The sequence below is a fragment of the Chiloscyllium punctatum genome, chromosome 12 (genome assembly GCF_047496795.1).
Source record: "Chiloscyllium punctatum isolate Juve2018m chromosome 12, sChiPun1.3, whole genome shotgun sequence".
NCBI classification, from domain to species: Eukaryota; Metazoa; Chordata; class Chondrichthyes; order Orectolobiformes; family Hemiscylliidae; genus Chiloscyllium; species Chiloscyllium punctatum.
In genome coordinates, this window is record NC_092750.1 from 100724682 (window position 1) to 100796770 (window position 72089).

Below are 72089 nucleotides of genomic sequence, written 5' to 3' on the forward strand. Positions count from 1 at the left end.
GAAGTGGATGTGAGGCTGGGGGTGGTGTGTATGGCGATAAGGGTCAGACTGTGGACGGTGTGTTCGACGTCGGTGAGGGTCAGGCTGGGAGTAGTGTGTGTGCAGTGGTGAGGGTCAGGCTGGGTCAGTGTTGGCCAGGGGTGGGGCTCATGCTGGGGGTGGTGTGTGTTCGGAGGGGACGGTCAGGCTGGGGTCTGTGTGTGAATAACAGTGGGGGTCAGGCTCTGGGCGGAATGTGAACAGTGGTGAGGGTCAGGCTGGGGGCGATGTTGGATGGCAGTGAGGGTCAATTTAGGGACGGTGTTTGGGCAGCAGTGAAGGTCAGGCTGATGGCTGTGTGTGGGCGGTGGTGAAGGTCAGGCTGGGGTGGTGTGTGGATGGAGGAGGGTGTCAGGCTGGGGCGGTTGGTGGACGGCGGTGAAGGTCAGGCTATGGACAGTGTGTTCAACATTAATGAGGGTCAGGCTGAGGGTTGAATGTGTGCGGTGATGTGAGTCGGGTTGGTGGAGGTTGGTGGCCAGCAGTGAGGGTCAGGCTGGGGGCTGTGTGTTCAACGTCAATATGTCAGGTTTGGGGTGGTGTGTGGATGGCGGTGACGGTCAGGCTGGGGTTGTGCTGGACAGCAGTGAGAGTCAGGCTAGAGACGGTGTGTGGATGGCATTGAGGGGCAGGATGGGGGCGGCATATTGACGGAGGTGAGGCTCAGGTTGGGTACAGTGTGTGTACGGCAGTGAGGGTCAGGCTGGGGGCAATGCGTGGATGGCAGTGAGGGTCAGGTTGGTGACGGTGTGTGGACGGCTGTGAGGGTCAGGCTGGGGGCGTGTGAGGATAGCAGTAAGGGACAGGCAGGGGGCGGCGTGTGGTCAGCGATAGGGGTCAGGCTTGGTGCGGTGTGTGGATGGCAGTGAGGGACAGGGTGGGGGCGGTGTATTGACGGCTGTGCGGGTCAGCCTGGGGGAAGTTGGTGGACGGCGGTGAGGATCAGGCTGTGAGCGGTGCGTTCGATGTCGATGAGGGTTACGCTGGGGGTGATGAGTGGACGTCAGTGAGTGTCAGGCTGGGGGTGGTATGTGGATGGTGGTGAGGGTCAGGCTAGGGGCAGTTGGTGGACAGAGGTGTTTGTCAGGCTGGGGGCGGTAGTGGACTGTGGTGAGAGTCACACTGTGGACAGTGGGTTTGCCGTTGATGAGGGTCAGGATGGGGGCAGCGTGTGGACAGCGGTGAAGGTCAGACTAGGGGCGGTGTGTAGACAGCAGTGAGAGTCAGGCAGTGTGCAGTGTGTGGACAGCAGTGAAGGTCAGGGATGGTGCAGTGTGTGGACAGCGGTGAAGGTCAGGCTGGGTCAGTGTTACATGTCATTGAGGGACAGGCTGGGTGCGGTGTGTGGACGGCGGTGGAGTTCAGGCTGGGAGTGTGTGTGAACGGTGGTGCGCGTCAGGCTGGGAGTGGTGTGTGAATGATGGTGAGGGTCAGGCGGGGGAGTGGTGTGTGGACGGCAGTGAGGGTCAGGCTGAGGATAATGTGTGGGCAGTGGTGAGGGTCACGCTGTGGGCGGTGTGTGGACAGTGGTGAGGATCAGGCTGGGAGTCATATGTGAACGGTGGAGAGGGTCAGGCTGGGGGTGGTGTGTAGATGGCGGTGAGGGTCAGACTGGGTCGGTGCTAGACGACCGTGAGAGTTCGGCTGGGGACGGGTGTGGACGGCTGCGAGGGTCAGGCTGGGGGCGGTGTGGGACAGCAGTAGGGGTCAGGCTGGGGGTGGTGTATCGATGGCGGTGAGGGTCAGGTTTGTGGTAGTGTTTGACGGCGGTTGGGGTCAGGCTGGGGGCGATGGGTGCACGCTGGTTGGGGTCAGCCAGGGGACAGTTGGTGGACGGCGATGAGGGTCAGGCTGTGAGCAGTGTGTTCAACGTCGATGAGGGTCTTGCTGGGGATGGTGCGTGGACATCAGTGAGTGTCAGGCCTGGGGTGGTGAGTGGATGGTGGTGAGGGTCAGCCTGGGGGCAGTTGGTGTACAGAGGTGGATGTCAGGCTGGGGCGGTGGTGGACGGAGGTGAGGGTAAGGCTGGGTCGTTGTGTTGACGGTGGTGAGGGTCAGGCTGTGGGTGGTGTGTTGACGGTGGTGAGGATCAGGCTGGGAGTCATATGTGAACGGTGGAGAGGGTCAGGCTGGGGGTGGTGTGTAGATGGCGGTGAGGGTCAGACTGGGTCGGTGCTAGACGACCGTGAGAGTTCGGCTGGGGACGGGTGTGGACGGCTGCGAGGGTCAGGCTGGGGGCGGTGTGGGACAGCAGTAGGGGTCAGGCTGGGGGTGGTGTATCGATGGCGGTGAGGGTCAGGTTTGTGGTAGTGTTTGACGGCGGTTGGGGTCAGGCTGGGGGCGATGGGTGCACGGTGGTTGGGGTCAGCCAGGGGACAGTTGGTGGACGGCGGTGAGGGTCAGGCTGTGAGCAGTGTGTTCAACGTCGATGAGGGTCTTGCTGGGGATGGTGCGTGGACATCAGTGAGTGTCAGGCCTGGGGTGGTGAGTGGATGGTGGTGAGGGTCAGCCTGGGGGCAGTTGGTGTACAGAGGTGGATGTCAGGCTGGGGCGGTGGTGGACGGAGGTGAGGGTAAGGCTGGGGCGGTGTGTTGACGGTGGTGAGGGTCAGGCTGTGGGTGGTGTGTTGACGGTGGTGAGGGTCAGGCTGTGGGTGGTGTGTTGACGGTGGTGAGGGTCAGGCTGTAGGTAGTGTGTTGATGGATGTGAGGGTCAGGCTGGGAGCAGTGTGTGGACAGTGGTGAGGGTCATTCTGGGGGCATTGCATGGGCGGTGGTGAGGGTCAGGCTGGGGGCGTTGTGTGGGCGGTGGTGAGGGTCAGGCTGGGGGCGTTGTGTGGGCGGTGGTGAGGGTCAGGCTGGGGGCGTTGTGTGGGCGGTGGTGAGGGTCAGGCTGGGGGGGTTGTGTGGGCGGTGGTGAGGGTCAGGCTGGGGGCGTTGTGTGGTAGATAGTGTGGGTCAGGCTGGGTGCTAATTTTGGACGTCAGTCAGAGTCAGGCTGGGGGTGTGTTCGACGTCAATGAGAGTCAGACTGGAGATGGTGTGTGGGAGATTGGGAGGGTCAGGCTGGGGCAGTGTGTGGGCAGGGGTGAGGGTCAGGCTGGGGGCAGTGTGTGGGTGATGTTGAGGGTCAAGCTAGGGGTGGTGTGTGGGTGGTGGTGAGGATCAGGCTGGGGGCAGTGTGTGGGCAGTGGTGACAGTCAGGCTGGGGGCGGTGTGTGCTTGGCATTGGGGGTCAGGTTGGGCGCAGAGTGTGAACGGCGGCTAGGGCGGTGTGTGTTTGGAGGGGAGGGTCAGGATGTGGTCGGTGTGTGGATGGCAGTGAGCAACAGGCTGGGGGCAGAGTGTGGACGGCGCTGAGGGTCAGGCTGGGGGTGGTGTGTTCGATGTCGATGAGAGTCAGGCTGGGGAGTGTGTATACTGTGGTGAGGATCAGGCTGGGGTCATTGTTGGCCGGCGGTGACGGTCAGGCTGGGGGCCGTGTGTGCGCAGTGGTGAGGGTCAGCCTTGGGGTGGTGTGTACGGCGGTGAGTGTCAGGCTGGTGGCAGTGTGTGGATGGTAGTGAGGGTCATTCTGGGGGTGGTGTGTGGGCGGTGGTGAGGATCAGGCTGGGGATGGTGTGTGTAAGGTGGAGAATGTCAGGCTGGGGGTGGTGTGTAGACGGCAGTGAGGTTCAGGCTGGGGACGGTGTGTGGACAGCGGTGAGGGTCAGCCTTGCAGTGGTGTGTGGACGGTAGTGAGGGTCATTCTGGGGTTGGTGCGTGGGCGGCTGAGAGGGTCAGGATGGAGACGGTGTGAGGGTGGCGGTGAAGGTCAGGCTGGGGGTGGTGTGTGGATGGCGGTGAGGGTCAGGCAGTTGGTGGTGTGTGGACGGAATTGAGGGTCATTCTGGGGTGGTATGTGGGCGGTGGTGATGGTCAGGCTGGGGGTGGTGTGTGGGCGGTGGTGTGGGTCACCTTGGGGATGGTGTGTGGAAGGTGGAGATTGTCAGGCTGGGAACGGTGTGTAGATCGCAGTGAGGGTGATGCTGGGTGCGATGTGTGGGTAGTGGTGAGGTTCAGGCTGGGGGCATTGTTGGATGGTGTTGGTGTCAGGCAGGGCGTGGTGTGTGTTCAGATGGGACGGTCAGGTTCAGGTCGATGTGTGAACATCAGTGAGAGTCATGCTGGGGCGGTGTGTGGACGGCGGTGAGGGACAGGCTGGTGGTGGTGTGTGGACGGCGCTGAGGGTCAGGCTGGGGGCGGTGTGCGGATGGCAGTGAGGGTCAGGCTTGGGTCAGCGTTAGACGGCAGTGAGCGTGAGGCTGGAGGCGGTGTGCGGGCAGTGGTGAGGGTCAGGCTTAGGGCTTTGTGTGGTCTCGGTGATGGTCAAGCTGGCGGTGGTGTGCGGATGGCAGTGAGGATAAGGCTGGGGCGGTGTGTGGGCGGCGGTGAGGTTCAGGCTTGTGGCAGTGTTGGACAGTGATGGGGTCAGGCTGGGGAGGGTGATAGATAGCGGTGGGGTCAGGCTCATGGCGGTTGGTGGATGGTGGTGAGGGTCAGTCTGGGGGTGGTGTTTGGGTGGCGGTGAGGCTCAGGCTTGTGGCAGTGTTGGACGGCATTGGGGGTCAGGCTGGTGGCAGTTGGTGGAGAGCGGTGGGGTCAGACTGGGGGTGGTTGATGGATGGTGGTGAGGGTCAGGCTGGGAGCGATGTGTAGAAAGCGGTTGGGGTGAGGTTAGGCGCAGAGGGTGGATGGCAGTGGTGGTCAGTCTGGGGGCGGTGTGGATGGTGGTGAGGTTCAGGCTGGGGGTGGTGTGAGGATGGCAGTGAGGGTCAGGCTGGGGGTGGTGTTGGATTGCAGTGCAGGTCAATTTGGGGTCGGTGTGTGGGCAATGGTGGGGTTCAAGCTGGGGGCAGCGTTTGGACGGCAGTGAGAGTCAGGTTGGGGGCGGTGTGTTCGACGTCAATGAGGGTCAGCCTGGGGATGGTGTGTGGGTGATGTTGATAGTCAGGCTGGGGGCGGTGTGTGGGCGGTCGTGAGGGTCAGGCTGGGGGCGGTGTGTGGGTGGTGTTGTGAGTCAGTCTGGGAACGGTGTATGGATGACAGTGAGGGTCAGGTTGGGGGCGCTGTGTGGATGGCAGTGAGGGACAGGCTGGGGTTGGCTTGTGGACTGCGGTGAGGGTCAGGCTGGGTGCAGTGTGTGCACAACAGTGAGGGTCTGGCTGAGGACGGTATGTGTAAGGCATTCAGGGTCAGGCTGGGGGTGGTGTGTGAATGGCTGTGAGGATAAGGTTAGGGTCACTGTGTGGGCAGCAGTGAGGGTCAGGCTGGGGCGGTATTGGACAGCGGTGAGGGTCAGGCTTGTGGCAGTGTTGGACGGTGGTGGGGGTCAAGCTGGGGGTGGTTGGTGGATGGCAGTGGGGGTCAGGCTGGGGTGGTGTTTTGACGACGGTGAGGGTCAGGCTGGCGTCGAAAGTGGACGGTGGTGAGGGTCCGGCTGGGGTCATTGTTGGGCGACAGTGAGGGTGAGGCTGGAGATGGTGTTTGAGTGGCGGTGGTGGTCAGGCTGGGGCGGTGTATGGGCAGTGGTGAGGTCAGGCTGGGGGTGGTGTGTGGACAGTGGTGAGGTCAGGCTGGGGGTGGTGTGTGAACGTCTGTGAGGATAAGGCAAGGGTCAGTGTGTTGGCGGCAGTGAAAGTCAGGCTTGGGCGGTATTGTACGGCAGTGAGGGTCAGGCTTGTGGCAGTGTTTGTCAGTGGTGCGGGTCAGGCTGGGGGCAGTTGGTGGACAGCAGTGGAGATCAGGATGGGGCCGTTGGTGGACGGCGGTGAGGATCAGGCTATGGGTGGTGTGTTCGACGTCGATGAGGGTCAGGCTGGGGAGTGTGTGGGTGGTGGTGAGGGTCAGGCTGGGGTCATTGTTGGATGGCAGTCAGGGTTAGGCTGGAGATGGTGTGTGGGTGGCGGTGAGGGTCAGGCTGGGCGGTGTGAGGGTGGTGGTGAGGGTCAGGCTTATGGCAGTGTTGAACAGTGGTGGGGTCAGGCTGGGGCGGTTGGTGGATAGCGGTGGGGTCAGGCTCGTAGTGGTTGGTGGACGGTAGTGAGGGTCAGTCTAGGGGCGGTGTTTGGGCAGCGGTGAGATTCAGGCTGGGGGCGGTTTTAGGTGGCGTTGGGTGTCAGGCAGGGGGTGGTATGTGTTCGGAGGGGACGGTCAGACTTATCGATGCGTTAATGACAGTGGGTTTCAGGCGGAGGGGGCAGTGTGTGGATGGCGGTGAGAGACAGGCTGGTGTCACTGGGATTCTCTGAAACACATTGTGACACTCTCTGAGAGATTGTGACACACTGTGACACTCTCTGAGATGCACTGGGAACCTCTCTGACAATTTGAAACGCACTGTGACATTCTCTGGCACATTCTGACACACTCTGACACTGTCTGTGACACGCTGCGACCCGCTCTGACAATTTGATACACACTGTGACACTATCTGACAGACTGTGACACATTGTGACACTCTCTGAGACGGACTGTGACACTCTCTGATCTTATTTGACACTTTCTGAGACACACCGTGATACAGTATGACTCTATCTGACACTCTCTGAGGCAAAGTATGACATACTGTGACACACTCTGACTCACTCTGACATATCTGAGACACACTGTAACACTCTCTCACAGACTGTCACCATCTCTGAGCCAAATGCTGACACTCCCTCTGACACTCTCTGAGACACAATATGACACATTGTGACACTCTCTGACTCTCTCAGAGACACACTGCAACACTCTCTCATGGACTGTGACTGTCTCTGAGCCGAATGCTGACACTCTCTGAGACACAGTATGACACACTGTGACACTTTCTGACTCTCTCTGAGACACTCTGCAATACATTGTAGGATTCTCTGACAGATTGTGTCACACTGTGACACTCTCTGAGAAAAACTGTGACACTTTCTGACTCTCTCTAACACTCTGAGACACACTGTGAAACTCTCTTAGACTCACTGTGACCCTCTGTGACACTCACTGACAGACTGACACACTGAGACACTCACAAAGACTGACTGTGACACTTTCTGACTCTCTCTGACTCACTCGGAAATATACTGCAGTCTTCTCTGACACACTGTGACACACTGTGACATTCGTTGACAGGCTGTGACACTCTCTGACTCTCTCTAAGACTCTTACACACACTGTGACACTCTCTCACAGACTGACACACGGAGACACTTTGAGACGCACTGAGACACTCTCTGATCCTATCTGACAATCTCTGCGATACACTGTGACACACTCTGGCTCTCTCTGAAACACACTGTGACACTCTCCAATACACACTGTGACACTCTCTGACTCTCTCTGAAAAACACTGTGACTCGCTCTGACAGACTGTGACACACTGTGACAAACTCTGACACGCGCTAAGACACACTGTGACACTCTCTTGAAACACACTGTCACACTCTCTGATAGACTGTGACACACTGTGACACTCTCTGACAGACTGTGACACACTATGACACTCTCTGAGACAGACTTTGACACGGTCAGAGACACTGTGACACTGTCAGAGACAGACTGACACACTGTGACACTCTCAAAAACAGACTGTGACACTTAATGTCTCCCTCTGAATCTCTGAGACACACTGTGACAAGCTCTTACAGTCGGTGACACTGTGACACTTTCTGATACTCTCTGAGAAACACTATGACACTCTCTGAGACAGACTGTGACACTTTCTGACTCTCTCTGAGACACACTGTGACACTTTCTGACTCTCTCTGAGACACTCTGCAATACACTGTAAGATTCTCTGACAGATTGTGTCTCACAGTGACACTCTGAGAAATACTGTGACACTTTCTGACTCTCTGAGACACACTGTGACACTCTCTTAGACATACTGTTACCCTCTCTGACACTCTCTTAAACACATTTTTACATTCTCTGACTCTCTCTGACTCTCGAAGGCACACTGTGATACTCTCTGAACGACTGTGACACACTGGGACACTCTCAAAGACACACTGTGACACTTTCTGACTCTCTCCGAATCTCTGAGACACACTGTGACACTTTCTGACTCTCTCTGAGACACACTGTGACACTCTCTGACTCTCTCTGAGACACTCTGCAATACACTATAAGATTCTCTGACAGATTGTGTCTCACAGTGACACTCTCTGAGAAATACTGTGACACTTTCTGACTCTCTCTGAATCTCGGAGACACACTGTGACACTCTCTGACTCTCTCTGAGGCACTCTGCAATACACTGTAAGATTCTCTGACAGATTGTGTCTCACAATGACACTCTCTGTGAAATACTGTGACACTTTCTGACTCTCTCTGACTCTCTGAGACACACTGTGACACTGTCTTAGACATACTGTTACCCTCTCTGACACTCTCTTAAACACACTTTGACATTCTCTGACTCTCTCTGACTCTCTCGAAGGCACACTGTGATACTCTCTGAACGACTGTGACACACTGGGACACTCTCAAAGACACACTGTGACACTTTCTGACTCTCTCCGAGACACTCTGCAATACACTGTAAGATTCTCTGACAGATTGTGTCTCACAGTGACACTCTCTGAGAAATACTGTCACACTTTCTGACTCTCTCTGACTCACTGAGACACACTGTGACACTCTCTTAGATACACTGTAACCCTCTTTGAAACTCTCTTAAACACACTTTGACATTCTCTGACTGTCTCTAAGGCAACTGTAATACTCTCTGAACGACTGTGACACACTGAGACACTCTCAAAGACAGACTGTGATATTTCTGACTCTCTCAGAGACTCTCTTAGACACACTGTGATATTCTCTGAGACAGACTGTGACACTCGCTGACTCTCTCTGAAAGACACTGTGACACTCTCTGAAACACACTGTTACATTCTCTGACAGATTGTGACACACTGTGACACTCTCTGAGACACATTGTGACACTCTCTGACTCTCTCTGAAACACACTGTGACATTCTCTGACAGATTGTGACACACTATGACACTCTCTGAGACACAATGTAACACTCTCTGACAGACTGTGACACACTGTGACACTCTGACTCTCTCTGAAACACACTGTGACACTCTCTGACAGACTGTGACACACTGTGACACTCTCTGAGAAACAATGTGACACTCTCTGAAAGACTGTGATAATCTGACTCTCTCTGAGACTCACTTAGACACACTGTGACATTCTCTGAGACACACTGTGACACTCGCTAACTCTCTCTGAAAGACACTGTCACAGCCACAGAAACCCACTGTGACATTCTCTGAAACACACTGTGACACATTGAGACACTCTCTGAGACAGACTGTGACACTCTCTTAGACATACTGTGACCCTCTCTGACACTCTCTTAAACACACTTTGACATTCTCTGACTCTCGTTGACTCTCGCGAAGGCACACTGTGAGACTCTCTGAACGACTGTGACACACTGAGACACTCTCAAAGGCAGACTGTGACACTTTCTGACTCTCTCTAACACTCTCTGAAAGACACTGTGACACTCTCTGACTCTCTCTGAAACACACTGTGACATTCTCTTAAAGATTGTGACACACTGTGACACTCTCTGAGACACAATGTGACACTCTCTGACCAACTGTGACACAATGTGACATTCTCTGAGTCTCTCAGAAGCCCACTGTGACACTCTCAAAGACAGACTGTGGCACTTTCTCTCTCCCTCTGAATCTCTGAGACACACTGTGACACACTGTTACAGATGGTGACACACTGTGACACTTTCTGATACTCTCTGAGACACACTATGACACTCTCGGACACACTGTGACACTCTCTGAGAGAGACTGTGACACTTTCTGACTCTCTCTGAATCTCGGAGACACACTGTGACACTTTCTGACTCTCTCTGAGACACTCTGCAATACACTGTAAGATACTCTGACAGATTGTGTCTCACAGTGACACTCTCTGAGAAATACTGTGACCCTTTCTGACTCTCTCTGACTCTCTGAGACACACTGTGACACTCTCTTAGACACACTGTGACCCTCTCTGAAACTCTCTTAAACACACTGTGACATTCTCTGACTCTCTCTAAGGCACACTGTGACAATCTCTGACAGACTGTGACACACTGAGACACTCTCAAAGACAGACTGTGACACTTTCTGACTCTCTCTGATATTCTCTTAGACACACTGTGATATTCTCTGAGACAGACTGTGACACTCGCTGACTCTCTCTGAAAGACACTGTGACACTCTCTGAAACACACTGTGACATTCTCTGAGACACACTGTGACACTCTCTGACTCTCTCTGAAACACACTGTGACACTCTCTGATAGACTGTGACACACTGTGACACTCTTTGAGACACAATGTGACACTGTCTGACAGACTGTGATACTCTGACTCTTTGTGAGACTCACCTAGACACACTGTAACATTCTCTGAGACACACTGTGACACTCGCTGACTCTCTCTGAAAGACACTGTGACACCCTCTGAAACACACTGTGACACATTGAGACACTCTCTGAGACAGACTGTGACACTTTCTGACTCTCTCTGAGACACTGTGCAATACACTGTAAGATTCTGACAGATTGTGTCTCACAGTGAAACTCTCTGAGAAATCTGTGACACTTTCTGACTCTCTATGACTCTGAGACACACTGTGACACTCTTAGACGCACTGTGACCCTCTCTGACACTCTCTTAAACACACTTTAACATTCTCTGACTCTCTTCGAATCTCTCTAAGGCACACTGTGATACTCTCTGAATGACTGTGACACACTGAGACACTCTGACTCTCTCTGAAACACACTGTGACACTCTCTGAAACACACTGTGACATTCTCTAACAGATTATGAAACACTGTGACATTCTCTGAGACACACTGTGACACTCACTGACTCTCTCTGAGACACAATGTGACAGTCTCTGACAGACTGTGATACTCTGACTCTCTCTGAGACTCTCTTAGACACACTGTGACATTCTCTGAGACACACTGTGACATTCTCTGACAGATTTTGACACACTGTGACACTCTCTGAGACACAATGTGACACTCTCTGACAGACTGTGACACACTGTGACACTCTGACTCTCTCTGAAACACACTGTGACACTCTCTGACAAACTGTGAGACACTGTGACACTCTCTGACTCTCTCTGAAACACACTGTGACACTCTCTGACAGACTGTGACACACTGTGACACTCTCTGACTCTCTCTGAAACACACTGTGACACTCTCTGACAGACTGTGAGACACTGTGACACGCTCTGAGACACAATGTGACACTATCTGAAAGACTGTGATACTCTGACTCTCTCTGAGACTCACAGAGACGCACTGTGACACTCTCTGAGACACACTGTGACACTCGCTGACTCTCTCTGAAACACACTGTGACACCCACTGAAATACACTGTGACATTCTCTGAAACACACTGTGACACATTGAGACACTAACTAGACAGACTGTGACCCTTTCTGACTCTCTCTGACTCTCTGAGACACACCGTGACACTCTCTTAGACATACTGTGACCCTCTCTGACACTCTCTTAAACACACTTTAACATTCTCTGACTCTCTTTGACTCTCTCGAAGGCACACTGTGATACTCTCTGAACGACTGTGACACACTGAGACACTCTCAAAGGCAGACTGTGACACTTTCCGAATCTCTCTGACACTCTCTGAAACACACTGTGACACTCTCTGACAGACTGTGACACACTGTGACACTCTCCGAGACACAATGTGACACTATCTGACGGACTGTGACACACTGTGACACTCTGAGACTCTCTGAAACACACTGTGACACTCTCTGACAGACTGTGACACACTGTGACACTCTCCGAGACACAATGTGACACTTTCTGACGGACTGTGACACACTGTGACACTCTCTGAGACTCTCTGAAACACACTGTGACAGTGTCTGAGACACACTGTGACATTCTCTGAGACACACTGTGACACTCGCTGACTCTCTCTGAAAGACACTGTGACACTCTCTGAAACACACTGTGACATAATCTGAGACACACTGTGACACTCGCTGACTCTCTCTGAAAGACACTGTGACACTCTGTGAAACACACTGTGACATTCTCTGAGACACACTGTGACACTCTGACTCTCTCTGAAACACACTGTGACAGTCTCTGACAGACTGTGACACACTGTGAAACTCTCAGAGACAGACTGTGGCACTTTCTGACATTCCCTGTCTCTCTGACACCCACTGTGAAACTCTACGATCCTATCCCACTCTCTTTGAGACACCCTTGACATACTCTGACAGACTTTGACCCACTGTTACACTTTGAGATGCACTGAGACACTCTCTGATCCTAACTGACAATCTCTGAGACACACTGTGACATTAGAACATAGAACATAGAACATAGAAGAATACAGCGCAGTACAGGCCCTTCGGCCCTCGATGTTGCGCCGATCAAAGCCCACCGAACCTACACTAACCCACTATCCTCCATATACCTATCCAATGCCGGCTTAAATACCCATAAAGAGGGAGAGTCCACTACTGCTACTGGCAGGGCATTCCATGAACTTACGACTCGCTGAGTGAAGAACCTACCCCTAACATCAGTCCTATATCTACCCCCCCCTTAATTTAAAGCTATGCCCTCTTGTAATAGCTGACTCCATACGTGGAAAAAGGTTCTCACTGTCAACCCTATCTAACCCCCTAATCATCTTGTACACCTCTATCAAATCACCCCTAAACCTTCTTTTCTCCAATGAAAACAACCCCAAGTGCCTCAGCCTTTCCTCATAGGATCTTCCTACCATACCAGGCAACATCCTGGTAAACTTCCTCTGCACCCGTTCCAGTGCCTCCACATCCTTCCTATAGTATGGCGACCAAAACTGCACACAATATTCCAGATGCGGCCGCACCAGAGTCTTATACAACTGCAGCATGACCTCAGGACTCCGGAACTCAATTCCTCTACCAATAAAAGCCAGTACGCCATATGCCTTCTTCACTACACTATTTACCTGGGTGGCAACTTTCAGAGATCTGTGTACATGGACACCAAGATCCCTCTGCTCTTCCACACTACCAAGTAATCTACCATTAGCCCAGTAATCCATCTTTTTATTACTCTTACCAAAGTGAATCACCTCACACTTAGCTACATTGAACTCCATTTGCCACCTTTCTGCCCAGCTCTGCAGCTTCTCTATATCCCGCTGTAACCTGCCATATCCTTCTTCACTGTCTACAACTCCTCCGACTTTCGTATCATCCGCAAACTTGCTCACCCAACCTTCTAACCCTTCCTCCAGGTCATTTATAAAAATGACAAACAGCAATTGTCCCAAAACAGATCCTTGCGGATCTGTGACGGCACTCCAAGATGAACCTTTGCCGTCAACTACTAACCTCTGTCTTCTTCCAGAGAGCCAATTCCTAATCCAAACCTCCAACTCACCCTCAATGCCATATCTCTGTATTTTCTGCAGCAGCCTACCATGGGGGACCTTATCAAACGCCTTACTAAAATCCATATATACCACATCTACCGCTTTCCCCTCATCTACCTCCTTAGTCACCTTCTCAAAGAATTCAATAAGGTTTGTGAGGCACGACCTGCCCTTCACAAAACCATGCTGACTATCCTTGATCACATCATTCTTATCCAGATGTGCATAAATCCTATCCCTTACAATTCTCTCTAAGACTTTGCCCACAACAGAAGTGAGACTCACTGGCCTATAGTTACTAGGATTATCACTACTCCCCTTCTTGAACAAGGGAACCACGTTTGCTAGCCTCCAGTCCTCTGGCACTACTCCTGTCGACAAAGAGGACACAAAAATCAAGGCCAATGGCTCTGCAATCTCATCCCTTGCTTCCCAGAGAATCCTAGGATAAATGCCATCAGGCCCAGGGGACTTATCTATTTTCACCCTTGCCAGAATTTCCAACACCTCTTCTCTACATATCTCAAAGCCATCCATTCTACTTATTCGTGCCTCAGTATTCATATCGACAACAATGTCCTGTTCCTGAGTGAATAGTGACGAAAAGTATTCATTCAGCGCCTCCCCAATCTCTTCAGCCTCCACACGCAACTTCCCATTACTATCCTTGATTGGACCTATTCCTTCCCTAGTCATTCTTTTATTCCTAACATACCTATCGAAAGCCTTAGGGTTTTACCTAATCCTACCAACTAAGGACCTTTCATGTCCCCTCCTTGCTGCTCTTAGCTCTCTCTTCAGGTCCTTCCGGGCTACCTTATAACTCTCAATCGCCCCTATTGGACCTTCACGCCTCATCTTTACAAAGGCCGCCCTCTTCCATTTAACAAGGGATTCCAATTCCTTATTAAACCACGGCTCCCTCACACGACCCTTTCCTCCCTGTCTGATAGGTACGTACTTATCAAGGACACACAATAGTTGCTCCTTGAACAAGTTCCACATATCAATTACGCTCTTGCCTTGGAATTTACTTTTCCAATCCACACATCCTAAGTCATGCCTCAACGCATCATAATTTCCCTGCCCCCAGCTATAAATCTTGCCCTGTAGTACACACTTATCCCTCTCCGTCACTAGAGTAAAAATCACCGAATTGTGGTCACTGTCCCCAAAGTGCTCACCTACCTTTAGTTCTAATACCTGGCCTGGTTCGTTACCCAGAACCAAATCCAGTATGGCCTCACCTCTTGTTGGCTTATCTACATATTGTGTCAGGAAACTCTCCTGCACACATTGCACAAACACTGACCCATCTAACGAACTTGAGCTATAGCTTTCCCAATCAATATCAGGAAAGTTAAAGTCTCCCATAACAATCACCCTATTACTGTCACTCTTCTCCTGAATCATCTTCGCAATCCTTTCTTCAACGATTCTAGGACTATTAGGAGGCCTGTAAAAGACTCCTAACAGGGTGACCTCACCTCTCCTATTCCTAACCTCAACCCAAACTACCTCAGATGGCAAATCTTCGTCCATCTTCCTTTCCACCGCTGTAATACTATCTTTGACAAGCAAAGCCACACCCCCCCCTCTTTTGCCCCCACCTCTGACCCGACTAAAACATTTAAACCCTGGAACCTGCAACAGCCAATCCTGTCCCTGATCTAGCCACGTCTCCGTAATAGCCACAACATCGAAGTCCCAGGTACCAACCCACGCTGCGAGTTCACCTACCTTATTTCGTATACTTCTGGCATTAAAGTATACACACTTCAAGCCACTCTTCTGTTTACAGGCACCCTCCTTTAAGATTGATGCCATATTCCTAACCTCCCTACACTCCAGGTCCTGCACCCTAAAGCTACAGTCTGGGTTCCCATGCCCCTGCAGAGTTAGTTTAAACCCCCCCCCCAAGAGCACTAGCAAACCTCCCCCCAAGGATACTGGTGCCCCTCAGGTTCAGGTGCAGACCATCCTGTTTATAGAGGTCCCACCTTCCCCAGAAAGAACCCCAGTTATCCAAGTACCGAAATCCCTCCCTCCTGCACCATCCCTGTAGCCACGCATTTAACTCTTCTCTCTCCCTATTCCTCGACTCTCTCTCACGTGGCACGGGTAACAAACCAGAGACAACAACTCTGTTCGTTCTAACTCTGAGCTTCCAACCTAGCTCCCTAAAAGCCTATCTAACATCCTCAGCACTCCTCCTACCTATGTCATTGGTGCCAATATGGACCACGACTTCAGGCTGCTCCCCCTCCCCCTTAAGGACCCGGAAAACACGATCAGAGACATCACGTACCCTTGCACCTGGGAGGCAACATACCAAACGTGAGTCTCTCTCGTTCCCACAAAACCGCCTATCTGTGCCCCGAACTATCGAGTCCCCAATTATTATTGCTCTGCTCTTCTCCACCCTTCCCTTCTGAGTAGCGGGGACAGGCTCCGTGCCAGAGGCCTGAGCCCCGTTACTTACCCCTGGTAAGTCGTCCCCCCCACAAGTATCCAAAACGGTATACTTGTTCTTGAGGGGAACGACCACAGGGGGTCCCTGCACTGGCTGCTTCTTCCCAGTCCCCCTCACTGTCACCCATCTATCTGACATCTTTGGAGTTACTACTTCCCTATAGCTCCGATCTATGACCCCCTCTGCCTCCCGAATGATCCGAAGTTCATCCAACTCCAGCTCCAGTTCCCTAACACGGTCTTGGATGAGCTGGAGATGGGTGCACTTCCTGCAAGTGTAATCAGCAGGGACGTCCATGGCATCCCTCACCTCATACATGTTGCAGGAGGAACATTGCACTGCCTTCACTGCCATCCCTCTAAAGCTAACCTTTATTTTAAACAAAAAACTGGGTCTAAAGAATACAACAAGCAAAATTCGGCACTTACCTCCTTACCACAACGGATCTTATTATTAGGTTAGAGGAGGAGGGCGGGTGGGAGGCACTACCTCCGTAGTGCCTCGGGTTCTTCAGCTGTTACAGAAAATAATACACCAGACCTAAACGTTAAGGTTCTGAATTGGACAAAGGCCAATTTTGATGGCACAAGGCAAGAACTTTCATCTATCCCCTCAAGCCTGCTCTGCCATTCAATAAGATCAGGCCTGAGCTTTTCATGGTCTCAGCTCCACATTCCTGATCTCTCACCATAACCCTTAATTATTTTCCTGTTCACAAATCTACATTTTCCCTTAAAGGCATTCAAGTTGATAACGTCAAATGCTGCACTCGGCAGGGAATTCCACAGATTCACAACCCTTTAGCTGAAGAAGCTCCTCCTGAACTCAGTCCTAAACCTGCTCCCCCTTATTTTGAGGTTATGCTCTAGTTTGACCCGCCCCCAGAGGAAATAGCCTCCCTGCTCCAAGCTTATCCACTCCCTTCATAATTTTATTTTTTCCTCTCCAACCTCCCATTCTTCTAAATTACAATGACTTTCAAACCAGTTTTCTCAATCTCTCCACATATACCAATCCTCTCAACTCCCAACTCAAACTAGTGAACCTCTTCTGTACTCCCTCCAGTGCCAGTACATCCTTGCTAATGTAAGGGGACCAAACCTGTACACAGTACTCCAGGTGTGGCCTCCCCAGCACCCTGTACAACTACAGCAGAACCATCCCTCTAGCAATGAAGGACAATATTCCCTTCACTGTCTTATTTAACTGCTGTACCTGCAAACCAACTTCCTATGATTCATGCACAAGGACACCCAGCTCCCTCTGCACAGCAGCCTGCTGCATGTTTTCACCATTTCATCATCAGTTAGCTGTTAGTCCGACCAAAATGGATGACCTCACATATCCCAACATTGTCATCCATCTGCCAGACCCTTACCTACTCACTTAACCTATCTGTATCCCTGTGCAGACTGACAGTGGCCTCTGCAGACATTGCTCTACCTCATCTTTGTATCAAATATGAACTCTGACACCGTACACTTGGTCCTCAACTCCAAAACATTTGTGTAAATTGCAAACAGTTGTAGTGCCAACACTAATCCAAACACCCATTTATCCCCATTCTTTATTTTTTGTTGGTTAACCGATCCTGTATCAATGATAATACATTACCCATAATGCTGTGCATCTTTACCTTATACAGCAGCCTTTTGTGTGGCAACTTATCGAATACCTTCTGGAAATCCAGATACACCACATCCACCAAGTCCACTTTGTCCAATGCGCTCATTGTATCCTCAAATAATACCAGTAAATCCTTAAACGTGACCTGCCTTTCATGAATCCATGCTGTTTTTGCAAAATGAGACAATTTCTACCCAGATAACTCACCACTACTTCCTTGAGAGATTCAAGCATTTTCTCCCCTCAGAAGTTAAGCTAACCGGTCCTTTTTGAAAAATAGTGGCACCACATTTGCAGCTTCCAGTCTTTCAAAACCATCCCAGAATCCAACAAATTTTAATTGAATTATCACAAGTCTATTTGTTATTCACCACCCCCTCCAACCACTACCCCCGCCGTCTACTTTAGTCCCTGAGATGCAATCCATTAGAGCCAGGAGACCCATCTACCTTTAGGCTGTTAACTTTCCCAATATTACCTCTTTACTGGGAATGATTGCATCTCTGTCCTCATCTGCCATTGCTTCCATAGGCCTGCGACAACAAGAGTACAAAGACAGTATGTTCCTGTTAAGGCCAAGGCTGGAAGGTGTAGGGAATGCTGTGTATCGGAAGAAATTGAGGGCCTGGTCAAGAAAATGAAGGAGGCATATGGCAGGTACAGAGAGCTGTTTTTGTGTGAATCCCTAGAGGAGTATAGGGGCAGTAGGAGTATACTCGAGGTAAACCAGGAGGGCAAAAAGAGGACATGAGATAGCTTTAGGAAATAGGTTTAAGGAGAATCCAAAGTGATTGTACAAAAACATTCAGGACAAATGAGTAAGCAGGCAGAGAATGGGTACCCACAAAAATCATCAAGGCTGTCTGTGGAACCGCAGGAGTTGAGAGCGATTCTGTATGAGCGGAGAGGTTTTACAAACAAACTGTGCACGTCGGAAAACACGTCCCAGTCTCTTGTTTTCAGTAAACGGTGAATTGCCTCAGTGTGGCTGCAGGCATGGGTGCGCGCCGCCATCTTTATTTGGGGCAAAAATTCACTGGACACGTGTGGAGCCGCCAGCTTTGTAGGGGGCAAGGTGCAGCCAGGCGCATGTGCAGCCTTTCTCTGGTACAGAGTCATTGGGCAGGATTTACACAGAGCACATTCAAACTCCGAGAAATGGATGTTTATTTCTGGATTTGTTTCATCATTCATTTAAATGACTTGGTATCGTAAATGAGTTTGCAGGTCATACAAAATTGGAGGTATTGTGGATTATGAAGAAGGTTACCTCAGATTACAATAAGATATTTATCTGATGGGGTTCAATTTAGATAAATGTGAGGTGCTGCATCTTGGAAAAGCAAATCAGGGCAGGACTTATACACTGAATGGCAAGGCCCTGAAGACGTTTGCGCCACAAAGAGACCTTGGACTGCAGGATCATAGTCCTTGCAAGTCAAGTTGCAGGTAGATAGGATGATGAAGAAGGTGTTCAGTATATTTTCTTTCTTTCGTTAGAGCATTGAGTATAGGATGTGGGAGGTCATGTTGCTGTACAGGACATTCGTTAGGCCACTTTTGGAATATTGTGTGCAGTTCTGGCCTGCCTCCTATCAGAAGGGTGCTGTGAAACTTGAAAGGTTTCAAAAAGGACTTACAAGGATGTTGTTAGGGTTGGAGGATTTGAGCTACAGGGTGAGGCGTAAAAGGCTGGGGCTGTTTTCCGCTGAGTGGTGATGTTATGGAGGTTTATACAATCATGAGGGGCATGAATAGAGTAAATGAACAAGGTGTTTTCCCTGGAGTGGTGGTGTCCAGAAGTACAGGGCATTGCTTTAGGGTGAACAGATAAAATTTCAAAGGGCCCTAAAGGACAACTCTTTCATGCAGTGGGTGGAATGAGTTGCAGAGGAAGTGGTAGAGGCTAGTACAATTAAAACATGTTAAAGGCATCTAAATAGACACATGATATGAATAGGAAGCATTTACAGGGATATGGGCCAAGTGCTGGCTAATGGGAATAGACTAGGTTCGGATACCTGTTTGGCAAGGATGAGTAAGACCGAAGGGTCTGTGTCGGTGCTATACATCTCTATGACTGTGGGATCATAACAGCTTATACAGCTCTGCTTCATCTCTGGGCTCCCTCATGACCACTTTGTCAATATCTCGCTTCCTCAATCTCGAACAATGGGTGTATTTTTGGTCTGTTTGGTATTTTACTATTATTTTTACAAACATTTCTGTAAGTTAATTTTTCACTGCTGCCCAGCCCCTGACCATGTGCTGCTTATCAATATTTTCTGGAAAATCTTTAACAGTCAAGAATTCCTTTTTCTAATAAGCAAGTGTATCTTCCTTCCATTTCTGACTATCTCATTCTGCACCATTTTCATTCCCTGTAATCCATTTTGCACTCCTTGAAACATCAACTGTGTTTCTCCTTCCACAGATCCCAGTGATTAATGCCAAAGCCCTGTTGCCTGTGGAGAGGGTGATGTTTGACTTTCTTGTACAGCTGCAGTTTGTGTGGTGAAGGTGCTCCCACAATGTGGTTGGGTAAGAGACATTACAGAATATTCATTCAGCAACAGTAAAGATCTGAAGATAATGTCCAAATTAACAACAGTTTGTATTTTTATTATCATGCTTATAATTCCACAAAAATATTATTGAGAATTTTAAACATAAGGCCAGAGATGGATGATATTAGGTCAGGTGACCAAAAGCATTGCCAAATAAGCAGGTTTTGAGGAATGTCTTAAAGGAGGAAAGCAGACCTGTGAGGTTTTAGCTGCAAATTTCAGACCTTGTTGCTTTGGCAACTGTAAAAGCAGCACGCAGGTGAAGTAATGAATTAACAGATCATTGGGAGTCTCGAACAGAATGGGTTGTCGAGGTCTCAAAGGGTGTGTGACGCAGTGAGCTAGGGATGATCACAACCAGGAATTAAATCAAGAGTGAGAATTTTAAATTGAGGGATGTGGGCCGGATGCTGGCAGGTGAGACTAGATTGGGTTGGAATATCTGGTCGGCATGGACGGGTTGGATTGAAGGGTCTGTTTCCAAGCTATACATCGCTGTAGCTCTATGTTCTTGATTATGAATAGCAGCCTTTTGATGGATCAACAAGTTCTGGTACAAGGGAGTACTTGGGCAATAGAGATTTAGTTTTTCTTGAGATTACAGGGAGGTTGAATGTGGGAAGCTGGCCAGGAGTATGTTTGGATAATGAAGTCTGGAGATATGACAAGATGGATGAGAGTATATGAGCTGAGACAAGGGTGGAATCAGCTTAGTGGCCTTAGAGTGGGACTGGGCTGTCACCCTCACCTCGCCTCTGGGATTCAGCTGGTTGTCAGGTTGTGAATCAGGGCGGTAACACAATCAGGAGCTGAGTGGCCCTGGTGGAGACTAAAATGAGTGTCACTCAGCTGACTGTTGCTGAGCAGCTGCTGCTTGATAGCCCTGTTGATAACATTTTCCATCACTTTACTGCTGGTCGAGTGTGGACTGATAGATGGAAATTGGCTGGGTTGTATTGCCCTGTGTTTTTGTGTTGAACATCCCTGGGCAATGTTCCACATTGTCGGTAGATGCCAGTGCTGGAGCGGTACTTGGCTTGGTGGGTGGCAAGTTCAGGAGCACAACCCATCAGTGTTATTGCCAGAATATTTGCAGGGCCCATAGCCTTTGCACGACTTAACCATTTCTTGATGTTATTCAAACTCAACCGAACTGGCTTAAACTCACATCTGTGATGTTAGAAACCACTGGAGAAGGCTGAGATGGATCATCCCACTTTGCACTTCTGGATGCAGATTGCTGCAAATGCTGTTGTCTTATCTGGTGCATGGGTGTGTGAGGCCCCTCCATCAGTCAGGGTGGGGATATCTGTGATGCTTCCTTCAGTGAGTTGTTTAATTGTCCATCACCGTTCACAACCGGGTGTGGCAGAACTGCAGAGCTCCGATCGGTTCCACTGGATGTAGGATCACTTAGCTCTGTTGCTTGCTGCTGATGCTGTTTGAAATGCAGATGGTCCTGTTTGGTAGATTCACCAGGTTGGCACTTCATTTTTAAGTCTGCCTGGTGCTGCTCATGGCATGCCCTCCTTTCCTGTCCATTGTGATGGGTGAGAGCGGGATTTGCAAACCCATGAGATTACAGATTGTGCTGGAGTACAGTTCTGCTGCTGTTGATGTCCCACAGTGCCTCAGAGATACCGAGTTTGAGATCCTACATCTCTTCAGAGTCTGTCCCATTTAGAACGGTGATAGTGCCACTCAACGCGATGGAGGTTTTTCTCAACCTTAAGCTAAGACTTGTGTTTCCAAAAGGAATGTGTGATGGTCGCTCGTACTGATACTGTCATGGACAGATGGATCTGCAGCTGGTCAATTCATAACAATGAGATCACTCTTGTATTTCCCTCTTGTTGGTTCCCTCACCACCCGCTGTAGACTCAGTTGAGCAGCTATACCCTTTAGGACCTGACCACCTCAGTCAGTAATTCTGTTGCAGAGCTCGTCTCGATAGTGGACATTGAAATCCTGTACCCAGAGTACGTTTGACACCATTTTACTTCCTCAGTGCTTCCTTCAAATGTTGTTCAACATGAAGAAGAACTGATCCATCAGCCAAGGGAGGACAGTACGTGGTAATCAGCAGGAGCCATGAGATTTCCTGGTGTCCGGAGTCCATGCTGAGTACTCCAAGGGCAAATCCTCCCTGTCTTGTGCCATGACCTCTGCCTGGTCTGTCCTGCTGGTGGGGCAGGACATATCCAGAGATTTCAGGAGAAAGTGAAGACTGCAGATGCTGGAGGTCAGAGTCAAGAGTCTGGTGCTGGAAAAGCACAGCAGGTCAGGCTGATAACTGGCTTAGGCTCGAAACATCGATTCTCCTTCTCCTCGGATGCTGCCTGACCTGTTGTGTTTTTCCATCACTACAATCTCAATCTCTTGGGATGGTGATGGTGGTGTCTGGTCATTGTCTGTAAGGGTTGATTTCATGAGTATGAGTACGTCAGGCTGTTCCTTGATTGGTCTGTGAGACAGCTCGGCACAATTTGGCACCAAACTCCAGATGTTAGTCTGGAGGACATTGCACCATTGAGAGGGCTGATTCTGTGGTTGTATTTTCTAGTGCCTTCTTCGATGACGAGTGGTCCATCCAGTTTCATTCCTTTGTTAAGACTTTGCAGTGATTAATACAGTGAGTAGCTGGCTGGGCCACTGTCAGGTTGGGAGGGTTTTTTCTGCCATTGACAATGTTTCCATGGAGATCAGGAGATTCCTAATTCCAGTTATTTTTTCTTGAATTCAGATTCCACCATCTGCCAAGATGGGATTCGAACCAGGACTTCAGTCGTTTGTTTTAATATTTTGGATAAAATTTAAATACATTAGGTTTGTTCACTCGCTTTAAATATCACTTACCCAGGTTTGGTTTCTTTGTGAAACACTGTCCATCATCCTGTCTCCTCCATCCTTCTCTCCAACAACAAGAGTTTGGAGCACATGGAGGTTCTCTGTCACTAAGACTGAGATAATCCGATCTGCTGCTTCCCCCCCCCCCCTCCCCCCCTCACGTGGTGTTCCTGGTTTTTGTCCAAACCTACATTTTTCTCCAATCTCATCTCCTGTCAAGCCTTATCAGAGCTCCTCTTGACCCTTTACCCTAATCTCACTAAACCATAGACTTTCCAACTCTCTTTTCTCCTCCACCTCATCAGTCCCCTTCACCTATTCACAGACATTGTTCCTTGTTCTGTCTTTTCTGGTTATGGTCCATCTCTCCCATTCTGTGAAAAACTGATATTTGACCTCACGTTTGTTGGAAAATCCTGCTCCATCTCCACACTCCCTTTCCTTTCTGAATTCCATGCATTTGGTGTCCTTCATGGATCTATCCTTGGCCCCTCCTGTATCTTGCCTACATACTGTCAGGAGGTGATATTGTGCAAAAGCACCATGTTGGGTTTAACATGTACACTGATGTTGCCCAACTCTCCCTCCCCATCATCCCTCTCCATTACTCCACTGTTACTCAGTTATCAAATTACTTACCACATTCCCACTACTTGATTAGGTGCAATTTCCTCCAATGAAACATTGTCACAGTTAAACCCATTGCCTTACAAATTCCTTTTCCTAACTGCTGAACCTCTCCCTCTCACTGGGAATTATGCAGCAGAACTAGACTCTTCACAATGTTGCTGTTATATCTGACGCGAAGCTGACCTTCTTATTAGACATCTACACAATCCCAAACACCAGGAATTCCAATCTCTAAACCGTTGCTTATCTCCTCTTCACCCTAGCTCCATTGCTACTAAAAACCCTTACCCATGTCTGTGTTACCTTTAAACTTGACGAATCCAAAGCAGAACCCTTGATTCTGTGACTGGCTCAGAATCTGGTTTCAGACTCCCCTTTCAGTATTTACCCTCAGACACATCAGTATTTATTCTGTCAAACCCCTTAAGAATCTGGTGGTGCGGTCTGATTGTTGCTGGTGGAAATGGCAGAGGATGATGTGTTGTATCTGGGTGGAAGGTAAGGACTTGGGGGGGGGGGGTGGGGGGGGTGTTCTATCCTTGTTGCAATTGGAGGTGTGGGTTTCAAAGGCAGAGGTGCAGGAAGTGGAGGAGATATAGTGGATGGTATTGACCACATGGGAGGGGAAATTGCACTCCTTGAAATATGGGGCCATTTGGTATGTTCTGGCCTCACTGGAACACTGCAGTAAGCATGAGACAGAGATGTTGGCCAGGGAACAGGCTCGTGTGTTAAAGTGGCAGGCAGCTGGAAGCTCGGGGTCTGTTTTTGCAGCAGAACGTAGATCATCAGTCGCCATTTCCGCCACCTCCACTGAGATGCTGCCAGACACAGGTTCCTGTCCCCTCCATTAACAGCTATGCACCCCCCCCCCCAAGCCAGATGGTAATCCACTCCTTTGTCTTTCCAAATGTTCGAGTCTCTCTTTGGGTTCTGTCCCTGCCTATTATTTACTCTTTAACCCCTATGATCTGCAGGTTAGTTGAATTGGCCAAGCTAAATTTCCCATAATGCTCAGGGATGTGTAGGTTAGTTGCATTAGTCAGGAGAAATATACAGTAATAGGGTAGGTGAATGGGTCTGGGTGGGATACCCTTCGGAGGGATGCTGTGGACCTTTTGGGCCAAATGGCCTGTTTCCACAGCGTCAGAATTCTAATTTTCCCAGCTCCATCGGTTCTGAGGAAGGGCCACTGGACAGATTTTTGTTCCCAGATGCTGCTGGACCTGCTGAGCTTTCCCAGCACCATCTGCTTGTTGTTCCTGATTGATACCATCCATACACCTTCTGGATTTGATTCAGACAGGGGGAGGATCCCACCACTGACCTCACAATGGGGTCCAGCTGATTGATGGCAGCTTCGGACCAATAGGAAAAGGTGGTGGGACTGGTGGATCAAGTGCAACTAGTTGGTCATCCAAACAATGGGAGTGAATGAGGGGCGTGGCCAGTGGGATGACACGTCACCAGTAACTCTGCTGATGCAGTGCCACGTAACTCGGCCGTCGGTGAATGTGGGAGACACAAACAGGGAAGGGGAGAGTGGCCTTGGAGACGGAGATAATGAGTCACTTTCGACTGGAAAGTTTTAATTACACTCTGTGCGGTTTGAAAGTCTGAACTAGAAACTCTTAATCCCCCGTTTGCAGCAGATGGGAAAGTGGCTGCGGCCCTCAGGCTGTGAAAGGTCCTGGGATATGGCCGCCATTTTTATTGGGGGTAAGGTATAGTGAGGCGCATGTGCATGTCACCTTCCTCGGGTGGTGGGGGGGGGGGGGGGGGCGTGCAACTTGAAAAGAGGCATTTACACATCAAGCACATACCAAGAAAAAAATGTGTCTTTATATTCTTCCTGTACTGACTGAGTTTTGTTTTGTGAATTCATTTCATAGGATATTAAATGAGAATAATTGGGGCTGGGATCTCAAAAGCAAGTTTTTACAGTCAATGGGGTCATCAGGATCTGAATGTTATTGGCATTTAACTGTGGAAGGAGAAAGGTTTCTCTGCTCTGTTTGTGGGAAGATATCTCCAATATTTTTGTTAAGAAGAAAGATGTACGAATTCATGATTGGGTCACCCTTTGGGTATCTGCTGTGTTCTGGGCCCTACAGCTGAGGAAAGAGATATAAGCCTGAGAGGGAGCACAGATTTATCCAAATTACACCTCGTCTCTTTGTAAGAACTCTCAGATTTAGACCCAATCACCCACTTCATGATGTTAACCTGTAAACTTCATATTTTTAATTACCTGTAAACTTCCCATTAAAAATCCCTTTGGACTAAAATTCCATTACCTTTTCAGGTGGAATGTTCCAGCTTCTGACAACTGTCTGTTCATTCCGAAACTGCTGAGGTCCATGTTGACTCTGGGGTTACAAAGGGCTGAATTGAAAGATGAGGTGCTGTCCCTGAGCTCCCATTGAGATGCATTGGAACAGTACAGGAGGCTGAGGGCAGTGTAGGTGTGAGCAGACAATGAAAATGACAGGGCTGCACTGTGAGGGCTGCTTGGCTCAATGAGAGTGTTCTGGAGTTGGGTGTAAACAGAGGGAGGTGAGACAGGGAGAAGGTGAAGCTGAAACTCAGTTTTAGTTCAGGCCTTTCAGAAATTCACAGTCCCAATGGGAACAGCCAGTTTTTAAGTGATACCTGCGGAGTTTTTTTTTAACAGTTTTTAAAGTATTTTTTTCCTGAGGGCAGTTGAGAGTTAACCACATTGCTGTGGGTCTGGAGTCACATGTAGGCCAGACCAGGTGAGAATGACCGTTTCCTTCCCTACAGGACATTAGTAAACCAGATGGGTTACTAACAATCAACAACAGTTTCATGGTCATCATTCGCCTTTTCATTCTAGATTGTATTGAATTCCGATGCTGCCATCAGCCATGTTGGGATTCTATCCCTAATCCTCGGAACACTGTACAAATCGCTCATCTGGCAGGAATACCATTAAGCCATTGCCTCCCTTTTTAGCAATGTTTAAAATAAAGTTCCATCATTCTACGTGTACAATGTGAGATAAAATACTGCAACGTCCATGTGTCAGCCTCTCCAAAAGGTCAATCAACAGAAATTTGTTTGAGGGCGAAATATTTCACTTATTTTTCGGGGGGGGGGTGGGTTATTAAACAAAAATGAATCCAAATAAAAACCTTAAGCCACGGCCATGTAATTTCTGAAGCCGGAGGGAGATTACAGAGACAGGGAGGGTGGTGAGGCTGGAGGGGGATTACAGAGACAGGGAGGGTTGTGGGGCCAGAGGGGGATTGTTGTCCAAACATCACTGTGGTGTACATGGACTGCAGCATTTCAGGGAGGCGGTTAACCACCACTTTCTCCAAGACAAGTAAAGGTGGCCAATAAATACTGGTCTGGGCAGCAAGGGCAACCCCCAGTGAATAAAACCAAGCAGTGACCTCTCTGAGCTGACTTGTTGTGAAGTTAAAAACCTCTCTGGAAATGGAGTGGGCAGAGAAGAGAAACAGTGACATTTCACAGCTGCCCTCAGAGAGACCTCACCCTTGGAAGTACTCAGAGCCGGGGATCAGCTCAGTGAGTTTCAGTCTCTTCAAATATCAATCTTAGTCGGTTTTATTTTATTAAATCTACAATCGTGAGTCAGGTGACTATTTCTTTTTAATGTCTTAGGGTCTCTTGATTAAATGTTTAAGATATAAAACGTAAGCATTAAGTTATTCTCGGGCAGTATTTTTCGAGCAGTAAGACTGTGCCTTTGTCTTGGTCTGTCGATTGTTAAGGCGGAGAGATGGCCTGTTGTAGAGTGGCGTGCTGTTCCTGTCAGATGAGGGAGATTAGGGAGAGTTTCAATGATCCTGATAATTGTCTGCAGGAAGTGTGATTGCAAATCCTATTGGAACGTATGGATTGGTGGAGGAGTGATTAAAGGCAGTGAAGAATTGACAGGAGCCGGGGGTGGGGTGGGCGGTCTGATAGGTGGCAGTCTCAGGAATGCAGGATACTGCAGATACAGTCAGGTAGATGGGTTACCTCCAGGAAAGCTAGGAGGGGTAGGTTGGTACTGCAGGAGTCTCCTGTGGCTATCCCCATCTCAGACAAGTATACGGTTTTGGAAAATGTAGGTGGTAATACACTTTCAGGGGAATGTAGCACTGACAGCCAAGTTACTGGTACTGAGACTGGCTTCTAACATAATGTGAAGTATATCCAGTTCCACACGATCGATGGTGAGAGGGGACTCTCTAGTCAGGGGCACAGTCTGCCGTTTCTGCAGCTGACAGTGAGACATCAGAATGGGGTGGTGCCGCCCTGGTGCCAGTGTCAAGGATGTCTCTGAGGGAGCAGAATATTCTCAAAAGGGAAAATAACCAGTGGGAGGTCATTGTACATTGGTACCAATGGCGTAGGAAGGTGAAAGCATGGGGTCCTGACGAGCAGGGAGATTTGCTAGTGCCACTCGGGAGGCATTAAACCAGTGAGGGAGTCGGGGTAATCCTAAAGGGATAGTGAGAAAAGAGGTGAGTCTGAGGCTGGTACTGTTCACAGGTCAGACTGTCAAGGCAGGCAAGAGCAAGTCACAGAATGAGGTGCGATGGACCAGTTACACTGCATTTATTTCAGTGCAAGAGACCTGACAGGTCAGGCAGATGGGCTCAGGGTATGGTTTTGAACAAGGCTGTCTATGGAACCACAGGGGGTGCAAAAGATATGCAAATATTTCACGTCATTTTTATTGGTGAAGTATATGAAGCTCGAGAGTTTGGAGAAATAAACACTGGTAACTTGAAAAGTGTCCATGTTACAGAGGTGGTGGTACTGGATGTCTTAAATCGCATCAAGGTGGATAAAGCCCTGGAACCTGATCAGATGTATCCTAGAACTTTCTGGAAATCTAGGGAAGTGATTGTTGGGCCTCTCCTGAGGTATTTGTATCATTGATAGCGACAGGTGAGGTGCCATTATTTTTAAAAACGTGGTAAGGAGATGCCATGGAACAAGAGAAGAGTGAGCCTGAAGTCAGTGGCAGGCAAGTTGTTGGAAGGGATTCTGAGGGACAGGATATCCATGTGTTTGGAAAGGTAAGGAATGATCAGGGAGAGTCAATGTGGCTTTGTACATACACAATTGGGTCTCACTAACTTGAGTGAGTGTTTTGAAGTGACAAAGAAAATTGATTAAGCCAGGTAGTGAATGTTGTTTATATGAACATTCAACAAGGTTCCACAAAGCAGACTGGTTAGCAGGGTTAGATAACATGGAATGCAGGGAGAGCAAGCCATTACAAAACTGCCTTGAAGGTAGGAGACAGAGGATGATGATGGAGGGTTGCTTTGCGGACTGGAGGCCTGTGAGCAGCAATGTGCTGCAAGGATGGATATTGGGCCCTTAAATAAATGACTTGAATGTGAATATATGAGGTATGGTTAGTAGGTTTACAGAAGACACCAAAATTGGATGTGTAGAATAAAGAAGGTTAGTTCAGAATACAACAGGATCTTGATCAGATGAGCCATTGGAGCAAGGAATGGCAGACGGAGTTCAATTTAGATAAATGTGAGCTGTTGTATTTTGGAAAGGCAAATCAGGGCAGGACTTATACACTTAATGGTAAAGTCCTGGGGAACATTGCTGAACAAAGAGATCTTGGAGTGCAGGTTCCTAGTTCCTTGAACGTAGAGTCACAGGTAGGTAAGGGAGTGAATGCAGCATTTGGTATGCTCCCCGTTATTGGTCAATGCATTGAATGCAGCTGTTGTAACGTCATATTGTGGCTGGACAGGGCACTGATTGAGGCCCTTCTGGAATTCTGTTTTCAGTTCCAATCTCTCTGTTCTCGGAATAACGTTGAGAAACTTGATAGGGTTCAGAAAACATTTGCAAGGATTTTGCCAGGGTTGGACGGTTTGAGCTTATTGGGCAAGGCTGAATAGGCTGTCTATTTTCCCTGGAGAGTTGGAGTCTGAGCGGTGATCTTATAAAATCATGAAGGGCATGGATAAGGTGAGCAGTCAGGGACTTTTTCCCAAGTTCGGTGGGTCCAGAACTAGAGGGTACAGGCTTAAGGTGAGAGGGAAAAGATTTAAAAGGGATCTAAGGGGCATCTTATTCATGTTGAGGGCATTGCAAGTATGGAGTGAACTGCCAGAGGAAGGGGTGGAGTCTAGTACAGCAGCATTTAAAAGGCATTTGATTGGGTACATGAAGAGGAACGATTTAGAGGGATAAGGGTGAACCGCTGGCAAATGGGACTCCATTAATGCTCTCCGTTATTGGTCAATGCATTGAATACAGAAGCTGGGATGTCATATTGTGGCTGGACAGGACATTGATTAAGCCACTTCTGGAATTCTGTTTTCAGTTTGAATTTTCCTGTTCTGGGAAGGATGTTGTGAAACTTGAAAAGGTTTGGACAAGATTTACAAAAACGTTGCCAAGATTGGAGGATTTGGCCGACAGGGAGAGGCTGAATAGGCTGGGGCTATTTTCTCTGGAGAGTCAAAGACTGAGAGGTGACTTCATGGAGATATATAAAATCACGAGGGGTGTGAATAAGGTGAGCAGCCGGGGTCCTATTTCCTCAGGTTAGGTGGGTCCAAAACTAGAGCACCTGGGTTTAAGTTGAGAGGGGAAACATTTAAAAGGGATCTAAAAGGCAACGTTTTCAAGCTGAGTGTGGTGTGTGTATGGGAGGGGTTACCAGATGAAGTCGTGAAGGCTGAAAAATCACAACATTTAAAAGGCTTCCAATTGGGTCCATGAATAAGAAGGGTTTTGATGGATACAGGCCAATAGCTGGTAAATGGGAATCCATTCGTTTAGGATTCCTCGTTGGCATGGACGAATTGGACCGAAGGTCTGTTTCTTTGATCCTAATAAATTAAGATGCATTCCTCTATTTTGTGGCGAGCTAGCTGAAGCAAACATAAATATCCTTGGAGCTGAGAAGGTGAAGCAGTGATTTCGACCTGGTGCAGATTTGGTTCCAAGGTCTTGAATTTGCAGAGAGAGAGAGGAATTGTTAGCACTGTCACAATTTTTAGTAACTACTTTCAAGTAATTGGCAAATAATACAAGGTGAAAATGTGAATACTATTTTCCTCAGTAAGTTCTGAGCATCTGGAACAGTCTGAACGACACAGATTCAGCAGGTATTCTGAAACAGACTTGGAATTTTACTTTTTAAGGTAAGATTTGGGGGGCCGTGGGCACATTGGAGGGGACTTGGGACCGACTTGCAGCATCTCCAGAGGGAGAGAATACAGCCCCAATGGGCTGAATAGCCCCCAGCCCCTGTGCTCTGTGATACAGCCCCATTCACTGTGAATGATGGAGCTCATCCCAGGGCAGAGACAGGGAGGAACCAACCACTCTCAATCGGCGCCAGCTTAATTAACGACAGCTCCAGACCAATAGGAGAGGTTGTGTGGTCCTGCAGCCAATGGGAGTGAATGAGGGGTGTGGCCAGCAAGACAACACCTGTCCATGAGCTGTGCAGGTGCAGTGTCACTGTTTGGGGTTGGGAGAGACAGGGACAGAGGCTGTGGGACCTGAATTACAAACTCCCGGTCAATTAAAACCAAAAGAACTGCGGAAGATGTAAATCAGAAACAACAACCAGGAGGTTCTGGTAAAGCTCAGCAGGTCTGGCAGCATCTGTGATGAGAAATCAGAGTTAAAGTTTCAGACCCAGTGTCCCTTCCTCAGGACAGATATTACTGAGAAAACAAGTCAGTTTTAGTGCAGAAGTTAGTGTGGGGGGAGGATAAAAGGAGTAAACGATAGGTGGGGATAGAGTGAGAAGAACGGTTGGGTAAAGGAGTGGATAACAATCTGTCTGGGGGAGGATGATTAGCTGTTAATGGAGACTGTTAGTGGCTAACTATAGGTAGTGTGTAATGGCAGACTGTGAGAACTGGTGTGTGGGGTAGGGGGCTACGACATGAGGTTGTTAACTTATGGTTAGCATCAATGAAATAAACACAATGACTGCAGATGCTGGAAAGCAAATAGTGGATTAGTGGTGCTGGAAGAGCACAGCAGTTCAGGCAGCATCCAACGAGCAGCGAAATCGACGTTCGCTGCTCGTTGGATGCTGCCTGTTCTGCTGTGCTCTTCCAGCACCACTAATCCAACTTATGGTTAGGCACTAACTGTCTCCATTGTGAGCTGTTCCCCACCTATATCACTCCACGATTGAAGCTGCCAAGGACACGAACCTTTGGAATATCCTCCCTAACTCCCTCTCTCCGCCTTAAAGATGTATCTAAAAATCGTTCTCTTTAATCAACGTTTCCATCATTCGTGAAGCATTTGAGGAGATTTGTCAATGTGAAAGGCTCCATACAATGCAGGTAGTTGTTGTTATTGTCTGACCTCAGGAGAAACAGGGATGAGCCCTCTCTCTCTCATACCTGATGAACAGCAGTAAAAGCAGGAAGCACTGAGCATGCTCCAGCCCACAGTGGGCTTCGGATTATTGATATCAGCGCAGGACCAATAAGAGTGGGGGAACTGTGGCTAGAGGTGCTCGTTGGTCTTTCAACCAATCAGAATGAATGAGGGGCGGGGTAATACTCAACCACGTGATTAAACTTCACTGACAGCACAGTGTTGTTGTGACCAAGGCATTGGAAATGTGTGAAGGTGCAGGGCAGGGGGAAGGAAAAACATATTGACCAGGAAGAGGAGGAAGTTTTCATGGTATGGGATGAGAGGTTTTACAGAACTTGGTGCACGTAGTAAAACACAAATTTAAAAATCCCAAATTCTGCACCATTTTCCCTCCCGATAATGCATTTTGCACTCCCTGAAATATCAACTATGTGTTTCTCCGTCCACAGATACCAGTGATCAGTGCTAAAGCCCGATTGCCTGTGGAGAAGGTGATGTTTGACTTCCTTGTACAGCTACAGTTCGTGTGGTGAAGGTGCTCCTACAATGTGTTTGGGTAAGAGCTGTTATAGATTATTCACTCAGCGACAGTGAAGAATTGACAAAATGTGTGCAAATCAACAACAGTTGTTTTTTTTTATCATGTTTATAATTCCACAGACATATGATTGAGAACTTGTGACATAAGGCCACAGCTGGAGATATTAGGTCAGGTGATCAAAAGAATTGCCAAATAAGCAGGTTTTCAGGAATACCTTAAAGGAGGAAAGCAGGTCTGAGGGGGTGAGGGTGGGAATTCCATACCGTGTTGCCTTGGCAACAGTAGAAACAGCCAGACAGGTGAAGCATTGATTAAACATATCGTTGGGAGTCTGATAGAAAATGAGTTGTCGAGGTCTCACAGGTTGTGTGGTGCAGGGAGACAGGGATGTTCACAGCCAGGAATTACATCAAGGGTGAGAATTTTAAATTGTTGCTTGTTAATAGGAGCCTTTTGATGAATCAACAAGTTTTGGTACAAGTGAGCGCTTGGGCAGTAGGGTTTTAGATACTCTTGAGATTACATGTAAGTTGAATGTGGGAGGCTGGCCAGGAGTGTGTTTGGATCATGAAGTCTGGAGATAACACAGGGATGGACGAGTATTTCAGTAAATGGGCTGAGACTAGGGTGGAATTGGGTGATGTCACTAATGTAGGAATAGTACTTTTGGAGTTGGGCTGCTCCTCCTCCTCATCACCCCCCCTCCCCAAATCACAGATATTGTTCCTTGTTCTACCTGTCTGTCTTTTCTGGTTATGTCCTTCTCTCCCATTCTGCTACATTTGACCCCACCGCTGTTTGAAAAACCTACTCCATCCTGACTCTCCCTTTCCTTTCTGAATTCCCTGTATTTGGTGTCCCTTAAGGATCTCTCCTCGGTCCCTCCTGTTTCTCACCTACATACTGCCAGGAGGTGACATTGTCCAACAGCACCGTGTTAGGTTTCACATGTACACTGACAATGCCCAGCTCTCCCTCCCCATCATCCCTCTCCATTACTCAGTTATCAAACTGCTCATCACACTCCCACTACGCGATTGGCTGCAATTTCCTGCAACGGAACGTTGCAATGGTTAAACCCATTGCCTTCAGTTACTATTACAAATTACTTTCCCTTACTGCTGAGCCCCTCCCTCTCCCTGGGAACTGTCTGAGACAGGAACCACACTCTTGACAATATTGCTCTCATATCTGACCCCAAGGTGACCTTCTGATCAGGCATCTACACAATCCCAAACACCAGGAATTACAATCTCTTAAAATGTTGCTTCTCTCCACCTCACCCCAGCTCCATTGCTTATGAAACCCCTGACCTGTGTCGGTGTTGCCTTAAACTTGACGAATCCAAAACAGAATCCGTGATTCTGTGACTGACCCAGAATCTGGTTCCAGACTCCCTCATGATGAGAAACATCCTCTCAGTATTTACCCTGTCAAACTCCTTAAGAATCCTACATGTTACAATGAGATCCCCTCTCATTCTTCCCAAATCCAGTGAGTAAAGTCCCAACGTCTTCAGCCTTTTCTTAAAAAATAATCCCTGCAAACCAGGGTTCATCCCAGTCAATCTTCTGTGAAATGCCTCTGATGAAATGATGTACTTCCTTAAATAAAGGGACCAAACCTTCTGTCATTACTCCAGATGTGGTCTGACTCGCACTTTATAAAGTTCCTCTCAGGTATATACTCCAAACAACTCCCTTTAAACTTGCACAGATGTTGTTGGAAATGCGCAGAAGATCATGCAGCATCTGTGAAGAAAAATCAGTTAAAGTTTCGGGTCTGGTCACCCTTCCTCAGATACGTTAACTCTAATTTCTTTTCACAGATGTTGCTAGACCTGCTGACCTTTTCCAGAAACTTCTGTTTCTCTTCCTGGTTTACAGCATCTTCAGTTGTTTCGGTTTTCATATCCTTGAAACTTGCCATCTCTCTTATAGAATTTGTCATTTCCACCTTGGAAAAAAGATTCACATTTGTTTGGTCTCCCCTATCCTGAGGAAAAAAGAAACCATGGCTAGTCACCCTATCATTGCTCCTCATAACTTTATAAAATTCAATAAAGCCACCTAAAGTGTCCAGTGCTGCAGGGAAATAGCCTCAGCCGATTCAGCCTCTCCCTATGGTTCACGTGTTCCAATACTTGCAACACCCTAGTAAAACCATTCTGAACTCTTGCAAGTTTCCCAACATCTTTCCTATAACAGGGAGACTGGAATTGAAAGCAGTCTGGGGATTCCAAAAGTGGCCGAGCCAATAAACCGTACAACCGAACCATGATCTCCCAACTCCTATACTCAATGCACTGCCCAATACCAGCTAGCATACCGCACACCACCTTCACTGACCTGTCTACCTTCAACCACACTTTCAAGGAACTGTCAACCCACACTGCATGGTCTTTTTGTCTGTCAACACTTCCCAGGAACTTGTCATTCAGAGGTTGAGTCCTATTCTGGTAACATCTTTCTGAAATCAGGGAGACCACAATTGAATGTAATATTCTAAAACTGGCCTCCCCAATGCCCTACTCAGCCACAACGTGCCCTCCTAACCCCTATACTCAGTGACAGAATCCCTACAGTGTGGAAGCAGGCCTTTCGGCCCATGGGACCATACCAACCATCGGAACAGCATTCCACCCTAACTCTGTACCCTACCATTACCCAAAGCTCATCCAGCTAACCTGCGTGTCTTTGGATTGTGGGAGGAAATTAAGAGCACCCAGAGGAAGCCCACGCAGACACACAGGGAGAATGTGCAAACACCGCACAGACAGTGGAATCGAACCAGAGTCCATTTATTGGTCAGCGCGTTCCATTCAATGTTAGTGTCCCAAATGCCATGTTCAGCACCTGATCTCTCTGAAACTCTACTTTCCAAGAACTAAGCAGTTGTTCTGAGCTCTTCGGAGGGAATTAAGGTCAGGATGAGAAAACAGGAACTGGGTTGAGTTTTAGATCTACAAAATGACTCTCCATCTTTCCACTCTGTTTCTCCCCCTCCCCCCACTCTGTCTGTTCCCCACGCTCTGTCTCCCCACCCCCCAACAGTCTGTTCTCTTTCTCCCCCCTGTCTGTCTGTCTCTCCCCCTACCTCTGTTGGTCTCTGCCCCCCCCCTTCCCCCTGTCTGTTCCCCTCTTCTCTAAACCCACTTTCTGTCCCCATCTGTCTCTGTGCCACCCCTTTCTATCCCCCCCCTCTCTTTCCCCACCCATTTCTGACCCACCCTTCTCGATCCAACCACCCTCTGTCTGCCGACCCTCCTTCCCAGTCCCCTAGTTCTGTACTCCCCCACTGCAGGGCAAATATCTTGTCTATTTACCCTATCCATGCCCAGCCTGATTTTAAAAATCTCTTTAGGTCACCATTCAGCCTCTGCCGCTCCAGGGAAAACAGCCTATCCAACCCTGGCAACATGCTATAATTCTTTTCTGACCTCTTTAAAGTTTAAGAACATCCACCTGATAGGAAGGAGAACAGAATTAAATGGAATATTGATTCGGCAACTTTTGCAATGTCCTCTACAGTCACAATATGTCATCCTAACCCCTATACTCAATGCTCTGACTGATAAAGACAGGCAGACCAACTGCCGCCTTCACTATCCTATCGACTTGCTACTCTACTGTCAAGGAACTATGAACCTGCACTCCAAGGACTCTTTGTTTAGCAGCACTCACCAGGAACTTACTATTAACTGTATAAGTCCTGCTAAAGTTTGCTTTTCCAAAATGCAGCAGCTCGCATTTTTCTAAACTGAACTCCTCAGCCCATTCACCCATCTGATCCAGATCCTCTTGTACTCTGAGGTAATCTTTTTCCCTGCTACTACATCTCCCATTTTGGTGTCATCTGCAAACTTACTTACAATACCTCTTATGTTCACATCCAAATCATGGATATAAATGGCGAAAAGTAGTGGATCCAGCCCCGATCCTTGTGAGACTCCACTGGTCACAGGCCTCCAGCCTGAAAAGCCCCCTCTGCCTTCTACCTTCGGGCCAGTTCTGTACTCCATGTGATATAACCTTGCTGAGCAGCCTCCCATGAGGAACCTTGTCAAACACGTTACTGAAGTCCATGTAGATCATGTCCATGCTCTGACCTCAGCAATCCTCTTTGTTACTTCTTCAAAAAAACTGAGTCAAATTCATGAGATATGATTTCCCATGCACAAAGCTGTTATTGGTATCCAGGATTTAACTCTGTACATTGGGGTCTGCGTTGCCCAGTTATAGGTGTTAATATTCTGGATGAAGTTCAAGGACGCCAGCATTTTCTCAGTGAGTCTGTATTGAGTCTTGTTCATGTCACCAACACAGGGGAGTTCCTTTTGAAAGGCAGTCCTTGTATCCCTTGCCCACCAGGAAATAGTATACGTGTCCTTACCTCTGGATCAGGAGGATCAGGCTCAGAGTTGAGTAACAGCATCTTTGAAGAGGCTGATTAGTAAACCTGCCCAAGCCACCAGGCCATACTGTCTCCCAGCTGTCCCTGCCTGAGCCTCCAAACAGACCCTTCCTGTAGTTTCTCTCCTGTCAGACTCTCCCATTGCTCAGTTTGTCCAGGATCCCCTCCTGCTGCTGCACTGCTCCTGTCCCTCACTGACCTGTCCATCCCCCAGTGTTCACCACATTCATTCATTGTTTACAATCTCGTTGTCCCAGTCCTCCAGCCCCGCCCCCTCCACCCTATAGAGACAGCTCAGTGGTTGGCACTGCTGCCTCACAGCACCAGGTACCCGGGTTCGATTCCGGCCACGGGCGACTGTCTGTGTGGGGTTTGTGCATCCTCCCACAATCTAAAGATGTGCAGGGCAGGTGAATTGGCCATTCGAAATTGCCCATAGTATTGATTAAATTAGTTAGGGGGCATAGGTCTGTGTAAGTTACTGTTTGCAGGGTCGGTATAGACTTGTTTGGCCGAAGGGCATGTTTCCATACTGTAGGGATTCTGATATATTGGGCAGCAGCTGCTGTCAATCACCTGGACTCCTGTATGATTGGGAGCTCGTGCTGTAGGAGGGGAGACAAGTGCATGGGTGCAGTGCTGGCAATTGTGGGATTATGCACAGTATAGGTCAGTGCCTGGGAAGGAGGCTGTGGGTGTGAGGGATTAATCTATCATTAGCAGCTTCATCCCTCTAGGAGCAGGACCCAGGGGAATGGCCCCTCTCTTGCTACCCTGATATGTGATCAGACTATCAGTGGTGCAGCGTTTTGCAGAAAGTTATTAGAACTCTTTTGTGAAGATTCAGGGTTGTTATGGAAAGGGACAAGGATGGGCCTGCAATTAGAATTCTAATTTGGCTCATTTTAGTAAGATGGGTCTTGGCCAGAGTGTACAGGAAGCTGTGTATGCAGGATGGTTCTCATCAGGAGCTAGGAAACTGGATTCGAAGAGAGAGTGTGTGAGAACTGGGTGTGGAGGAAAGGAGTGGGGGGATTGGTTTGGATTTCAGTTCACAGAAGAGAGAAATTGTGAGACTGAGGTTTAAAGCTTTGGGAGAAACAAGAAAACTACAGTTTAATACTACAATTGTCTTATGAATTTCCATCCTGTATTAACAGTGGTAACTTGTGTGCTCTGTTGTATGGTACTGAAAGGGTGGATTTGCGGATGAGAAATACAAATTGAACTTCATGGTCAAATCTGATAGTTACTTGATCCGTGCCGATCTGAATATCATTGGCCTTTTCATCTGGATGGAAAGGTGTGCATTCTGTCCGTGGGCAAATATTTCAAATCTCAATGTGACTGGAAAAGTACTGAGACACAGCCAAGTCCATGTCAGCGTGGTGAGTGTGGAGAGAGAGTTCATTTGTTTTTGAAAGTCTGAAAAATCATGGCACATTTCCCAGGAACAATGAAGCCACAACTTTGCTTTGTAGAAGGACAAGTCTTTAATTAACCATGCAACCAGAAAGACACAAGGATATCTGCACCATGGGGAACACTATGAAAACGGGATTGTTGTAAAGGGGTTCATTCTCGATCATGGATTGTAATCCATTGGCATTGTCCCGTCGGTTCCAGCCCCGCAGGGAAACACTGGAAATATGATGGATGTAATGGAGGTTTCAGTTATTAAACTGTAAAAAGTGCAGAACAATTTACAAGGATGTTACCAGGGCTCAGGGGTCTGAGTTATAGGGAGAGGTTGGACAAGGGAGGATTTTATGTTTGGAGCAGAGGAAACTGAGGGGATTCTTTTCTAGAAGTGTATAAGACCATGAGAGGCATGGATAAGGTGAATGCACTCAGTCTTTTTCCCAGGAACTCAAGGATTGGACGGCTTGATTGGATCAGTTGAAGGTTAGAGGAGAAAGAATAAAAGGGAAGCTGAGGGGCAACTGTTTTACACAGAGGGTGGTATGTATATGGAATGAGCTGCCAGTGGAAATGGTTCAGGCAGGAACACTCACAACAGGTAAAAGACATTTGGACAAATACATGGATAGGAAAGGGTCAGAAGCAAATGGGCCAAGTGCAGGGAAATGGAGTTAGCGTGGATGGACTTTCTGGTCGGCATGGGCCAAAGGGCCTGTCTCTGCTGTCAGACTCTATGACTCTAAGTGCATTTGCTATTTCTCCCACTAACTCTGTTGGTATCCTGGGATGTATCCCATCAGGGCAATGAGACTTGTCGACCTTTAGCTACATTAGCATATCCAGTTCTAACTCTTTCACGATAATGGTTATTATCTAGGTCCTCACCTTCCTCAGTCTCCTTATCAATTACTGGCATGTTCTTCGTATCCTCCACTGTGAAGACTGACTGCTGTGTGCTCATATTCCTGAACCCTGCTGGATAGGAATAACTAGGCACAGAACTCAGAGAGGTCTTCTTTGAGACTTTATTGATGAGACATGGCAGTTACCTGGATAGTGTACAAGCAAAACACCTTCAGGCAGCATCAAGTAACTCCCCACCTGTCCAATGTACAGCTCCCACTCTTATACCTTTGTGGTTTGGGACTTTGAATAGAGACTGTCTCTCAGTATTATCTCCATGGCAACGGCAGTTAGAAAGTCTAGTTCAGTTCAGCACTTTGTGGTTAAACCACACACCCCTCCCCCACGCCCCTGTGGCTCCCTCAAGTATGTGATAGGCGCTTCAGTTTCAGTGGGGTATCTATCAGGATTCTGATGTGGAGAAGCCGGTGTTGGGGTGGACAAAGTTTAAAAACCACACATCACCAGGTTATAGTCCAACAGGATTATTTGGAAATACAAGCTTTTGGAGTGTGCTGTGATTTTTAACTTGCTTAGGATTATCTCTATGGTAACAGTTAAGTGCTTCAACAATTAGAGGCCATATGTTCCCCAAACATCATGTTCCCCTCTAGCAGTATAAACTGTTATTCCAGCCCTGGGGATAGCTATTAATCACTTTTCTCCCCCAATCCCATCTCGCTTTCTGTTGATCTTTAAAGTTTTTCTAATCTCCATGGTCATTGCCAATCTGTATGCATTCTATTTCAGTTTGATAGACTCCCTTATTTCCTGAGCCACCCATGGCAGATTATTCCTTTTTTCCTAAAGTCCTTCCTTTTCCCTGATATATACTTTTGCTGAGCACTTCAAAAAATTTCTTTGATATTCCCGCACTGTCCGTCAACTTTCCCACCATAAAGTCTTTGTTTCCAGTCTACATTAGCCAACTCCTGCCTCATCCTATTGTCGTCTCCTTTTGTTTAAGCACTGGATCTTGGGATTGGATTTAATCTTCCAACTTTTCATCTTTGTTCTAAATTCAACCAGACTTATCAGAATTCTTTTATCAGATTACGTGGTGAGGCGATGTTTCCTGGGTGTTTTGGTTTTCATTGTCAGTGACCTTGGCTTTGTAATAAAGTACAGGATGGATATTCACACTGCGAATGTACGACGCAATCTAAAACCATAAATCATTGTCTCCCCTCAGTTTAAAATTGCAAAATCATTATCTCCTACACGCTTCCTCACTATCTAAGATTGGAATGCTAATCCACCTGACTATCTGTCATTTTCCGAAAATCTCCTTTGGTGAAGGTGGTGATTTTTGGATTCAGCTTTCCAGTTATTACCGCCTCTCCAAGAACACCCTGCTTTATCCTCAATCATAGAATAGCCTTTATCCACAATCATAGAATAGAATCTCAACAGTGTGGCAGGAGAGCATTGGCCCATCAAACCCCACCAACCATCCAAAGAGCATCCCACCTGGAGCACTCCATCCTTTTAACACTGCATTTCCCATGGCTGATCCACTGAATCTGCACAATCATGGATACTGTGGACAAGTCCACACGACCCGCCGAAGCGCAACCCACCCATACCCCTACATTTACCCCTTACCTAACACTACGGGCACACACAGAAACACAAAAGGTAGCATGTGTACCTGAGATGAATGAACCTGGACTTAGGAAAATGTGACAACAATCACAACTAGTTAGAATTACAGAATCCCTTAGGCGCACAAAGAGACTATTCGGTCCATCGAGTCTGCAATGACCTGCTGTCCCACCCTACCTCCATAACCCCACATTTAGCATGGCTAACACAACCCACCTTACCTACACACTACAGGCCATGTTAGCACAGCCAATCCATCAAACCTGCACATCTGTGGGAGGGTCACATATTATGTCTAAGTGCTCAGGATTGTGGATGAAGGCTCACAAATACTTGACTCTGACGCAAATCCTCTTTTATTTACAAAATAAAATCTGGGGGAAATTGCAGCCAGACAGATTTCCAATTATCTCATGAGGAAGAGAATTCACAACTTGTGCCCCTGACCCAGGATGCGCAGTGAAGTCACAGAGGTCTGGGAACCATCAGAAATGTAACAAGTTGTGTGCAAGGTGGGGGTGAGACAAGGACAAAAAGACAGTCTGTCACACGGGGGAAGGCAGGAGAAATTAAATTGCAGAAATGGTAGTCCCTCAAGGCCATGGGGAATGGATTTAGGGCTGGGAAAGAAACCAGGAAACAAGGTGAGCAGCTCTGAAAGAAATACATTGAAAAAACAGATTATAACAACATAGAGGGCAGAGTACACAGTCTGAAATTGCTGCTCTCATTGGTGAGTACATAACGCTGTAAAGCCTGGGTCATTCTATTACAGCCAACACATGCAGGATAGGCCAAGTGTCCTCGATCTGTGCTGAACTTTCTGATAAATTTATTCTGACATTTGGAATTCAGGTCGGATGATGTTCATAAATTCTCAAATTGGACTTGACTTTAATATTCTGGAGAAATGTTAAATCAATCACAATGACCCCATTGACTTTAGTCCGCAGCCCTGCATGTTCCAGCATCTCAGTTACATCCATGTCCTTTTATTCTAATGTGATGCTGGTTACTGCCTCTGCCAGTCCATCAATGAGTTCCTGCTCCCCACCATCTCTGAGTGAAATGAATTCTCCTCTCCCCTTCTTTCTGGGAATTAATTTCAATCTAAATCCTCCAGTTTCTGACCTCTCAGTTAATGAATAGCTCCTTCCTATCCACTCGATCTGGATTCCTCAGCATTTTATCACTTCAATTAAATCTCAGCTCATCCTCCTCAGAAATCATCCCCAGATATTTTCCAATTGTAGAAACATTCTGATCAATCTCCTCTGTACCCTCTCTGGTGTGAGACCATCAACCCTGGAATAAGGGGACCCTGGATTAGATTAGATTACTTACAGTGTGGAAACAGGCCCTTCGGCCCAACAAGTCCACACCGCCCCGCCGAAGCGTAACCCACCCATACCCCTACATCTACATTTACCCCTTACCTAACACTATGGGCAATTTAGCATGGCCAATTCACCTGACCTGCACATCTTTGGACTGTGGGAGGAAACCGGAGCACCCGGAGGAAACCCACGCAGACACGGGGAGAACGTGCAAACCCCACACAGTCAGTCGCCTGAGGCGGGAATTGAACCCAGGTCTCCGGCGCTGCGAGGCAGCAGTGCTAACCACTGTGCCACCGTGCCGCCCACTTTAACCGCAGTCAATTTCAGGGTTACCCTTAATTCTGTTTGCTAAAAACTGCTCGTGTCCTCCCTTTGCTTTTCTTAACTCTCTCTTTAAATCCTTCCTAGCTGATCTGTAACTCTCTATTGCTTCATCTGTACCATTTTGCCTCATCAACACATAAGCCTCTTTCTTCTTTTTAACAAGAGATACAATTTCTGTAGTAAACCATGGTTTACAAACTCTGTGCCAGTTGGGTCACCCCACAGACATTGACTTTCCAAAGAGAACAATCCAAGATTTTCTAACCTCTCCCAATCCAGGCAACATCCTGGTAAACCTGTTTCCACCTTCCCAAAAGCCTTCACCTTCTTCCTATAATGTGGTGATCAAAACGGCACACAATCCCCGAAAGGTGGCCTGATCATAGTTTTATTATCACTCCCCTGACTAAAGAAGGCAAGCCTGCCATTCACCTCCTTCACCACTTTCAGGGATCTTTCAGCTTGCAACTGAAGATCCCTCTGTATATCAGTGTTGCTCAGGACCCTTCCGTTTATTGTACAAATTCCTCTTGCTTTGTGTCTTCCAAAATGCATCACCTCACACTTGTCTGAATTAAAATATATCTGCAATTTCCCCACAAAACTTTCTGACTCATCTCTTTCTTGCTGTATCCTTTGACATCATTCTTCACGATTCACAACTTCAACAGTTTGTGCCATCTACAAACTTGCTAATTAAAACGTTTACATTTTCAAACTTTTCATTTATATATATTACAAGCAACAGATGTCCCAGCTCTGACCCTTGTGGAACAGAGGCACTGGTCACAGACCTCCAGCCAGCAACATACCCCTACACAACTGTTACTGGAAGAAATATCAAAGAGGAGCCTTGAGTTCTGTGCTGAGCACCATGACCAATGTTTATTCAGAGCTCCTTACTAATACAGGATGGGAAAGGTCCCTCTCTGGCTCCCCCAGATAAGTCCAGCATTTTGATGTGTTTACTTCATACGATCCCCCTGACCTGAACTCCAGAGTTTGGAATGTCAGCTCGGATATTTCCATGTTTCCTTTCCCAGTCTCTGATTCTCTCAGCTCATGCGGCTGCTTTGCCAGTTCTTTTACAAATGGTTTAACCCTATCCTTGTCATTGCACATCTCCGGCCCTCCCACTACCATACCCTGTGGCATCTGCATAGTCCATCCAGTCACTAATTCAAAGGGGGACTGTCCCGTCCCCTTTGCTGGGGTTGTCCTCAGTTTTATTAGGCTGCTAAATAGTACTCTAACCCATCGCTGTCCTGTCTCTGAGAGAGCCTTAGTCAGACTAGCTTTCAGTGTCTGCGTCATTCCTTCTACTGTCCCAGAGCTCTGGGGGTGGTATGGGGGATGGGATTTCTGTTCAGTACCAAACAGGGCACATAGCTAAAGAGCTATGTTCCCTGTAAGATTTGTCCCTTGGTCAGAATCTGCAGGGGAATGCTTCCACCCATTGAGTAAACCTATTTACTAAAACCCAGCAGGACTTCCTTCCCTGGGATTGGGTGTGTGTGTAAAATCCATCTGTAATTGTTCCCATGGGCCCCTGGGTCCCTGCTGCTGCCTCCATTTTATTGCTTTCCCTGGCTCACACTGTGAACAGACTACACACCTTCGACAAAACCTTGCTGTATTTCTCCCTGTTCCAGGCAAGGATTGTAGTGGATCATCTGATATTGCATTTTATCCTCCCCAATATGGGCCAGCCCATGATATGTTTTTAATAATGTTTGTCTTATACAGTGTAGTGGCACTGCTGGATCATCCAGACTCTGACGTGTCCTATTACTGCCCCACCCTTTTCCCATTCCTGTTTCTGCTGTTGTGGGACTGTTTCTGGGAATATCTTTAAACCTTCCTCTCTCACTTCTGTAGCTACGGCCATTGCCATCTCCTCAAATGTCTGCACTATTTCAGTCAGTATTTCACATATAAGATTATTAAAGGATTGGACACTCTGGAGGCAGGAAGCAAGTTTCTGCTGATGGGTGAGTCCTGAACCAGAGGACAAATTTTAAAAATAAGGGGTAGGCCACTTAGAACAGAGTTGTGGAGAAACTTCTTCACCCAGAGATGGTGGGTATATGGAATGCTCTGCCCCAGAAGGCTGTGGAGGCCAAGTCTCTGGGTACTTTCAAGAAAGAATTGGATAGAGTGATTAAGGATAGTGGAATCAAGGGTTATGGGGATAAGGCAAGAGCAGGATACTAATTGAGGATGATCAGCCATCATCATAATGAATGGTGGTGCTGTCTCGAAGGGCAGAAGGGCCTACTCCTGCACCTATTGTCTATTGTCTATTCACCTGCCTTATCCACAAACTTACTGCCCCATTGGTGTGGGGTTTTGACTACCTTGTGAGCTCTAATTCTCATTATTGCTGCTTCCACTAACTCTCTGACCTGTCCTTCATGCTCTACGTGCCCACAGACAGGGTGATTTACCCTCACCGAGCCCAGGCTATCACTTGGTCATGAACTATACCAAAGGCATGCTGTCTCTCTGTGTATATGCTGACTGCCTGACACCTGGCTAATGTCCGCGCTTCTGTCAGGGCTCGTGATGGTTCTGCCATTTCTGGGTAATTCTCCAAAAAAGTCCTCCAATAATTAAACAATCCTAAAGTTTGCCTTATCCCCTTCACAGTGTGCGGGTGGATAGTTTTGAAATCATGGTCTTTCGTTTCACTGGGATTGTCCCCCTCCGTTCCTGATTTGATCTTCCTGATGTGATGTCCCAGGTACATCTCTCCCTACCTTCCCACGCTCTGTGGGTTAATTTTAAGCCCGGCCTGCCTGACCTGACCCAATACTCTATGTAATATCCGGATATGTTCTTTCTTCACCAACTGAGGCAATGAGGTGTTGGTAAGATTAAATCGATGCACTCCATCAGCCATATATCGGTGGGATATACTGGAATATTATGAGGTCCCTGAGGTAACTGGATCCAGGTCTACTGCTTTCCTCAGACAGTAAATACTAGCTTATTCTGACCGTTCTAGGTCCACAGTAACCCATTCACAATATCAAGGGCTGAGACTGTATCCTGTTGCAATTTTAATCCATTAAATAAAGTGGTGTGGTTCACTACTGTAGGATACTCTTTAGTGGCAGATTTACTGAGGGAGGTCTAATCAATAGTGAGGTGGGATGAGCTGTCCGGCTTCTGTGAGTTAGTCTGGGATACTGTTGGTCTGACTATTCCCTGCTTCTCTCAATCTGTTACTGTCACAATTATTGCCTTCTCAGCCCCAGCTTTAATGGGATCCAGTTTGGGTGGGGAGTGAGAGGGCCCTCGATCTTTACAGGATCTACAGATAATAACCCACATTCCTGTTTGAGTTACCCGCCCTGCTGTTTGGGTCCTAGCTATAACTCCCCAGATTCTGAGACTGTTCCAGTCTCCCTGCAAGGTAACTACTCTGGAGATGTTGCCTCTCCTTTGCTTCCTGTCCTGGGCCTGGCCAGATTGTACCCATATTAGAGTTTGTGCCTCTACATCAATAGTTGCTCTGAACTGTTCTAAAATGGCAACTTCCAGAATGGTCCCTTCCTCAGTTTCACACTCCCATATCTGAATATATTTTGCCATATCGATGATCTGCATTGGGACAGATTTATTTCATCCAGCTTCCTTGATTCCCTCTCCAACTGCTCTCATTTTAGTAATTGAGGGGTGAGGGGCAAATCCGTTTCGGTAACTGATATAGATGCTCCTTTTATTAATATTTGTTCTGCTGGTTCCCAAACACAGCGTCAATGAATATTCATGTGCCTACGTGAACACAGGCACACACACAATGTGAACATCTATCTCCCTCTCTCTGCCTACGTTCCTTGTCTATGTGCCCTTTCCTGCTTCCCTTGTAACATTGTGGGTCTGGTTACCCTCCCTGTACTGCAGTACCCTCCCTGTACTGTACTACCCTCCCTGTGTTTCTGAGTTTGTCTCAGCTCTCATGGCCCAATTCAGAATGTGATCAGAATGATCTCCCACTGGCAGTCCCACGTTTATAATTACAGTTAAATAGGGTCCCATGTCATCTGTTAAATACATCAAACCTATTTCATCATCACAGGTTGGGGTTTGGTAATCCCCCGTGGTCCTTACACACCTCAGGCTTCCTCTCTGTATGAGCCTCGATAATACCCTTGGTTCCCTGAGACACCAAGGTTATTTTAGCCCATTCAGTCTGTCCCCTCCCCAGTGTATCCCTGTAATATCTGTGAATGCCTGGAGGCACTCATCGGCTGTGCACTGGGGGGGGCTCAAACCCTCACCCACTCATTGCAGAGACAGGTTCTGCTGTACACGTCCGGGCATCTTGGCATCAAGGATTTTGGCCTAACACCATCATCGGTGAGACTGTACCTCAACTAATTCATCCATATTGTCCCAATAAGGCCCGTTATTACCATTTCTCTATCAGGCTGGGTGTTAACACACCAACATCTGTTATTCAGCAGGTGAACGGTTCATGTTTGGTTTCTGTCAGTTCCCTTTGTTGCTCCCTACTGTCTGTCCAAGTTGACCTTTGATGCCCAGTGGTGCCACAGACACGGCCTTCTGGACCTTATAGGGCGGTGGGTCATCCCACCCATTGTCGTCCCTCTGTCCATACGTGGATGCTTTGTCATCTAACCCGTTCCAGTCAGTGTCACCATCCTCACTGCCTTCTGAGGACAGCGGGGCACTCGGTACCTCCCCCACTGTAACTACCACCTGGCCCTTTGGCTTTAAGGCCTCACGTCAGAGAGCCACCACCTTCACTTGTTCCTGTTTCCCATAATAATTCAACACATCCTGTCATTCCTGGAATAACACAGAGCAAAATGTGAATTTGGTTTTACTTGAAATATTAATAATTTGACATTCACTTTACATATCTTTAAAGGTGAAAATTCTACTCTGATTATTTAAGTGAATTTAACATGATCATACAGTGAAAATAACCCTCATAATCAACGATAATGAATGAACTGAATAATATGTAATTATTTGTACAAGTTCTTGCATTGAAAATTCAATTTTATTTAATGTTTGTCACCCATTACACCATGGGCATTGTTATTAGGGAATAAAGTAATGGAAGGATATCAGAGAAAATAAATAGACTTGAATTTTAGCTTCACTGGAATAATGAACCAAAACAATATTTGGAAATATGGGTAAACTACATAACAAAGTTTCCAGTGTCATTATTGACGTGAAAACTATTTTAGTTTGCTAGTTGTTTTGCACTAAGAATAATTGGAACTGAATTGTGATTATGAATTGACCATTTAAAATATATTTTAAAGAGAATAGTCATATATATTTTTTGGAGGAAATTAGGAAAGTAAATAAATATGTATACATTGGTATTAATAGTTTTAAAATGTTTAGAAGTTGACTGGGATTATTTGATTGAGAGAGGCTGCATGATTATTAAGACTAATTCACCTTTTTCATTGCATTGTTGGTTTCACTAGAATCTGTTGTGGTCTAAGCTCTTGTTGTGTGCAATGGACTGTCACTCATAGCTTAATTAACCTGCGAGTCCCTGATCAGGTTTCCTTTGTCTGTAAGACAGTCTGTAAGTTTGGGGCACACCTGCTTTTCTGAGGGGAAACAGAGATTCTTTTCAAAGGAAATAAGTGGCAGTTCTCACTGAGAATGTTTTCTACCACACACCATAAACAGGGAAGGGTTTTTCTGAAGAATTTCATTGTCTATCTATAAACTGATGGTACCTGTGTTTGTCAGTTTGTGGAGGATTCAGCACATTTGTTCTGAGCTGTTTTTATACAAGCAGTTGGCTCATTCTGTCTTTGCCAAAAATGTTGTTTACTTTCCCCTTTTACTGTGATTCTGCAGGTTAGAATATTCTGAGAGTCAATAATGTCCAATAACTGAACATTGAATGATTTTGACTCTAACAGAGCAGTGGCCTTGTTTTCAGCTCATTATTCACTTTCCATTTCCTGCTTGTGTTGAATGTTACAGAAACAGGCTCTGAGCAATGTTTCCATTCACTTGTGTTGGAGTCACTGTCAGCCACGTGGTCAGTCAGTTTCAGGCTGATGGATCAGTTTCTCTGTCCTATTAGATGGTGGTCACTTGCTCAGTTTCCGATGGCTCACCTGAGCGTCAGTCCATCAGCTGCTGAAACCCTGCATCCAGCATTTGTTCCCTCTCACAGTGACTACTCCAATACAGTCCCAGCTTGTCTCCCACATTCACCTCCACATCCTCATGATCACCTCAGATTCTACTGTCTGTGTCCTTGCAGCAAGTTGTGTAAGACACCTACTTCAGTTTTAACCTGATCTATATTATGTTCAGAAAGATCATTTCAAAATGTGGTTCACTGCTTCTTCAGGACCTTCCTGAAGAAGGGCTTATGCCCGAAACGTCAATTCACCTGGTCCTTTGATACTGCCTGACCTGTGCTTTTCCAGCAACACATTTTCAGTTGTAATTGTAGTAACCAGTTAATTACAAGTTACTGACAAAATATTTTAAGAGAAGCTGCTATTGGTGGTGGAAATGCTGCTGGTTGGTATAAAAGAGGGCTTGGGTGAATACTGTACTCGGTTTTGATGAGAAAGTTGAGCAATGTAAGATTCTTTTATCTTTGTTAATAAGAAGAGGCAGAGATTGTAGCTAGGACATCCACAAACATCTACCCTCACCACCACTGATGTTCAGTAGCAGCAGTGCCAATCAAGCGGGCTGCTTTATTCCGATGGTATCAAGTTTCTTGAGTGTTGTTAGGGCTGCACTCATCCAGGCAAGTGGGAGTATTCCATCACACTCCTGACTTGTGCCTAGTAGCGTTTGGACAGGATTTCAGGAGCCAGGAGTTGAATTACTCTTGTAGCCACTGTGTTTATGTGGTGAGACCAATTCCGTTCCTGATCAATGATTATTCACAGGATAATGTTGATAGTGGGTGTTCAGTCATGGTAACACCATCGAATGTCAAGGGATGGTGGTTAGGTTATGTCTTATATGTGATAGCCTGCATTTGTGTGGCATGTATGTTACTTGCCTCCTGTAAGCCCAAGCCTGGATATTGTCCAGATCTTGTTGTACTTGGACTTGGACTGCTTCAGTACCTGAGAAGTAAATTATTTATTAACACTAAATAGTCACGAGATTATGCAAATTCCTTTTTCTATCAAATGTCACGGACTGTATCTTATGGTCACTCTCCTATTCACTTTCATTATCTTTTTATTTTCTTCTTAATTCAGACACAAATGTTTGAACATCGATCAGTATAAAATTACATAAATTAAAATCACATAGCATGTTTCGACAAGTAAACTAATTGAATGAAATACATTACTTCTGTATTGTCTGCATTTTGACAAAAAATAATTCTCTTCAATAACTATTGAATCGCTCATTTATTGTCCTCAATCCATCAATCTAAGTATTATATTTCAGTCTTCAGTTTACCGATCTTAATGTACGTCTAATCAACATCAGAGCAAAGTGATTTTAAAATATTGAGTCAATTTATTTGTTCAGAATACAACATTTATTAGGAATTCACTATCCTTATAATAATTGCAGAATAATTTGTTTGTCTTTCTAATGTGTTTCGTCAGATCCATATATTATTTTAATCCATATTTTAATTTAATCCATTGAAACAATGCGATTGTTTTCAGGTTAACTATCCCACAATGGAACCAATCATTTTGCATGCAAAACGCTTTGTAAACTGACTTTTGCTGTTTTGAATAATCACAGTAATCTCAGCCTTATGAATTCAGAAAACTGGAACGACTTTTCACTGCAATAATTCCTGTTCATGTCTGCACATTGCACAGTCATGTAGCAAAATTAAATTTCTCCTTCTTACAAGTGTACTGATAGATTTTCGAAAATCTAAGTGTTGCTCTATCTAATTATTGTTCAGTTCAGTAGGGGGTATAAATGTGTAATAATGGCTCAGTACATGAAGTAATGTGAAGATATTGCAATGTACAAACTCACAATGATTGTGAATATCAATTTTTATTTTAACCATGGAAACACAGTTGAATTGATTAAATTATATTTCACTTCAATGCTCACATTCATTGTATTTCTAATCACAATAAGAGCAAACTATTTCATGTGACAAAATTATTTAAAATTCATCTCACTTTTTTATGGATACAAAATAGAATTAACACCCGTTTGTTCTTTCCTTGACCAATCACAGTGAAGTTTGAATTGTAGAATGCTAGACTGATACAGCACGGAAACAGGCCATTCAGCCTAACTTGGCATTCCGGCCAAGTTTCCTAAACTAAACTAGTCCCATTTCCCTGTGTTTCTCCCATACCCCTTTGGACGTTTTCTATCCAATAAACTGTCCAAAAGTCTTTTAGATGTTGTAATTGTACCAGCCACTGCCCTTCCTCTCACAGCTCATCCCAATATGTGAAAAACAGTGTGGAAAAGTTGCCCCTCAGACCCCTTTTAAATCTTTCCTCCTCACCTTAAAGATTCTACGGTGTAAATAATTTTTAAGACTGCAAAGTTATTAAAAGTTGAGAGGTATTTAGAAGCAGCATAATACTTTATTCATACTTTATCGGTGTTCAAACATTTGTGTCTGAATTAAGAAGAAAATAAAAAGATAATGAAAGTGAATATGAGAGTGACCACAAGATACAGTCCATGACATTTGATAGAAAAAGGAATTTGCATAATCTCGTGACTATTTAGTGTTAATAAATAATTTACTTCTCAGGTACTAAAGCAGTCCAAGCCCAATTCATACTTTAATCAGTGATGTGAAGCAAATAAATTCAAGATGTTGTGATCATTATAATGAACAACAGTTACAAGTTGAGACAATGTTGGTTGAAAAGCAATTCAGTCGACACTTAGATATTTTCTAATCAACTCTGAGGTGTTTTGACACATCTCTGTTGAAGGTGGGAATTGAACCCATGGCTCCTGGTCTACTAGTACACACATTACCATAATATTCCCATGCAGGAAGGGCAGGACTATAATCACATACTTACTGTGTTTATTCACAGGGAAAACTGCTCAGATATTTATTGTTATAATTGGACTAGGATTGTATTAGACAGTTCCATTGTGTAATGGATAAAAAGAATTAGTAATTTCTAATAATGATGGAACGAAGCAACAATGGTCTTAAATAAACATAAATCTCATGATAATCAAGTAAGTCAATTTGTTTGAAGCAGTTATTCATGTGCATAAGTTAAAATTAACCTGCTTTTTAATGCACATGAATTGGAAATAAAGCATTAGTCATTCAATGTGACTACTCAGCGATGGACAACTTCCCTCATTTTCAAAAAAATGTGATTTCTAAGAATTCAAGATTTATTGTAAAAGCATAGAACAAACATTTGTTAATTCTGGTTTATTTACACAAGGAACACGTGTAATTTAAATAATGCTTAACATGAAAAATACTTAGCTCTTATTGTAATATTCAGAACTGTAACAATGTTAGAATTGAAGTGAAATACAATCAATACAAGATTGTAAACAAAACTGTGGATGCTGGAAATCACAAACAAACTCAGTAATTGCTGGAAAATAACTCAGCAGGTCTGGCAGCATCTGTGGAGAGAGTTGGGCCCAGTGACCTTTCTTCAGACTGCACTTTTTCTTACAACCAATTCAATCCAGCTAAGATTCCACACTTAAAATTATTTTTGCTAAGATTAAGAGATTGTAGAGTGCAATATTGTTTGTATCAGTTGATGTACTGAGACATAGTTCCACATATACAGCTGGAGATATTGGATTTCAACAATGATTACCGGTTAGATTTTGGTAATAATTAGTTTTAAAATGGCTGATAACAAATTTAAGAATGATGAGAAAACCCCTATTGCAATGTAATTGTGCAATATGTTGGAAAAAAATTAAATATTTATGTGAAAAATAGTTAGCAATTTCTTAATTGATAAGACTGATTAATGATCCTTCCATTAATACGAGAATTCAAATAAAAGAGAATGAGAGAGTTAAAATGAGTGTTGGGTGAGAGAACTTTGGTTGATTGCAGGTGTGTTGACCTGAAAAGAATGTCAATGTTTCATTATGATACTGGCCTTAATAAATAATGGATTGAACGAAAATGTAAATCTCATGATGGTGTGATAATTGAAATGACAATTAAATAATATTTAATGTGAGAATGCAACACTTAAGATGATACAATATTTTCAAAGCAGTTTGTACTGGATAATGAATTAAAATATTGGGTTAATTTTTAAAAAAATCTCACTTTAGAAGATTATTCATCAGAATTATTCTGTCATTGAAAAAACCTCATTTCTTCAAGAATTCTGCATTTCCCTCATTTCCTGTCTTTTATCCACAGGGATCTGTACTGGAACCCTTCTGTTTGCGATGCAATTATATAGAAGTGACATGGATTAAAATCTAATTGGGTGAGTTAATAAGTTTGCAGATGATATAACGTTCAGTGCAGTTGGGGACAGTGTAGAGTGTTGTCAAATGCAGCAGGAAAAAGAGAAATTGCAGATATGGGCAGAGTAATTAAAGGTGAAGTTTAATCCATACAAGTGTGAGGTGTTTCACTTTGGAAGCTCAAATGTTAAAAAAAAAGTAGATAGTTAATGGCAGGACCCTAACAGCTTTATTATTCAAAGGGATCTTGACGTTCAAGACCATGGCTCCCTGAAAGTGACCATGCAAGTAATTAGGTGGTTAGGAAGGCAAATGGCATGCTTGCCTTTATTGGTCAGGGAACTGGTTACAAGAGTCAGGAAGTCATGTTGTAACATTTTAACACTTTGGTTAAGGCATACTTAAAGTATTGTATTCACTTTTGTTCGCCATGTTCCAGGAAGGGTATGGATGCTTTGGAGAGGGTACAGAGGGCATTTACCAGGATGCTGCCTGGATTTGGAGAGGCGAGAAAAATTCAGATTGCTTTTTTGTGAAGTGGCGGAGACTGGGGGAAGACTTGATGGAAGTCTGTACAATCATTAGATACGTAGATAGGGTTGACGGTCAGAAAGTTTTTCCCAGAGTTGAAGCGTCAAAAACTACGTGACATGTGTTTAAGGTTAGGAGGGAAAGTTCAAGGGGCATGTAAGGGGCAATTTGTTTTGTACACAGGGAGTGATTGCTGTCTGGAATGGACTTTCAGGGTTGGTGGTGGAAGCAGATACATTAAGGCTCTTTAATGTTCATTTCGATAATTTGGAAGGATATGAACCAAGGGTAGGCAGAAGGGATGAGTTTCTTTTGCATTATGTTCAGCACAACATTATGGGCCAAATGGCCCATTCCTGTGCTGTACAGATCTTTGAGAGAAAGCTCATGTCTATCTCATATGACATTTAATCTAATCAATATTTAGCCACTGGTGTCAGAAATAGGAAGGAAATAAGTAGATAACGAACTTGACTATAATCTAAAAATATAGTCAATTAAATTTACAGAGGTAATTTTTTTATATTTGTTCTGAATTATCAGATTAGCAACTTTGATGGAGATGTGTTTAAATTGTTTGCAGTTATTGATGTTCTGACCCAAAATTACCCTTGTTAAACTGAAGATTGGACCAGAAACCTGTTAGAAAACTTGAAAATATTCAGTAAGGTGCGATGCACATCATAATTTCTTACTGCCTATACTACAATAACAAAATCTTTCAGGTCTACACCAAAAAGCATTGATTTGCAGCCAATGCTCATTATAAATATCTGAATGCTACTCGTTTCAACAATCAAAGTAATCTCAGCCTCATTTATAAAGAGATATTTTAGACATTTCACTAATAATTACTGTTTATGTTGACACATTGCTCGTTCAAACATTAATGAGATTTCTCATTAATATTCAGTTCAATGATAGCATATTAATAATTTAGTTATTAATATCTAATAATTGATCAATCCAGTAAGGGATATAACAGTGGAATTATGGCTCAGTACATTAACTGATGGAAAGATATTGTTGTGTTCACTCTCCCAATTATTGTGAATATCGATGTGTATTTTGATTTGATTTGATTTTTCTTCAACATGAAGTTTTATTGTATTTCTGATCACAGTAATAGTTAAATTTTTTAAAGCTAAAAAAATTCAAATTTGTGACTTTTTTGTCAACAAGAAAAAAGAATTTACATGCGTATGTTCTTTTCTTTATCAGAGTAAATTTTGAATTGTTGGAAGTTATACATATGTGAAAGGAAGGGGAGCTGCCTGCAGCTGAATAGTCACATTGAATGATTTTTTATTGCGATTACATCCTGCTGCTAATCATTCTAGTTATCTTTTCATTTCAGGAAAAACTGCTTTAAACATATTCCACAGTTGTATTTTGCATGAATTTACAATAAGCGCATGGTATGTGTATTTATCTTTCTTTCATTTCCATGATTTTAATTTTTAAGTAAGAGCATATGTGCTTAGTACCATATCACAGCAAACCCGTTTGGAAATATTGAATCACTTAATGTGTCAGTGTTCTAAAATAGATTACCAATTCATTGTTAGTCCAACAATCACACAGTAATTTAATTTAGGTTTTGTAACAAATATCGTGAGATTCACATTTCAATTTAAATCATTATTTCATAGTGCCAATTTTACTAAGAAAAAATTATCTTTTATTCCAGGTCAACACAACCACCAACCAAGCAATGATCCCTCATCCAACACTGACAGGAAATATCTGATATCTTCTCATTTGAATGTTCACAGAAATCATTGGATTCATATTCAGCCTTACAAATGAAGATACATCTGATTGTTTTCGACTCCAATTCTACATGTTGTGGATTGTAATATGACATTTCTAATCATTTTAAGTTTACAGTGACTAGTTTTAACACTAATTGTTACTTATATCTAATATGTAATCATTGATCAAATCAGTATAGTCGGCTTTAAGTGTGGAATTGAGTCTCAGTGACGTAAGCATATTGCATGGTACAGTTTCCTAATGGTAGCGAATGTTGATTTTTATTTTAATGCTGAAATCCTTATTGATTTGCTGCTGTAGGGAAGCCCTGAGCAGCCTGCCTTGGAATTAAAACACAAAATGGTGGAGGGGAGATAAATAAGACCAACAGTGTGTTTCAGTCTGAAGTTAAAAAAAGAACATTTTGTACAATCCTACTCCAAGTCCATAAGCATGCAATTCCAGACAGTCATATTCCAGATAGTGATAAGAGAATGCAGGCACACAGAAAAATGACCAACCCTGACTTTCATTAATGAAAGAATAATTGTCCCAGTGAATGAATAAACACCAACTGCAGGATAGAGCCCAGCTAACTTCCACAGCGGCTGTCAGGGAAACAGGCAGGGTTTGATTGTCAGAAATAGTTACTATTTTAAAATTGCTCAGAACATTTAAAACTTTTCTAATTACATATTCTTGAGAATTGTAAATAAGGCAAAGTGAGAGGCCCAAAGGACTGCAGAAATTAATTTTGTAATGTGAGGAAATAAAATGCACAGAGATCCCAAGGCCTGGAGATTATAGCACCTGTAAAACACCATGAACCAATAGGAAATTCGGGCTATCCATATTGATGTTCATCCAAGATTAGGTGTTCTACAGGATTGGGTGTCTGTATCATGATGGAACGACTGTAACCACATTGCATGTGGACATTGTAATACAGAAGGTGTGTAAAAATACTGCTTTTTACTGTACACATTAGTGTGTCATGGACCTCCCTTCCTAGATTGGCCTTGGGGGGATGATCCCTGCATTAACTGATTGCAGCATGAGTAAACATCTTCCACTTGCCTGAGTTCGGCCTATCTCCTCAGTCTTCATTCCCTGTCAGGGGAAATCACTCCTACAGCTATGGTGACATTTAACTTCAATACAAACACTTATTATCTGTGAAATTATTCCTTGCAGAGCGATATCATTTTCATGTTAATTTTTTAAATTTTTGTTTTCAAGAAAACAATGGAGGAACATCCATTTGTTATTTAGTTCAACTTATACTAAATTTTAAATTATTGACAGGACTACACATGGGGGTGGCGGGGGGAAGAACGATTCTTCAGCTCAAATGTCACATTAAGTGACAATTTCCATTTTTCAAATCATGTGACCTCCAAAATGATATTTATTTTAATTTCATTTTGAGGTAGTTTTATTTTCTTCCAACATTAGTTGTCAATGAACAATAATCACACAATTATTAGTTTTTTTTGCTACAAAATGACTCCCTGTACCAAATGTCATTGACTCGATGTTTAGTGCATAATAATACCCACTTTCCCATCCTCATTATTTTCTTCCTAGTTCTGACATTTATCTAAACATTTATCATGATAAAAGTTACATTAATAAAATAGACATGAACCAACCAAAAAAAAGTTGAACGATGTTCAATTGTTGCTGAGATTTTTTAATTATTAAAGCCACGTTTTATATTTTAATTTTCAGTTTATTTATCTTAATGAATAGACAATCGACATCAGAGCAAAGTGCATTCAAAATATTAAGTCAATTTATCTATCAGGATTTTAGAAACAATTATCAATTACAATAATTACGCAATACTTTAACTTAGGCTTTATAACAAGTACAATGTGCTTTTAATACCTTCCATATTTCTTAGTGTGAGTGCTACAACATTAAAACTTGTTTGATAAGGCCAATACGCCCACAAAAGACCAATAATTGCCATTGCAACATCATTTGTAAATATCTAACTTTTGCTCATTTGAAAGATCACAGTCTTCTCAGCCATTGAAATTCAGAGAACACCAGTTAATTTACACTGCAATATTTCTCTTCATTTCTGAACATTACTCAGTGGAATAGTAAGAGGAGATACCTCATTATTCTTAAATTCATTAATAAAATATTTCAAATCGATTTGTTGCCAAAACCTAACAATTGTTCAATTCGGTAAGGGGTGTACATGTGGAACTATGTTTTCATATAATAATTAATGCAAGGACATTGCAATGCACAATCATTCAATCATTCTGAATATTGCTTTTCATTTTAAACTTGGAAACACTTTTGAATTGATTTGATTAGAAATCACTTCAATGTTAACATTTATTGTGTTTTTAATCACAATAACAATTGAATATTTTTCACGTGCAAAATCATTGAAATCCCCATGAATTTTTTGAAGCACACAAAAAAGGGTTGGCATACAGGAAATGGTGACTTAGAAATCGTGTATTTTAGAAAGAATGAAAGTTGTCTTCAGCTGAATAGGCACATTGATTGACCAATTCATCATTTTGTTCCAATTTATATGTAGATCAAAAGCATTGTAATTTGCATTTCTGAAAATGTGGAACTTATGAACATATAGAATAATTATATTCATTTTTATTTATAATGCACAGTAATCACACAATTCTGTCAAGTTGTCGTTCCACAAGTGATCATAAAAATCATGTTAAATTAAGACATTTGTTAACTCCCATCATTATTGTAAATTACTACTGAATTTTCAGAAGATTGTACACAGTATCCAACCATTTAATTCCAATCCAATTATCGCAATAAACATCTGATTAGTTTTCAGCCCTGCCCAACCTGGTTGGGAATGTTATGAAGGAATCTTGTGCAACTCTGGTCGTGTATCTGTTACCAGACCAGAGTTGTCTGGTCGTGTCTCTGTTACCAGACCAATTTCAATTCCCACATTGCACAGAGCTGTGCCAGAGCAGCTCTGAATGTTGAGAAGAAAATATCTAAGAATCGAATGAATTGCCTTTCAATTCAACATGAGATATGTTTTCATTTGTTGTTCATTCCAATAATCACAGTATCTGCTATATATATTCTTCAGTCCGCTAATAACAGAATGTATCTAATTACACTCAATCAATATTCTTTGCAAAATATTTGATAATGTTGCATTCACAAAGATGAAATAAGCAAAGTAAAGATAGAACTTGATGCTTCAAAGGTATAAATATGAGAAAAAAATTAAGTTATTCTTCAGTTAAATAAACAAATGCCACTTCCTACTATATATCAATTTTTAGTTATTGATCTGTTTATGAGTTGTCTGAAATTTGTTTTTAGTTTTCCATTCATCTATTTATATTGAATGTACGATTGAAATGTTCTGAAAATATCCGAGTGCATTCATTTGAAAATTGAATTTGCACGTTTCTCTCTAATCCAGTTTATTGCATGATGACTTAACAGTGTTTTGTTCAGCAAACCTCCTGAATTCCTAAAAATTGTCTAATCTTAAATAAGATCTTTCACACCCAGTTATCAGTCTGTTCCTAATTCATGTAAATATCTAAATTTATTGAAATCAATGTTCACACAAAACAGTGCACATAAAGCGACACAAAGATATTCATCATCAGCTGATTACTATTCAGTGGAATAACCTGAGTAAGTATCTTATTGTTCCTAGGACAAATGACAACAATAAACATTTATTTACTATTCTATGCAGTTAATGCAATTGAGGTGCTATATTTCAGCTCAGTCGTTAATGTTGATTTATATTGTTTAAACCAATAATTCTACTTTATCACAGATATTGACTATACTACAATAATGTTGTAAAGCAAATCTTTGTCAATCTAACAATCTTTAAGCTCCTTTTTTGTTGTGTGTGTACAAGAGACAATTCAAATTATAACCATTTTTATTACAAATTGAACAAATACTGCATTTTAAATTTGTGAACTTCCCACATTTTTGCAAAAGGGTTAGCCTTCACTGTATATGTCACATTTAAAAACCTGCTATTTCAAATCATGCGTGCTACAAAATGATTATTGTTTTCATTTCATTGTAAGAAAAGATCTGCTTTGACCGTGTTGATTTTTTTGTGATTTCTATTCCAACATTATTCATCATTGTCCAAAAATGACAATATTATTAAAATCGCATATATGCCACATATCATTGACGACATTGTTCAGTTTCAAGCTCACTTTCATGACTTACTAATTCTCTTCCTAATTCTGACACAAGTTTTTAAACATTGATCATAATATTGATCATATAAATTGATGTAACATATCTCTACAAGGAATCCAGTGTATGGAAATTCACAATTCTTGTATTACGTACATTTTTTACTTAAAAAAAGATTCTTGCTCAATAATCACTGAATGGCTCATTTTTCTTCAATCCATAAAGCTAGGTACAATGTTTTATACCTCAGTTTACTGATCTTAATAAATATCTAATCAACATCACAGCAAAGTGCTTTTGAAATATTGATTCATTTTAATTCTTCAAAAGACAGCAATCATTATCAAGGCATTGCCATTTATAAAAAATGTCTTTTGAACAAGTATAGTGAGATTCACATTTAGATTTAATTCATTATGTCTTAGTGCTAATAGTACAGTATGAAAATACCTTTATTTTTCAGGTCACCTACCCCTCAAAGGAACCAATGACTTCCCATCCAACTTCATTGCAAATATCTGATGTTTGCTCATTTGAAAGATCACGGTAATCTCGGTCTTAAAATTCAGGAAAATGTAATTACTTTTCACTGAATTAATTCCAGTTCATTTCCAGACATTGCTCAATCACTTGCAAAAAGAGATTTTTCATTATTCATTAATGCATTGACAGACTTTGATAATTCAATTGTTGCTGATTTATAATAAAAACAATACTTATTCAATCTAGTAGGTTGCGCAAATGTGGATTTACGGCACAGTACATGAACCACTGTAAAGATATTGCAGTGCACAATCTCTCAATCATTGTAAGTATCAAATTTTATTTTACCTGTTGAAACATAGTTGAATTCAATTAATTACATTTGCCTTCAATGCTCACATTTATCGTGTTTGTAATCATAATACGACTGACGGATGTTTCATGCAACAAAATCAAATGAAAAAGAATTAGCATCTCTTTATTCTTTCATTCAACAATGGCAATGAATTTTGTTTTTTTAAATTTTGAACATTTTTGGAAAGAAGGGATATTGTCTTCAGTTGAATTCTTGCATTGACTCACTAATTCACTGTGTCCGCTACTTATTCTCTTTGGGTTGCTATGAAAAGGAATTAACTAGTTCTTCTGATTGTAAATTCTTGGAAAATATTTGAGAATGTTGTGGTTTTAAAGGTGACAAGGCGAAGTGATCGTAAGTCATCAGTTATTTTGCTAGAAAGAACTTGATTCAAACATTTCGAACACACACACATTGTTATTCTGCTGTGTAACAAGGGGGAAAACAAGTCGCTTTCTTCAGCGTTAAGTTAATATATGCCACTTCCAAGTGTTCATTAGTCAGCTAATTACCTACATTTGTTATTAAAAATTGCAATTCGTCTAAATATTGTTATGACCTTTGATCAAATTAAATGTTTAATTACTGTTTATACATGAATTGCCGAGATTTTGTTATTTTATTGTTTTCCATACACCTATTCGTATTGAATGTAAGATTGACATGCTTTGACAATATCGGAGAGTGTTCATTTGAAACTTATTTTTTAGTATCTTTCACTGATTTTACTTATTGCATCAGATTACATGGTACCTCAGTGGTTAGCAATGCTGCCTCACAGCGCCAGGGACATTGGTTTGATTTCCTCCTCAGATGACTGTGGGGACTTTGCACGTTCTCCCCAAGTCCATGTGACTTTGCTGTGGTGTCCTCAAACATTCCAAACATATGCAGGTTAGGTGCCCTGGCCATGCTAAACCGCACGTTGTGTTCACGGATATGTGAATTAGACAGAAATAAATGTGAAGAAATGTGATCGGGAAAAGTGTTTGGGTGGGTTACTCTTTAGAGGGTCATTTTTTTTCAAACAAATGGCCTGTTAATACACTGAGGTAACAGGGGTGCTTTCATAGCGTCGCTACTATTAAGGTGCGCCCCGACATCTAAGCCATGTTGGAACTGAAACAGAGGAATCGACAGAGAGGCTACAGAATGATATCGCATCCATTTGGGTTTCTTTAAATCACGGACGAGCAGGGAAATATAAACGGGGAGAGCGAGTGGGGAAGTGAGGCAGTTGCAGCTCTGGTGAAAGTCCAAAGGTTCCTCTGAGAGTGTAAATTATTTCATTGCTGTTGCTGATTGAATGAGCCACTAACGTGCGAACTGCCCCAAAATATGATTCAGGAATCTGGTACCAACTCTCGCGCGTTGAATAACGACAGACAGCTTCCAAATGAGGCCTTTCAGAGACGACCTTGGGGTACATTTGACAGAAAGACAAGTTCAGGAATCCGTGGTGCGCTGTGACACCAGCGCAGCAGCTTCTTCCCTGCCTTTGAACCGGGCCGCCTGCGCAAGGAATGCAAATGCGGTACTGCTTTTCGTGGAAGGATCAGAACGCGGCAAGGACACTCTCAAACAGAATGGCATATGCATCAGAACCAGGTAGGAGAAAAATTTTATAATGCTTTACACAGTAATTAAATGGAGTTGCCTTACCTTTCACTACGAGAGCTGATTCTTTCAAGCAAATTCGAAGGCAGGTTTGCAGATGGGAAAGCAAGCAAGAAAGCTCCGTTCTTGTCCATGTAAAAGGCTGCAGTTGACGAACAAAGCAGTTTCTGCCCAGTTTCGAACTAGGGACCTTTCGCGTGATAGGCGAACGTGATGACCACTACACTACAGAAACCAGCCGCGGTCGCCGCCCTGCGGCGCAGTGGCATCCAGCACTGAAAGTTGAAGCCATTCTCCGTTTCACCTTTCTGTTTCCAATCGCTCGTTGTTGTCCAGCGTAATTGACATCTTGACAAAGTTAAAAAAAGACACGTGAAATTGATGACAATATATAGACAATGATTTCGTCAATGTTTGGACCGTAGGGCGAGGTGGAATAAGCTGGGACGACTTTCCCTGCAGCGTAACGGCTGCGATATGATCTTATGGAAGGGTTGTAAACTGAGTATTTCTGTGTTTTACCCAAATTGGGGTGAGTTGAAAACTCGAGAGCATAGGTTTAAGGTGAGTGGGCTGAAATTGACATACGACCTGAGGCACATTTCCCACACGGAAGGTTGTGCGTGTATGGAATGAGCTCCCAGAGGAAGTGGAGAAGGCGATTACACTCAGAAAATTGCAAAGGTAATCGGATAGTTTCTGGACAGGATGGGTTTAGAGGGATTGGGGCCAAATGCTGGGGAACGGGACTTGTTTAATTTTGGTTATGTGGTGAGCATGGATGAGATACACCTAAATATCTGTTTCCACGCCGTGTACCCCCATAACGTCTTGTTGCTAACACTGGCTGTAAAGGATTACTTTTTAGCGGAGTTTTCCATCGCAGTCTGTGGCACAATCGTTTAGTCTGTTCGACTGCTCACGGGAAAGGTAGTATTGTGAAACACTGCAGATACGAACAACTTCCTTAATTTTGCCCCGACTGACCATACTCCGTGAAATTTTCCCAGACCTCAATTGAGGAGTTTTGCTGCTCGAAGTTACCTCAGAAACCCCGTTAACTCGTAATGTGCTGAGCGAATCGCAAAACAGAAAGCATTTTTCACGTAACACAAACAAAACTGGCATGCCGAATGCATTTTCAGACAGAGAGATGCATGAATGCTAAATGTGTCACAGTCCGAGGGCATGAGTCATAAAGTAATCTCACAACTCCCAACAGGGCAATTCCAAACTACTCTTTCAAACATACTGCAGCGTTAGTGCACCACCACTTTCCAGACAATGCTGAAAAGAGAGATAGAAAGAACATCATAAGAACGGGCCATAAAAAGTGAATTTCACCATTCACAGTCTCGATTAGATTACCTTTTCCTTCTGATGACTCCAGGACGGAAATGAAGGAAATGGGAGAAATTCAATAACATATGACACCGAAATTCATTGGAACGATTTTCCCATTGGACAGAAAACCAAATAACGACGAGTCGAGTCACCGCAGGACTTTGTTTCACAACAGCGATGAAATAATAGTCTCCATTCGGTTCCAGTAAAAGCACAAATCGCTTTGGAACAGCAGAGCTGTTTGCGATTTTCCGCGCGGGAGGCGAACGCGATCATGACAGCAGAGACACTTGGACACTTCGGTCAAATAACCATGAGCTGCTAGACATTACTACAATTTCGATTCTTGCTTTGCTAAATGATTTCACACATTGCTCGAAACAGGACGACTTTCACGTTTACACGGAACACGAAACACACCTGACTACAGGGAAAATGCACAAAGCTGAGCAGGCCGTGTTCCACATCAAACCGTGCAGCATTTATTCAGTCACTGTGTCTGTTTTGCAGAAGAAGGGTCCCAAAGAATGTTCTCCACCCTAAAACCGGAGGTCGCATTACAATCCGAGAACGACACATCACATTGTGAGCATGCTCTGACCTCGGGGCCGGTTCGAGATGCCACTTTCCGTGCCTTTTACTTTAACCGTGCAATTTGCTGCAGAGATGTTCACTCCTGGACATGAGCCACGTGGATACCAACTGAGTCGGAAACCTGTGCGGGAATCGACGAGAAGCGATTCAATAAATTTGGCTAACTTCCATAGTGCTTATTGGAAATGCAGTTTCTGTTCAAGTCAATCGAAAAGGCAGTTTCTGAACATATTAACAGAAGTCAAAAGGTAATTACCTCACCCCACCCCCACTCCGGAAGAGGTGCTAACTGCCCTTGAGTGCTTTTTGATCTCGATGTGAAGAGCTCACACGCCTCTGAGTCACCTTCAAGTCTCTGTTTGCGGAGTGAATCACAAAGAAGGACTTTTACCAGAGCTGCAACCGCCTCACTTCCCCACTCGCTCTCCCCTTTTACATTTTCCTGCTCGTCAGTGATTTAAAGAAAACCAAATGGATGCGATGTCATTCTGTAGCCTCTCTGTCGATTCCTCCGTTTCAGTTCCAACATGGCTTAGATCTCGGGGCGCACCTTAATATTAGCGGCGCTATGAAAGCACAAGTTCAAAGGTTCCTCTGAGAGTGTAAATTATTTCATTGCTGTTGCTGATTGAATGAGCCACTAACGTGCGAACTGCCCCAAAATATGATTCAGGAATCTGGTACCAACTCTCGCGCGTTGAATAACGACAGACAGCTTCCAAATGAGGCCTTTCAGAGACGACTTTGGGGTACATTTGACAGACAGACAAGTTCAGGAATCCGTGGTGCGCTGTGACACCAGCGCAGCAGCTTCTTCCCTGCCTTTGAACCGGGCCGCCTGCGCAAGGAATGCAAATGCGGTACTGCTTTTCGTGGAAGGATCAGAACGCGGCAAGGACACTCTCAAACAGAATGGCATATGCATCAGAACCAGGTTGCAGAAAAACTTTATAATGCTTTACACAGTAATTAAATGGAGTTGCCTTACATTTCACTACGAGAGCAGATTCTTTCAAGCAAATTCGAAGGCAGGTTTGCAGATGGGAAAGCAAGCAAGAAAGCTCCGTTCTTGTCCATGTAAAAGGCTGCAGTTGACGAGCAAAGCAGTTTCTGCCCAGTTTCGAACTAGGGACCTTTCGCGTGTTAGGCGAACGTGATGACCACTACACTACAGAAACCAGCCGCGGTCGCCGTGAAATTGATGACAATATATAGACAATGATTTCGTCAATGTTTGGACCGTAGGGCGAGGTGGAATAAGCTGGGACGACTTTCCCTGCAGCGTAACGGCTGCGATATGATCTTATGGAAGGGTTGTAAACTGAGTATTTCTGTGTTTTACCCAAATTGGGGTGAGTTGAAAACTCGAAAGCATAGGTTTAAGGTGAGTGGGCTGAAATTGACAAACGACCTGAGGCACATTTCCCACACGGAAGGTTGTGCGTGTATGGAATGAGCTCCCAGAGGAAGTGGAGAAGGCGATTACACTCAGAAAATTGCAAAGGTAATCGGATAGTTTCTGGACAGGATGGGTTTAGAGGGATTGGGGCCAAATGCTGGGGAACGGGACTTGTTTAATTTTGGTTATGTGGTGAGCATGGATGAGATACACCTAAATATCTGTTTCCACGCCGTGTACCCCCATAACGTCTTGTTGCTAACACTGGCTGTAAAGGATTACTTTTTAGCGGAGTTTTCCATCGCAGTCTGTGGCACAATCGTTTAGTCTGTTCGACTGCTCACGGGAAAGGTAGTATTGTGAAACACTGCAGATACGAACAACTTCCTTAATTTTGCCCCGACTGACCATACTCCGTGAAATTTTCCCAGACCTCAATTGAGGAGTTTTGCTGCTCGAAGTTACCTCAGAAACCCCGTTAACTCGTAATGTGCTGAGCGAATCGCAAAACAGAAAGCATTTTTCACGTAACACAAACAAAACTGGCATGCCGAATGCATTTTCAGACAGAGAGATGCATGAATGCTAAATGTGTCACAGTCCGAGGGCATGAGTCATAAAGTAATCTCACAACTCCCAACAGGGCAATTTCAAACTACTCTTTCAAACATACTGCAGCGTTAGTGCACCACCACTTTCCAGACAATGCTGAAAAGAGAGATAGAAAGAACATCATAAGAACGGGCCATAAAAAGTGAATTTCACCATTCACAGTCTCGATTAGATTACCTTTTCCTTCTGATGACTCCAGGACGGAAATGAAGGAAATGGGAGAAATTCAATAACATATGACACCGAAATTCATTGGAACGATTTTCCCATTGGACAGAAAACCAAATAACGACGAGTCGAGTCACCGCAGGACTTTGTTTCACAACAGCGATGAAATAATAGTCTCCATTCGGTTCCAGTAAAAGCACAAATCGCTTTGGAACAGCAGAGCTGTTTGCGATTTTCCGCGCGGGAGGCGAACGCGATCATGACAGCAGAGACACTTGGACACTTCGGTCAAATAACCATGAGCTGCTAGACATTACTACAATTTCGATTCTTGCTTTGCTAAATGATTTCACACATTGCTCGAAACAGGACGACTTTCACGTTTACACGGAACACGAAACACACCTGACTACAGGGAAAATGCACAAAGCTGAGCAGGCCGTGTTCCACATCAAACCGTGCAGCATTTATTCAGTCACTGTGTCTGTTTTGCAGAAGAAGGGTCCCAAAGAATGTTCTCCACCCTAAAACCGGAGGTCGCATTACAATCCGAGAACGACACATCACATTGTGAGCATGCTCTGACCTCGGGGCCGGTTCGAGATGCCACTTTCCGTGCCTTTTACTTTAACCGTGCAATTTGCTGCAGAGATGTTCACTCCTGGACATGAGCCACGTGGATACCAACTGAGTCGGAAACCTGTGCGGGAATCGACGAGAAGCGATTCAATAAATTTGGCTAACTTCCATGGTGCTTATTGGAAATGCAGTTTCTGTTCAAGTCAATCGAAAAGGCAGTTTCTGAACATAGTAACAGAAGTCAAAAGGTAATTACCTCACCCCACCCCCACTCCGGAAGAGGTGCTAACTGCCCTTGAGTGCTTTTTGATCTCGATGTGAAGAGCTCACACGCCTCTGAGTCACCTTCAAGTCTCTGTTTGCGGAGTGAATCACAAAGAAGGACTTTTACCAGAGCTGCGACCGCCTCACTTCCCCACTCGCTCTCCCCTTTTACATTTTCCTGCTCGTCAGTGATTTAAAGAAAACCAAATGGATGCGATGTCATTCTGTAGCCTCTCTGTCGATTCCTCCGTTTCAGTTCCAACATGGCTTAGATCTCGGGGCGCACCTTAATATTAGCGGCGCTATGAAAGCACAAGTTCAAAGGTTCCTCTGAGAGTGTAAATTATTTCATTGCTGTTGCTGATTGAATGAGCCACTAACGTGCGAACTGCCCCAAAATATGATTCAGGAATCTGGTACCAACTCTCGCGCGTTGAATAACGACAGACAGCTTCCAAATGAGGCCTTTCAGAGACGACTTTGGGGTACATTTGACAGACAGACAAGTTCAGGAATCCGTGGTGCGCTGTGACACCAGCGCAGCAGCTTCTTCCCTGCCTTTGAACCGGGCCGCCTGCGCAAGGAATGCAAATGCGGTACTGCTTTTCGTGGAAGGATCAGAACGCGGCAAGGACACTCTCAAACAGAATGGCATATGCATCAGAACCAGGTTGCAGAAAAACTTTATAATGCTTTACACAGTAATTAAATGGAGTTGCCTTACATTTCACTACGAGAGCAGATTCTTTCAAGCAAATTCGAAGGCAGGTTTGCAGATGGGAAAGCAAGCAAGAAAGCTCCGTTCTTGTCCATGTAAAAGGCTGCAGTTGACGAGCAAAGCAGTTTCTGCCCAGTTTCGAACTAGGGACCTTTCGCGTGTTAGGCGAACGTGATGACCACTACACTACAGAAACCAGCCGCGGTCGCCGTGAAATTGATGACAATATATAGACAATGATTTCGTCAATGTTTGGACCGTAGGGCGAGGTGGAATAAGCTGGGACGACTTTCCCTGCAGCGTAACGGCTGCGATATGATCTTATGGAAGGGTTGTAAACTGAGTATTTCTGTGTTTTACCCAAATTGGGGTGAGTTGAAAACTCGAAAGCATAGGTTTAAGGTGAGTGGGCTGAAATTGACAAACGACCTGAGGCACATTTCCCACACGGAAGGTTGTGCGTGTATGGAATGAGCTCCCAGAGGAAGTGGAGAAGGCGATTACACTCAGAAAATTGCAAAGGTAATCGGATAGTTTCTGGACAGGATGGGTTTAGAGGGATTGGGGCCAAATGCTGGGGAACGGGACTTGTTTAATTTTGGTTATGTGGTGAGCATGGATGAGATACACCTAAATATCTGTTTCCACGCCGTGTACCCCCATAACGTCTTGTTGCTAACACTGGCTGTAAAGGATTACTTTTTAGCGGAGTTTTCCATCGCAGTCTGTGGCACAATCGTTTAGTCTGTTCGACTGCTCACGGGAAAGGTAGTATTGTGAAACACTGCAGATACGAACAACTTCCTTAATTTTGCCCCGACTGACCATACTCCGTGAAATTTTCCCAGACCTCAATTGAGGAGTTTTGCTGCTCGAAGTTACCTCAGAAACCCCGTTAACTCGTAATGTGCTGAGCGAATCGCAAAACAGAAAGCATTTTTCACGTAACACAAACAAAACTGGCATGCCGAATGCATTTTCAGACAGAGAGATGCATGAATGCTAAATGTGTCACAGTCCGAGGGCATGAGTCATAAAGTAATCTCACAACGCCCAACAGGGCAATTCCAAACTACTCTTTCAAACATACTGCAGCGTTAGTGCACCACCACTTTCCAGACAATGCTGAAAAGAGAGATAGAAAGAACATCATAAGAACGGGCCATAAAAAGTGAATTTCACCATTCACAGTCTCGATTAGATTACCTTTTCCTTCTGATGACTCCAGGACGGAAATGAAGGAAATGGGAGAAATTCAATAACATATGACACCGAAATTCATTGGAACGATTTTCCCATTGGACAGAAAACCAAATAACGACGAGTCGAGTCACCGCAGGACTTTGTTTCACAACAGCGATGAAATAATAGTCTCCATTCGGTTCCAGTAAAAGCACAAATCGCTTTGGAACAGCAGAGCTGTTTGCGATTTTCCGCGCGGGAGGCGAACGCGATCATGACAGCAGAGACACTTGGACACTTCGGTCAAATAACCATGAGCTGCAAGACATTACTACAATTTCGATTCTTGCTTTGCTAAATGATTTCACACATTGCTCGAAACAGGACGACTTTCACGTTTACACGGAACACGAAACACACCTGACTACAGGGAAAATGCACAAAGCTGAGCAGGCCGTGTTCCACATCAAACCGTGCAGCATTTATTCAGTCACTGTGTCTGTTTTGCAGAAGAAGGGTCCCAAAGAATGTTCTCCACCCTAAAACCGGAGGTCGCATTACAATCCGAGAACGACACATCACATTGTGAGCATGCTCTGACCTCGGGGCCGGTTCGAGATGCCACTTTCCGTGCCTTTTACTTTAACCGTGCAATTTGCTGCAGAGATGTTCACTCCTGGACATGAGCCACGTGGATACCAACTGAGTCGGAAACCTGTGCGGGAATCGACGAGAAGCGATTCAATAAATTTGGCTAACTTCCATAGTGCTTATTGGAAATGCAGTTTCTGTTCAAGTCAATCGAAAAGGCAGTTTCTGAACATATTAACAGAAGTCAAAAGGTAATTACCTCACCCCACCCCCACTCCGGAAGAGGTGCTAACTGCCCTTGAGTGCTTTTTGATCTCGATGTGAAGAGCTCACACGCCTCTGAGTCACCTTCAAGTCTCTGTTTGCGGAGTGAATCACAAAGAAGGACTTTTACCAGAGCTGCAACCGCCTCACTTCCCCACTCGCTCTCCCCTTTTACATTTTCCTGCTCGTCAGTGATTTAAAGAAAACCAAATGGATGCGATGTCATTCTGTAGCCTCTCTGTCGATTCCTCCGTTTCAGTTCCAACATGGCTTAGATCTCGGGGCGCACCTTAATATTAGCGGCGCTATGAAAGCACAAGTTCAAAGGTTCCTCTGAGAGTGTAAATTATTTCATTGCTGTTGCTGATTGAATGAGCCACTAACGTGCGAACTGCCCCAAAATATGATTCAGGAATCTGGTACCAACTCTCGCGCGTTGAATAACGACAGACAGCTTCCAAATGAGGCCTTTCAGAGACGACTTTGGGGTACATTTGACAGACAGACAAGTTCAGGAATCCGTGGTGCGCTGTGACACCAGCGCAGCAGCTTCTTCCCTGCCTTTGAACCGGGCCGCCTGCGCAAGGAATGCAAATGCGGTACTGCTTTTCGTGGAAGGATCAGAACGCGGCAAGGACACTCTCAAACAGAATGGCATATGCATCAGAACCAGGTTGCAGAAAAACTTTATAATGCTTTACACAGTAATTAAATGGAGTTGCCTTACATTTCACTACGAGAGCAGATTCTTTCAAGCAAATTCGAAGGCAGGTTTGCAGATGGGAAAGCAAGCAAGAAAGCTCCGTTCTTGTCCATGTAAAAGGCTGCAGTTGACGAGCAAAGCAGTTTCTGCCCAGTTTCGAACTAGGGACCTTTCGCGTGTTAGGCGAACGTGATGACCACTACACTACAGAAACCAGCCGCGGTCGCCGTGAAATTGATGACAATATATAGACAATGATTTCGTCAATGTTTGGACCGTAGGGCGAGGTGGAATAAGCTGGGACGACTTTCCCTGCAGCGTAACGGCTGCGATATGATCTTATGGAAGGGTTGTAAACTGAGTATTTCTGTGTTTTACCCAAATTGGGGTGAGTTGAAAACTCGAGAGCATAGGTTTAAGGTGAGTGGGCTGAAATTGACAAACGACCTGAGGCACATTTCCCACACAGAAGGTTGTGCGTGTATGGAATGAGCTCCCAGAGGAAGTGGAGAAGGCGATTACACTCAGAAAATTGCAAAGGTAATCGGATAGTTTCTGGACAGGATGGGTTTAGAGGGATTGGGGCCAAATGCTGGGGAACGGGACTTGTTTAATTTTGGTTATGTGGTGAGCATGGATGAGATACACCTAAATATCTGTTTCCACGCCGTGTACCCCCATAACGTCTTGTTGCTAACACTGGCTGTAAAGGATTACTTTTTAGCGGAGTTTTCCATCGCAGTCTGTGGCACAATCGTTTAGTCTGTTCGACTGCTCACGGGAAAGGTAGTATTGTGAAACACTGCAGATACGAACAACTTCCTTAATTTTGCCCCGACTGACCATACTCCGTGAAATTTTCCCAGACCTCAATTGAGGAGTTTTGCTGCTCGAAGTTACCTCAGAAACCCCGTTAACTCGTAATGTGCTGAGCGAATCGCAAAACAGAAAGCATTTTTCACGTAACACAAACAAAACTGGCATGCCGAATGCATTTTCAGACAGAGAGATGCATGAATGCTAAATGTGTCACAGTCCGAGGGCATGAGTCATAAAGTAATCTCACAACGCCCAACAGGGCAATTCCAAACTACTCTTTCAAACATACTGCAGCGTTAGTGCACCACCACTTTCCAGACAATGCTGAAAAGAGAGATAGAAAGAACATCATAAGAACGGGCCATAAAAAGTGAATTTCACCATTCACAGTCTCGATTAGATTACCTTTTCCTTCTGATGACTCCAGGACGGAAATGAAGGAAATGGGAGAAATTCAATAACATATGACACCGAAATTCATTGGAACGATTTTCCCATTGGACAGAAAACCAAATAACGACGAGTCGAGTCACCGCAGGACTTTGTTTCACAACAGCGATGAAATAATAGTCTCCATTCGGTTCCAGTAAAAGCACAAATCGCTTTGGAACAGCAGAGCTGTTTGCGATTTTCCGCGCGGGAGGCGAACGCGATCATGACAGCAGAGACACTTGGACACTTCGGTCAAATAACCATGAGCTGCTAGACATTACTACAATTTCGATTCTTGCTTTGCTAAATGATTTCACACATTGCTCGAAACAGGACGACTTTCACGTTTACACGGAACACGAAACACACCTGACTACAGGGAAAATGCACAAAGCTGAGCAGGCCGTGTTCCACATCAAACCGTGCAGCATTTATTCAGTCACTGTGTCTGTTTTGCAGAAGAAGGGTCCCAAAGAATGTTCTC

General features: G+C 44.8%; 1 long non-coding RNA gene and 1 other non-coding gene across 7 annotated transcripts; one reads left to right on the forward strand and one right to left on the reverse strand.

The window, feature by feature from the left end:
* Positions 1–20046: 20046 nt before the first annotated feature.
* LOC140483971 (uncharacterized) lies at positions 20047–56418 on the forward strand. 6 transcript variants are annotated; one of them, XR_011962113.1, is made up of 6 exons: positions 20053–20155; positions 22925–23007; positions 32481–32587; positions 52943–53012; positions 54881–54941; positions 55214–56418. It is a non-coding gene; the product is annotated as an uncharacterized lncRNA (long non-coding RNA). The 6 variants fall into 6 exon arrangements; XR_011962114.1 differs by lacking the exon at positions 20053–20155 and adding an exon at positions 54107–54192 and having other exon boundaries at positions 22766–23007; XR_011962116.1 differs by lacking the exon at positions 22925–23007 and having other exon boundaries at positions 20047–20155.
* A 5680-nt stretch (positions 56419–62098) lies between these two features.
* On the reverse strand, positions 62099–62171 carry trnad-auc (transfer RNA aspartic acid (anticodon AUC)). Its single transcript has one exon. It is a non-coding gene; the product is annotated as a tRNA-Asp (tRNA).
* Between the last annotated feature and the right edge of the window lie 9918 nt (positions 62172–72089).